This window comes from Perognathus longimembris, chromosome 3 (genome assembly GCF_023159225.1).
Source record: "Perognathus longimembris pacificus isolate PPM17 chromosome 3, ASM2315922v1, whole genome shotgun sequence".
NCBI lineage: Eukaryota > Metazoa > Chordata > Mammalia > Rodentia > Heteromyidae > Perognathus > Perognathus longimembris.
In genome coordinates, this window is record NC_063163.1 from 116,129,990 (window position 1) to 116,199,121 (window position 69,132).

General features: G+C 50.4%; 4 protein-coding genes across 5 annotated transcripts; all 4 read right to left on the reverse strand.

The window, feature by feature from the left end:
- Window positions 1-15,229: 15,229 nt before the first annotated feature.
- Bud13 (BUD13 homolog) lies at window positions 15,230-30,710 on the reverse strand. Of its 2 annotated transcripts, none has more exons than XM_048343889.1 (10): window positions 30,508-30,710; window positions 28,226-28,319; window positions 26,925-27,009; window positions 24,337-25,299; window positions 20,091-20,302; window positions 19,157-19,262; window positions 18,098-18,236; window positions 17,658-17,842; window positions 17,067-17,148; window positions 15,230-15,555 (listed from the first exon to the last, which is right to left on the reverse strand). In XM_048343889.1, exons 1-10 carry the CDS (start codon window positions 30,648-30,650, stop codon window positions 15,462-15,464), a joined length of 2,103 nt encoding a protein of 700 aa, XP_048199846.1. In that variant the 5' UTR covers window positions 30,651-30,710; the 3' UTR covers window positions 15,230-15,461. The 2 variants fall into 2 exon arrangements, with proteins under 2 accessions (XP_048199846.1, XP_048199845.1); XM_048343888.1 differs by having other exon boundaries at window positions 19,157-19,265.
- Window positions 30,711-33,136: 2,426 nt separating this feature from the next.
- Window positions 33,137-43,106, reverse strand: Zpr1 (ZPR1 zinc finger). Its single transcript, XM_048343890.1, has 14 exons — window positions 42,907-43,106; window positions 42,673-42,834; window positions 41,947-42,037; window positions 41,045-41,115; window positions 40,376-40,462; window positions 40,108-40,230; window positions 39,739-39,786; window positions 39,522-39,588; window positions 39,087-39,157; window positions 38,127-38,216; window positions 36,827-36,937; window positions 34,867-34,953; window positions 34,715-34,780; window positions 33,137-33,525 (listed from the first exon to the last, which is right to left on the reverse strand). Exons 1-14 carry the CDS (start codon window positions 43,075-43,077, stop codon window positions 33,391-33,393), a joined length of 1,380 nt encoding a protein of 459 aa, XP_048199847.1. The 5' UTR covers window positions 43,078-43,106; the 3' UTR covers window positions 33,137-33,390.
- Window positions 43,107-45,263: 2,157 nt separating this feature from the next.
- Window positions 45,264-46,983, reverse strand: Apoa5 (apolipoprotein A5). Its single transcript, XM_048340986.1, has 3 exons — window positions 46,926-46,983; window positions 46,701-46,812; window positions 45,264-46,235 (listed from the first exon to the last, which is right to left on the reverse strand). The coding sequence occupies exons 1-3, from the start codon at window positions 46,963-46,965 to the stop codon at window positions 45,299-45,301; spliced, it is 1,089 nt and encodes a 362-aa protein (XP_048196943.1). The 5' UTR covers window positions 46,966-46,983; the 3' UTR covers window positions 45,264-45,298.
- A 19,628-nt stretch (window positions 46,984-66,611) lies between these two features.
- Window positions 66,612-69,051, reverse strand: Apoa4 (apolipoprotein A4). The gene is made up of 3 exons (XM_048340987.1): window positions 68,708-69,051; window positions 68,353-68,479; window positions 66,612-67,620 (listed from the first exon to the last, which is right to left on the reverse strand). The coding sequence occupies exons 1-3, from the start codon at window positions 68,958-68,960 to the stop codon at window positions 66,612-66,614; spliced, it is 1,389 nt and encodes a 462-aa protein (XP_048196944.1). The 5' UTR covers window positions 68,961-69,051.
- Window positions 69,052-69,132: the final 81 nt, after the last annotated feature.

The window sequence follows — 69,132 nt, forward strand, 5'->3', positions numbered from 1 at the left end:
CTGCTTTCTTCCCCTCCACACGCTAATCAAAGTCAGATTTGGCAGCCGGAGGGAGGGCGGGAGGGAGGTTGGCAGGCACTGGACTTGGCCCGCTCGGCTCCCCAACGCAGGGCATCGGAACAAAGCAGCAGTAACCATCCCCACCCCAAGCCCGGCACCGAAGGGTTAAGGCAGCCCTGGCTAATTGAGAAGAAGTAACGAGGGAGGTGTGGGCAGGAGGGGACATGAAAGCAGGGGTCGGGCTGGCTCGGCGGCACCGGTGATCACAGAAAAGCACTGCCATTTATTTTCTTTTTCCACATAGGCCGCTTTGTGCGAGGGGAAGTTGGGAAGCACGTTACCGGCCAGTAATTGATCCCTGGTTACTAGTCTAGGTTAACTTTGAAGGCACTGAGTCTCCCCGAGGTGGGACAGCGGGCTGGAGCCGTCTAAACCCCATTGTAATTTTCCCGGTACAAGACAACAAGTCTCCGGTTGAGGGTGGCTCCTCTTCCCCCACCTCCTCATCTCTCTCCGCCCAGGCTGAGGTGGGTAACGGGGCATGTAGGATTTCCACCGGCGAGGAGCAACAACAAGAGGCGCCTGGCTCTGTGTTGGGGGGGGAGGGGGGCCAGCTGTGGGTGGGTGGATCCCTCTTCTGACCCCCACAGGAACTCAGCCCCAGCCCAGCTCCATGGCGGCCTCCCCGCGGTGTCTGCTGTATTGCCTCGCCTGTTACCATGGCAATCCTGTGGCTACCCAGGATACCCATTGCTGCTCCAGAATTCTCTGCTTGGGCAGGGCAGCTGTCCCTGAAGCCTGCTCAGACTATCTCCCCCTTTCACAATGGTGTGATCACCCGCACAGAGTGTGCAAAGCCTCTGCCTCCAGGTAAGGAGGAGGAGGAAAGAGGGATGTAACTAAGCGGGGAATGGGGAACCGGGGCTTACGGCTATGGCGGCCCAGGGGGAAGGAAGGACACTCAATTCAGCCCCCAAGGCTATTTCCTAACCAACCCCAACACAGGCTCTGGCTCAGGGCCTCCTGGAAAGGCGCTGGCCTCACAGCCGGAGGTCCTAGGAACCCTCCTGGCTTATCTGCCTAAAGAGGCAAAATCAAGAATTTCCCGAGTTCAGGAAATGCACAGCCGGAGGTGCACTGGACCACTAAACAGCAGAGAGTTATTGGGACTCCAGGGCTGAGGACTATGGGCTGTGTCCCCAAGCCAAGCTAGCGGAAGCCGGTTGTGAACCAGGCCCGTGTAAGCCAGGACAATCCTTCCAGGTGCATCACCCCACCCCTGCAGCCCAACCAACCATCCCCACCCACGTCACCCCAACCCTGGACAACCCACCACCCACCACCCGCCTCATCCCTCTGCCTCCCACAGTCCCTTAGTGGGGACAGTGTTTAACACAGTGACACAGACAGGTAGCGCTGCAGCGGCCTCTGCTGGCCATCTTCTCCTTCTACATCAAAACAAAAAAAAGGCCAGGATACCCTAACTTACCATGAATTCCAGTTAGGGCAAGCCTGGTCTCTTAACAGTTGCCTCCGCATCGTTCATTGTATGTGCATGCACACGTATGCATTCCCAGGCTTTATCCCAGTTGAAATCGCAAATAAATGGGCCTCTAATCACAACCAAATTCAAGGTCCCAGAGAGCTTAAGAGACAGCGGGAGGACCGCGCACGGAAACTAAGAGCCCGGTTCGCAGAGGCGGAGCTCCGCTCTGCAGTCAGCACCGCAGGAGGGAGTCCAGAGTCCCCGTCCTGGGCATCCGAGAGGCACCTTGACAGTCCCGCCTGGGAGAAGAGCAAAAGCAGATGTTGGCAGGAAACGCTCGGCAGAAGGAGCAGAAGGAAGGCAGGAGGGTGGGCGCCGTGGAAAGCTAGAAGCACAGAAGGGGTAAAGGGCCAGGGTGCCCCGTGCCCACAAATGCGTCCATCCTGTGTCCATCCCCACGGCTGCCCGTCCAGCTGGCAGCCGAGGACGCCTGCATGTATGTGGCTTCCGGCTTCCCCTGAGGCCCGCTCTCGCCCAGCTCGCCCTCTGCTTTTCCCCAAATGAGACATTTTATGAGCCCCATGTGCTCACTCCCAGGAGAGGAGAAGCCCCAGGAGGGGGTGGGAGCCTTGGCCCTTCTTCCTCTGGCGCCTGTACCTGAGTGACACAGGGCTCTTGGTGGCCCTTTTGCTCCAGCCGCCCGGGAGTTCCGACTACAGGAGTGTAGGCAGCTTTCTGTGGCATGGGAGCCTACAGAAATTGGGGGGATTTCTGCATGGTCTGTCAGTCAAGGAAGTTAATGCCAATCAGCTGCCAGGTGACAATGCTCGCTTCACAACGGGAGTGCCTGGGCGTGGGATCTGAGGGCCCGGCATGGCAGCTCCAGCCCCAGCTCCATAGCATCCTGTGAGACGGTGGCAAGAGGGGACCCGGGGTCAATGCAGACAGGTTTCCCCGTACTGCCTTCCTCTCCAGCTGCACCAACTTTGTGTCCTGAACACACCCAGCTGTAATCTAGTTAGCTGGCCTTGGGGGGGGGGGTGGTTCTCACATTGTCCTTCCAGCCTAAAGCCAAGATCTTCCTGCTTTTCCCCACCCCACCCCCCAGGCACAGGAAGGAGCTAATGAGTCTTATACCCCTTTGACCCAGGGTAAGAGAGAATTAGTTTAAAAAAGATCACCAAATCCCCAGGATGATTTCAAAAATGCCTGTCTATGTATCTGCACCTCCATTCATAAGCCAGCTGCTGAATTCTGCAAGTTCACCTGTGCCCAGCTCTTACCTACAATGGGACCCACATCTGGTGCTTAGTTGAATTCAACAAATATTTATTGGATGTCTTGTATAGGCCAGGCTTTGTGCTGGATGCGGGGACTGTGACCTCTGCCTTTAATAAACTCGAAGTCAGGCAGTGGAGAAAAACACATCACAGTTCACTGTAAATAAGGAGATCTGTGCCGGAGTCAGACACATGCACAGACGGAACAAGGCCGAGTGGAGGCATTTAATCCTACCACTCCACTGGCGGCCAAGGGCCGGGGGAAACTCCAGGAAGGACACTGCCCTGGGGGTGGGCTCTAAAGGATGAGGAGGAGGGGGAGGAGGAAGACAAAAGCAGAGTCCTGGAAGCGGTGCTCAGACAGGCCCGGTGTGAATGAAGTCCAGAGCCTGAAGGGAAAAGGCGGATAAGTGGGGTGTGAGGGGCCTTGGGAGAAGACCGAGGACCCCAGTCCCATGGCACCCATGGGCTTCACACAGAATCTGTGCCCACAGGGCCCTGGAGGACATGCCCACCCTCAGCCTCCTGCTCAGTACCGAGACAATGACGCTTCCATGACCCTAGTCCCACAAAAAGACACAGGCTCCCTGCTGCTGGGCCATTTCAAGTACGTGACCTAATGAACACATTCACCTGACATTATAGACATGCCCATCCACTAGCACAGCTCATTAGACCTCCCTTCACGAGCCTACCCTGGTCTCCTCCTACCCAGAACCACCACCCCAAACCAGACTCATTATTCGTCTGAAGGAAAGGCACAGGCTCTGGAGGCTTGGTGGCCTTTAGCCCCTGTCTGCTCCGCTACAAAATGGCAATGTTAGCACTAATGGCATTGGTTTGGGTGAGATGATGGAGAGAGAGACCCCCACATCTAATGACCAAAGGAGTGCTAAGTCAGTGGCAGCTATTAGCTCTGGGTGTAAGGCCTTGGGCTGGCAGCAAGGGGTTACAAAATGAATGCGAGTTCCCAGCCAGTGGACCTCCCAATCCACAAACGGCAAGATAAATGTTATCTTCCAAGTGCCACGGAAACTCGGAGGAAGGCTGAATCAACCTACCCTGGGAACCCAGCGCGTTTCTGAGCGGCCCTGCCACAGAACCTCGGCTGCTCTTAGCTCCCAGGTCTGAGTCATGGCTTTGTCTTCGTCAACACCTTTTCCAATTCAATCAGAGATCCAAGTTGCGCCTCAGAAGCTGCGTGCGCTCCAGCACACTGGCCCGACTCCTGTGAGCCTCTGGGGAAGAGACCCCGATGACCCCCATCCGAGCCGCCTCCTCTCCAGCACCAAGCGACACAAAGACGAGGCCCAGCACCCACCACCGTGCATGCTAAGCAAGCGTGGGAGAACGTGAAAGTGGATTCCTAGGGGTTAAAGGTAACTACGGTGGGTCTAAGACACCCCGTAGGCCAGTAAGCGGTGGGGGTACACAGCTTCACCTCCTCTCACTTCTGTGGAAAGGAAACCCGGGAACTCCTGACAATAGTGCAGCAAAACCAATGGCGTGACGTGGTCACCAGGAAAGCTAGTTTCATCTGGAGGGGTCGGGTGTGCTTGAACTTAAGGTCTTACACTCAGACTTGACTTTTTCGCTTATAGCTGGGTACTGTACTATTTGAGCCACACCTCCAGTGTGGCATTTTGGTAGTTAATTAAAAAAATTCAGGGCTGGGAATATGGCCTAGTGGCAAGAGTGCTTGCCTCCTACACATGAAGCTCTCGGTTCGATTCCCCAGCACCACATATATGGAAAACAGCCAGAAGTGGCGCTGTGGCTCAAGTGGCAGAGTGCTAGCCTTGAGCGGGAAGAAGCCAGGGACGGTGCTCAGGCCTTGAGTCCAAGGCCCAGGACTGGCCAAAAATAAATAAATAAATAAAAATTCAGTTTTGTGGGCTTTCCTGCCCAGGCTGGCTTTGAATTACAGTCCTCAAATCTCAGCCTGTCACATAACTAGGATTGCAGGTGTGAGCCATTGCTACCTAGTGACTAATGGATCCTAGAACTTTGATTAGAATTGCCAAGCAAAAGTGCCCCACACTTGCAATCATAACTAAAAGCAAAAGAAATTAACTATACAACCTGTGGATGGTGATGAGAGGGAAAACCTGGGTGAGAACAAAGGATGGGATAACATTTCTCTAAGGGAAATGTACTCTTTATATGACTTATATAACTATAACCCCTCTGCATATAACCTTTATGATAACAGTACGTTTTAATAATTAATATCAAAGGAAGAAATGCCCAGCATTCCTGCAATCTTGAGCATTACAGCCCAACTTTACACTAGTTAGTTAGCAAAGGGTTAACCCAACTGGAAAATGGTGTGTTTTTATAGGCCTCAGGATGGGTAATTCCAACAAATGGAAAGACACAGGAAAAGACAATAGCAAATGGATCAAGTCACTCAGGAAGGAAATATACATATGGCCCACAAGAGGTGGCCGCGTAGAAAGCATCCAAATGGGGGAGAGAATGACACGTCACAGAAATGTGATTTCCAGGGCCCCGGTGCTAGAATGGCATGAGGACTGACTCGTGTTGAAGAACCTTTCCAGCTTTGGTTCTAAGATTAATATAATTAGCACCGCATTTCCCCGAACTAGAGGAAGGGAGGGCAGTTTGACTAGTAAAATGATGGGGGGAAAGAACTTTTATATTAATTGGAGAGAAAGTGGAAAGAATAGAACCCATCTGATGTTACCTTACAACCGCAAGACAGCTCTTTTGTGACTTCAGGTTCTGGAAGGGAAGCGGCTACTGGCAACGTGTATACCACCGACGAGATGCGGCGCAGGTCCCTGTCCCAGGACGCGCGGTGGGTACGGGGATGGTGAGCTGACCGGAGGGAGGGGCGGGAACAGGCAGGGCCTGCGCTGGAGTGTGCACGCGCGCATACACAACAGATTCAGACTCGGGCTTGATGAAGGTGGCAGAGACCGGGCCCAACGATCTGGAGGTTTGAGTACCTCCACCATCAGCTCTCCCCCTCACTGCTGGTCATGAGAGGCTGCCCCCACCTCCTGTCTCTCTCGGCCAAGGCAGCAGTTTTCACGTTCAGAGATGCGCCAGAACAACCTAAGATGCCAATCTCAGAACCAACGCCCACTTTGTCAGAGCATGGGCCTATTCAGAGGCTGAGGGGCAGAGGACGTGGTGAGCAGAAAGGCACTGCCCACCCGACTAGCCCGGGGGACCGACTACTACCTCCCCCTCCTCTCTGAAGTCCACTGCTGTAGGTCGCATGGGGTGGGCGGGCCGGGGAGGCCCTGAGTCCTGCCCAGAGTCTGGGTATCACAGGCGGCCCCCTCCTCACAGAGTTCTCATCCCCACCCACAGCACGCAAAATGGCGATAGGCCATAAAGAACTCCAAGGAGAGGAATCTGTTGTTTAATTCTGGCAAGGACACCCACAAGTTCATCCAAATCTACCTCCTCCACTGACACCAACCGGTCAAAACTATCACTTTCTCCACCAGCCCAAAACTGCCCACCCCACTCCCAATCTCCTCCCCTGGCTCTCAGACACGTTCTTCCTCTGCCCAACACATGACCAGCTCGAGACGGACGTCCTCCCTCTCCCTGCCCGCGGGGCTGGGGAAGCTTGGAGGCTCGGAAGTCCTGGGCCCTGGATCCCACTGTTCTTCCTCCTGCCTCCTAGGAGACCGGGAGCCGAGGCCACCGGGGGCACGTTGGAGAAGAAGCCCTTCTCGCAGGAGTTCCTCCTGCGCATTCGCGAGTCCACCATCGACTATCTTCATCGTAAGCCACGCCCCCAGCCAGCACAATCCTCAAGGACAAAAGACACTCACTCCCCAAACAAACCATGTCATCAAGAGTAAATGCTGGGGCTGGGGATATGGCCTAGTGGCAAGAGTGCTTCCCTTGTATACATGAGGCCCTGGGTTCGATTCCCCAGCACCATATATACAGAAAATGGCCAGAAGTGGCGCTGTGGCTCAAGTGGCAGAGTGCTAGCTTTGAGCAAAAAGAAGCCAGGGAGACAGTGCTCAGGCCCTGAGTTCAAGGCCCAGGACTGGCCAAAAAAAAAAAAAAAAAAAGAGTAAATGCTTTTTTTTTTTTTTTTTTGGCCAGTCCTGGGGCTTGGACTCAGGCCCTGAGCACTGTCCCTGGCTTCTTTTTGCTCAAGGCTAGCATTCTGCCACTTGAGTCACAGCGCCACTTCTGGCTTTTTCTGTGTATGTGGTGCTGAGGAATCGAGTCCAGGGCTTCATGCCTGCTAGGCAGGCACTCCACCGCTAAGCCACATTCCCAGCCCGAGGAAATCCTGTGAATGCTGAAAACCATTTCCCTCCCCTCGCCCCCTTCCCCACTGGTCAAGCCTCAGATGGAATCAAATCAGGACACTAACCAGAACTCTCCTTTGCCCTTGGTGCGGTAATGGGGACCAGGGCAGAATCAACACAGGATGCTTCCTAGTCTTCCTCCTAATCCAGACACCCTAGCTCCTAGGGACAGAAGACCCCACCCGCTTGGCTACTCTTCCTCCAATAGTCCACGCAGAAGCCAGCAACAGCCGCCGCCAGTCCGCCGGCAGATGGAGAAGGTCGCCTCTGGTGCTCAGGTAAGGTCCGCAGCGGGGTCCGGTGGTCAGCAAAGCGGGGGCCGTGCCGCCGACCCAGCAGATGGACTCTCAAACTGTCGTAACTATTTTAAGAGAAGCTAGTATTTACTATGTACCTATTGCATCCCTGACACTGCTAGACACTTTAATTCAGAGGCTTCTCAACCCCCAAAGTGATACATGGTCCTGATTTTACACGCAGAAATGATGGCTCAGAGAAGCGGCGGGCTAGGAGCTAACTCACGCCTGCCGGGTTTCCGAAGGCAGCTCTCTCTAGGCGCCTCGCCCCCTACTCAGCCCCACCAAGGGCTCACCCCAGTCAAGCTGACTCTCTGCTAGAGACAGCAGCATCAAGAGATTGCTTTTCAGATGACGGAAGCCCAGGAGGAGGAAATAGACCCTGGAGACGTTAAGTACCGCCTGCAGTGGCTCCCGGCGGCCCATCTCCAGAGGCAGCGCCCCCGCTACGATGGCCGGCGCCTCCAGCCGCCACTGCCCGTCTTCAGCACAACCCACAAATCCTATTTTCAGCCCCAGAAGGCAGTGGTGGGGACGTACCCTGGGGAGAAGCCCTCCCCTCCAGGTGAGCCTTAGCCCAGGGGTCAGGGAAAGAGAAAGGGCACATCGTCCATGAAGCAAACTCTGAAGCTGCTCTTCCCTAACCCTCACTCTACCCCACCCAACACATTCCTAACCCCAGACAGACTCTGGGGGACGGGGGGGGGGGGGGGGGCAGGGAGGGGCGACCCACACCCAGGAGGATGTGCTAAGGAGCAAGGGCTCCGTCTCTCCTCACCCCTCCAGGCCACTTCTGGCTCCAGCGTCAGCCGGGATCCCTCTGGGAGGGAACCGCACCAACCACCTTCATCTAGCCTTCCCTCGGGCCTGCGGTCCAGGCTTCCAAAGCTCAAGTGTTGGGCCAGCCAGCTGTGTAGGGGCCAAGGCTGGGGTCCAGAGCCACCTTGTGATTTCCCCACACAGCAGACCCCTCTGCATACCTCTCTTCTCCCCTTAGAGGACAAGAGCATGGCCATCGCTCATCAGATTTCCTCCCAGAGCCGCCGCCTTCCTGGTCTGTCAGTACCTCCAATTAACCCCCAAGGCAGAAGACTAACACCCAAAGAGCACGCGGGCTACACCGAGCACGTCAGCCAGCACCAGAGGGACTTCCAGGCCCCTGTGTCCGGTCAAATCCTACCTGCACTTGGCAGACGGGGGGTCACGTGAGTAGCCACACGTGTGAGCAAGCCACAGGTCACGAGCCAGTCATCGTCCATTTCAGAGACAGAGCTGTGGAAAGCAGAGCTGCTTCGCCCATTGTGTTGAAGTCTAGGATTCCCCACTAGCTCAGCCTTCCCTGGGGCCCTCCTCTCTTAAGACTGGAGGCAGGACAACCCGCAAGTTGTGCAGAGTTGGGGGTGGCCCCTGTGCGCCCAGCGCAACAACAACTGTAAGTCAGGGGGCTTGGGTTAGCCAGGCTGACCCGCCCTGTGACGCGTATTAAAGAAGAGGCAGGCACATCCCAAAGTGAGAGAGATGGGGTAGTAATCACTTCCAGGTAACAGTGGACACTCCACTTAGCAGCAAGGACAGCTCCGCGCGCCGTCAGCAAATGCTCCTTCAAGCTCCCTGGGCTCCATTCTCTAAGCTGCAGGCTCTGGTTGCCATTGGGAGCTTTCCACACTTCCCACGGTCCTAGGGCTGCAGGTGTCTGGTCATCTCTGCTGAGTTGCATCATGATAACGGGGAAGGTGTGAGGAAAAACAAAGCTAAAATAAATTAAAACTTCACCTTCAGAGAAGCAATAAAGAAATTCTAATTTGCACGTACCTGAGAATACAGTTTAGTTTAAGCAAACCCACAAGTGAAAAGGCAAGGCAAGGAGCCGACGGCACAGGGCCGGCTTGGTGTGCCTGGACGGGCTCACGGGAGGGACCCTACCTGTAGAAACATTTGTTCCCTATGCAGCCAACATACCCGGCAAGTGCAGAAGGCAGCGGCCCCAGGCTGGTCTGCTCCTCCAGTGCATCAGGAAGCCAGCCGGACAAAGCAAGAGACAGCCATCCTCGAGGGGGAAACCACGGTCAAGTTTGACGAAGACACAGTGCGCAGGGTAAATGCCCCAAGCTCTCTGTCAAGAGGGTATCAGCATGAGGGTCCTCACATCTCCTTCCGGGGGGCAGAGACAAGGAAAGGCTTAACCTCAATCACATTTTCCTGAGGAATCTCAGAAATGTGGTGTGACCTACCCTGCAACCATTCAGCCTCCAAGTTCTTCTACTGCACCAGTGACGTATGCATTTAACACAGGCTTGACATACAGTACATGCTTAATGAAAGGCAGCATTTAAAACTGCTATTTTCCCAGATGTGCACTCCTCTTTCCAGACATCTACTTTACCTCCGCTCAAGTCCTGGGTAAAAAAAGTAAAGGGTAAGTTTCCCTCTCACACCCATGAGCTCTTCAAAGACAAGTTCCAAACAGAAACTACCAGCAAGCAATTCTTCCATGATGGGGTAGCTCAGCCTCCCAAACGCTTCAGACTTCCCTGCAGAGACAAGAAGCCTCTGGTAAGAACTACAGAGGCAGAAGACAGTCCCCAGGTCCCCCTCATCTCTCATCTGGGAGGAGGATGTTGTGGGTGGAGGAGGGGGCTGTAGGAAGAGGAATCTGATGTTTAAATTCTGGCACTCAGAATGATTTTATGCAAGTTAACCTTTCCACGTTTCCTTTCCTGCCAAAAGAAAATCGGCCGCACTTACTAAGCAATAGAGATTGCATTTTCACCAGTAACAGAATAAAGCAACGTTCCTTGTAACTCCTTAGCTGACAGAGAATGCCCGGATGTGATATGGAAAGAGGGGGACTTGTCTTTCGTCAGCTGACTGATCTGTCCCCTCCCAATGGGGTGGGTTCACAGGTATCTGTCCAGGATCGAACTATCCCTAGTACCACCTATATGCCCCTGTTTTCCGAAAGGGTGAAGTTGTGTAAGCCTAAGTCCAGTGGCACAAAGTCTGAGGCAAGCAACTTATCAGCATGTACAGAAAATCTTCCAGGTACGAGAGACTGATCAGTCCCATGCAGAGTATCTTAGTTTGCAGGTGGCAAAGACAGCCTATGACACAGGGAAAATGTGGCACCGGCCAGGCTTATAATCTCTTGTCTTTTTTTCCCACCAACTAGCATTCAAACTTAAGCCTCAGAACACTAGACAAAAGAGACTGCCGGCAGAGGCTCTGTGAAAATACTCAGTTCAAGACACACAGCCTACAACCATCTCACAGTAACAACTGAGGTCACCAACCGCTGCGGTAAGGTCAACTCAGCCCTCGCACGGATGCCCAGGTACACCCCCACCCCAGTCCATCCAGCCAAGATGTGAGGGTAACTTCTCTAGAAGGGGATGGTGCAAGCTGGGTGTGGTAGTACACACCTATGATCTCAGCACCTGGAAGGCTGAGGCAGGAGGAAAGTGGGTTCAAGGACAACATGGGTTACATAGTGAGATGTTTCAAAAAGATAAAAATAAATAAGTAAACCTCAAGGAATGAGACACTGTTTGCCTTGGGAGGTCAGACGTGAGGGGAAGGGTAACTAATTCCTCTAACCAACGAGCCGATGTCAAAGCACCGCAGCTTCTCCAGTCAGCACGGCCAGTTCATTATAGCCCACCACATCGCACGGTCGGCCCCCGTTTTGCTTTTATTTTTTTAAATATATATATATATTTTTTTTGGCCAGTCCTGGGCCTTGGACTCAGGGCCTGAGCACTGTCCCTGGCTTCTTCCCGCTCAAGGCTAGCGCTCTGCCACTTGAGCCACAGCGCCGCTTCTGGCCGTTTTCTGTATATGTGGTGCTGGGGAATCGAACCTAGGGCCTCGTGTATCCGAGGCAGGCACTCTTGCCACTAGGCTATATCCCCAGCCCTTAAATATATTTTTAAACTGAGGTATCATTCACATCCTATAATGCTCATCCTTTTAATGTGGGATTCAGTGGTTTGCAGTATCACTAGCTGCTTACACCTGAACCTGAGAGTAGAGAAGGGAGCACGGGAAAGCAAAGAAGAGCAAGAGGCTCTGAATTTGATTAAAGGAAAAAGTCTGTCAGGTATAGAAGTCTTTCCAACCACAGTATTAGATATCTGTTCTGGAAATCTTTCCCATGCTAGGACAAGATTGTGATTTTTAGATTAAGGTAGGGCTAGTCAGCCGAAAGATATGAATCAGAAGAGGTGAGCCACCTAGATAGATCCCTGAGAAAGTCTAAGACCTATTATTTTGGGATGTGAACTCCTTAGATCAGGAAAGGCATGCCACACCACCCTCTAGTGGCCATCGTAGGAATGACGGCCAGCATGCACTAGGCAGGCTTGGCTCTTTGCCCTTTAAAATATGCTGTTCTCACACTTTAGGGAGGGGAGGGGGAATAAATACACTTTTATCAGGGCCTCGGAGCTCACCTGGAATACAATCTGCTTCCACTATACCCTGCTTGAAAACAATTTCTTTTTAAAGCCCCAGGCCTTTAAGCAAGTTGTTCCTATAAAAGTGTAGAGCCAACAAAACCAATCAAAGCCTTGCTATGGAGGAGGGCTATGACAAAAGGCTAGGAACTGAAAGTACTCAGTGTCAAGAAAATGTCCACGAAAAAGGGGCTGGCCTGAAAAACTCTTCACCAGAGACCCCCAAAATAGAAGCCAAATCCAGTGTCCAGATCCTGTATTCTTTGAAGCCCTTTCTAAATATATATGTTTGGATTGACTCTGTGCTTAAAGGATATTTGTAAAGACAAGTGTTTACCTAATTCCTCTAATATTAACATCGTAGGAAACTATGGTATATTGTCAAAACTAAGCGATTTACACTGATACTTTCTGGGAACTAAATAGACACATCTTTCAGATTCCACCAGTTTCTTCATTAACGATCTAAGCTAGGATCTTTAAGAAAGTTTTCAGCAAGGAGAAAAGGGCTACATAAAAGCTTAGGAGAAAAATCACGAAGTTCCAGTCCCAAATCTGCCTCATCTTAACTATTGATTCCTGTTTTCTGAGCTCTTAAAGCACTAATCTCCATTTCACATTGCTGATTCCAGACGTCAATTGCCTAAGCTCCTCTCTAAACCCCTGGCCAGAGTAATGGAAGAGATCTCTAACTTGGTAATGACTCCAGGTGACCCTCTCCTAAGAGGCTGAATCTCTGTAATCATCAGATTTCAAACTCCAAGTGTCTCAGGTGTCTGGGGAATAGACACCTTTCTTCAGACACTTTCTTCAGAGTGTGAAAAGTGTATACAGTAGCAGAGACAACAACTGTCTAACATCCACTTCTGCCTTCCTCCGGAACTCGTATTTCTCAGGCTCCATTGTATTTCAGGCACCATGTGACTAAGTTCCAGCCCATGGGATGTGAGTAGATGCCACTTCTAGAGCTAGTCCATGACATCTGCCACGCAATCCTCCACTAAGACAGCAATGCTCAGAACCTTGGAAGCCATAGAGAAGCACCCTACCCCTTAACCTAACTAACTAGCAGTGGCAGTTTAGCCAACCCTCACAGAGGCAACTCTTGCCAAATCTGCTAGAGCAAGGTCTTCAGGAGTTACACTCAGGGCCTCTGGTGTCCAGAAGCAAGCTGCTGAAAGGCCTTTCGTGCACACTACACATGCATCCCTGCAGGGTCTCAGGTGTTCCTTCCCCTCTAGTCCTACTTGGTTTCTTCCCACAGAAAGTCTCTTCAAACAATACATGCTGAGGGTATGGCTCTGTGGTAACATAAGACCCTGGGAGTCAGCCTCAGCTGTACCCTACATAGGCATTTGCATACTTAATTTGTTCAGCTGACTTCTGCTATGAACTTCAATGATCCTTCTTTTCCACTTTGTATTCCCTACAATAGCTAGAATAAAGAAGACGTATAAGGCTGGGTGTGGTGACACGTAGGTTCTGCCAGGCACTGCTCTAAGCTTACTGTTGTAAGCTTGGGTTTATTCATCTATGAGGTAGTACTACTATCTGTATTTCACAGAAGGCACAGAGAAGTTGAGCAGCTTGCAAACACAGCTCGTAAATGACACAGATGACAGTTCATTTTACGCAGTATGACTCCACAGTCCACTCCAAAACTTTGCAATGATGTTTCCCAAAGATTAATTTCAGTAAGTGCCCATTTGTACTCCACAATGTTTACACCAGTTGAAATACTGAGTTTTTCGATTTTTATGAGTTTGGTCTTGCTGAACTTAAGTAGAAACTCAAGTGTTTCAATTTGCATTTAGCAAAGTATCAGTGAGACAATACACTTACTGGCCATCCGGATTTCTCTTTTGAGAATCAGGTTTGTCTATTTTTGCTATCTTTTCTTCCTGATGTACTTATTTCTATACTCCTTCCCTTATATATGTGATCTCTAGTTTTATTTTCTTCTAACCATAGCCATTTTTAACAATGAGCTGCTTTGATGAATAGAAAATCCTTCATTATGGGAACTGAGGATGGAGCTGAAGTAGTAAAGCACCTGCCTAGCTAGCACAAAGACCCTAAGTTCAAACCTCAGGACCACCACCACCAAGAGAAAAGTCTTTCATTATGAAGTAATCAAGCTAGGCTTTTAGGCTGTGCTTTGGATATTATTCAAAAAATAATCTTTAAGAAAATACATTTTTGCCAAGCACCCATGGCTCAAGCCTGTAATTATAGTTCAGGAGGCTGAGATCTGAGGATCGAGGTTCAAAGCCAGCCCAGGCAGGAAAGCACATTAAGACTTATCTCCAATTAACTACCAAAAGAAAAAAAAAAGGGTAGAAGTGGAGCTGTGGCTCTAGTGGTAGCATTAACTAGCATTGACCAAAAAAGCTCAGGGACAGCTGCCAGACCCTGAGTTCAAGCCCCAGGACTGGCAAAAAAAAAAAAAAAAATCTAATGAAAACAAAAATATTCATTTGTTCCTACTGCTTTTCACTTTATTGTTACTACTTGCTGTTGCTGGGGATCAAACCTAGAACCTCCACTGGCCCAACATCTAACTAGTTTCACTTAGTTGTATCTTATTTAGGCTTTTAAAACACTTGAGTTTGGTTTTGTTTTACATGGTAGGAAAGTAAGGATCCAAGTTTGTTGTTGTTTTTTTCTTGTCATTGTGGGGCTTGAACTCAGGGCCTGGGCACTGTTCCTGAGCCTCTTTGTGCTCAAGGCCAGCACTCGACCACTTGAGCCACAGTGCCATTTCTGGGTTGTTTTGGAATTTTTTTTTTATTATTTTTGGAGTGGTTTGTTGGAGATAAGAGTCTCATGGGGACTTTCCTGCCCAGGCAGGCTTCGAACTGTAATTCTCAGATGTCAGCCTCCCAGGTAGCTAGGATTACAGGTGTGATCCACCGGCACTCAGCTCCAAGTTTATTTGTGTCTTTATATAAAATAAGCTAATTTTCTAAGTGCCACTAACCTGTTCTTACTACACTATCTTTATCATGCTATGTTTCCAACAACATTCCTAAGTCTAGTACTAATTATTTTCTAAAAAAAAAAAAAGGGGGGGGGCTGGGAATAGAGCCTAGTGGCAAGAGTGCTTGCCTCCCATACATGAAGCCCTGGGTTCAATTCCCCAGCACCACATATATAGAAAACGGCCACAGGTGGCGCTGTGGCTCAAGTGGCAGAGTGCTAGCCTTGAAAGAAGCCAGGGACAGTGCTCAGGCCCTGAGTCCAAGCCCCAGGACTGGCAAAAAAGAAAACAAAAACAAAAACAAAAAAGATCTAACACAAGAAAGTTTTTACACATTGCTTGCTAGATTAATGAAAAATCCAAGATTCTCCCAGGGGTACAATATTAGTTAACATTCTTCCCCTAACAAAATAACCAGTTAGGAAATGCTTTTAAAAAAATAAATATGTTTATTTTAAAGTGGAAAAGAAAGAGCCTAGCCAAGAACAAACCCTGGTATGTAGAAATCACTTATTCCTATGAAAGTTACCCAGAGACAGTGCTGGTGCACCAAAAGGTCAGGTCTCTAACATTCTTCTGTGTCAAACTGGCAGCCGGGGCTGGATGTCTGGCTGTCCCATGCTACCACAACCCATAACACCCACACAGGCTCAGAGAATTACATGTCCTCAACACTCCACTTGTAGGCAAGTTCCTCCACTGCCTTCTTGCTGGCAAGCCTGGCAAAGCGCTTCTGTTCAAACCCATTGGATCTGTAATCAAAAGAGACACACTAATCAGCCAGAACCTTGAACTGGACCGTACACGCTATAATGAATGTGAAGAAAAGGCAATTATGTGAAGACATTTAAGGCATATACAACAGAATCAAAAAACAAAATACATAAATTATCCTCCTCTAACCCTTGCTCAGAACCCTCTCTTATTCTAATAGTTTTTTCAAACTATTGCCACCCTCTAAAAAAGGCCCACTCCCAGCTAACATCTACATCTTATAACTTATCCATTCACTAAATAAACACTAACTAAATTCTTACTAGATTTTAAGACACTGTGGCAGGCATTGTACAAAAATGAATGTGACAAAGCACCTGTCCGTATAAACTCACAGACTAAAGAAGGAAATAGACCTTTTAACAATTGTTAAAATAAAAAGCACTGGGATGTGGTTGTAGCTCAGTGGTAGAGCACCTGCCTAGAATACACAAGGCCCTAGATTCAATCCCCATAACTGTAAAATAAACAAACTGCATAAACCACAGTAGTAATATTCACGGTATGGCACAGAAACAGAATGAGGACTTGTTCAGCTTGGAGAGGAAGTCAGGCTACCTGAGTACAGACACTCATAGTGAACAGATGACATGGAAGAGATCTGTATGACAGTACTCCTAAAACAATGAGTAGAATTAGAGTTCAAGCACTACACTTTAAAGGTACAACATATGGAAAACTTCAGACCGTAAGCCACCATTCATCTCTAAACTTCAAAAAATATTAGAAGTGATTAATCATCAAAACAAAGGTACCCAATCTGGAGCACAACAATTCTTTGTTTTGTTTTGTTTTGTTTGTTTTTTTGGCCAGTCCTGGGGCTTGGACTCAGGGCCTAAGCACTGTTCCTGGCTTCTTCTTGCTCAAGGCTAGCACTCTGACACTTGAGCCACAGCGCTACTTCTGGCCATTTTCTATATATGTGGTGCTGGGGAATTGAACCCAGGGCTTCATGTATGGGAGGCAAGCACACTTGCCACTAGGCCATATCCCCAGCCCCACACCAATTCTTTGTACAGAACTTTTATTATTATTTTTGGTGCTGGTCCTGCAGCTTTAACTCAAGGCCTGAGCACTGTCCCTAAGCCTTTGTGCTCAAGGCTAGTGCTCTTCCACTTTGAGCCACTGCACCACTTCCAGCTTTGGGGAGCTAAATGGAGATACAAGTCTTACAGACTTCCTTGCTTGAGTTAGCTTTGAACCTCAATCCTCAGATCCCACCCTCCTGAATAGCTCAGCTTACAGGCATGAGCCACTGATGCCCAGCCTTGTACAAAACTATTTAAAGTATTTAAAAAAGAAAACAGAGAGAGAAGGAATGTTCCAAACATGAATAGGACGTGTAGACCTCAGAAATAGAAGCAAGTAAAGCAAATATTTCACTTCATGATTACAGGAGACAAAGAAGATGAGCGTAGAGTGACTTAAGAATAGTAAAGAAAATCAGAACCAGCTGGAAAAGAAACCAAACTGTAAGAAGTAGAATTACCTGTCCACGCCATCCCAGCGATATCCAGGCCAGATATTGAATCTGTTGGGAGGAGGTGCTGGGCCACTGTAGCGAGGCTTTTCTAAGGAAAGAATGAAAAAGACGTTAGCTATCTGTGCAGATTAATTCAGAGTTGGATGGCAATGGAGAAAAAAAAATTTCTTTGTATAAATCCTTACTGAATTGATTCTAAACTCCCCGACACAAAGTTACAACTGGCCAGGACAGGAGTGCCCCATGCCTGTAATCTAGCAACTGTAATCTCAGGATCACAGTTCAAAGCCACCCCTGGCAGGAGAGCCTGAGACTCTTTTTCAATTAACCACCAAAATGCAGGAAGTGAAGCTGTGACTCAAGTGGCAGAATGTCAGTCTTGGGCAAAAAGCTAAGGGACAGCAGTCAGGCCCTGAGTTCAAGGACCAGTAATCGGCACCCACCCACCCACTCATTCACTCCACTCACCCACTCACTCACTACATAAATAAACGTCACAGTTGTGTGAGGCAGCCCGCTCCGTACAAAAACGTGTACAGGCATCCTAACTCTCTCCACTAGGTCACCTCTAGCTCTGAGGATTTCCACATCTCTTACCTTTTTTATTCTTATTCTCCTTGGCTTTATTCTTCTTGATGAAGTTGGCCATAGGGTCCCCCTCTCTTTCCTGTTCTCGTAGCATCCGATCCAGATCTTCATCATCAATATAGCGGGCCAGAGGTTTTTGCATCTCCTTTATTGCATCCTCCACATTTTGTTGCTGTTGGCGGCTCTGGGCAAGACTGGACGACAAAAAGAGAAGCCTGTTTGGCAATTCCTCTACTACACTCACACGCAGAGCACTGTTCCATGGGCAGAACTTCCTCTTCGTAGTAGCCTAAGCCACACGGGTGAATTCCCACAATATAAACCAGGAGTGGAAAATATACTGTAGGAAGGAAATTCAGTTCATGCCAGGTAACAGCACTAAAGAAGAGCAGAGAAAGAACATGCTCTAGTCCCTGCAGACTTGTTTTCTCTGTCTGTGGTGCCCTTACCCTTTTCCCCACTGGGCATACAGTTCATCTCGTTCTGAGTCTTTTTCTGCTTTTCTCCTTTGCTCTAAACGCTCCAGTTTCATGTTAGTCTTACGACCAAACTTGTCTCGAAACACAGGTTCAGCAAACTGAAATTCAGCTGAAAAGAAAAATAATACTTTTTAAGATAAGTACCAGGTATCAAAATCCGAAATAATATTCCAGTGGATGATCTGACTGTTGGGGATGTGGATGCATACACATTTTTGCAGCCAGAGATCAAGTAGCACCTGTTGACATCTAAGGATACTTTGAGAAAGGGGTGGACAACTGACACTATTCAAGGAACGAGAACCACTTTATCCAGTAAAACTAGAGCTAGCTGGGCACGAGTGGCTCATGTCCACAATCCTAGCTTCTCAGGAGGCCAAGATCTAAGGAATGCAATTTGGAGCCAACAGGGCAGATAACTCCAAGACACTCTGATCTCCCATTACCCAGAAAGAAGCCAGAAATGTAAATGTGGCTATGTGGTAGAGTGCCAGCCATAGGCAAAAACTTGAGTCAAGCAAGAGCTTGAGGCCGTGAGTCCAAGTCCCAGTACCAGTGTGCGTGCACACAGGTGCACATGCACACACGCACACGTGCACACATGCACACGCACACAAGCGTGCACACGCGCGCACACACACACACACACACACAAGAACTAAAGCTGGGCGCGGTATCTCACCATTACATGAAAGGCACAAGCAAGATTGTGGTCCATGGCCAGCCCAGACAAAAACACAAAATTCTATCGGAAAATAACTAAATTTAAAAGACCGGGGACATGGCTCAAGTGGTAGAAGGACTGCACAGCAAGTGACAAGCTCCGAGTTCAAATCCCAGTACTGCCGAAAAAAACCCTTTCAAAATAAAAAGAGCTATAACAGTAAATAAAAGTAAAAAAAAACCAGGCACAATAGGCAATATTAAAAGAAAAAGGAGGAAAAAGAAGTAGTGCTGGTGTTGGTAGAGGGGGTAGAGGGGGAGGAGGAGCAGGTATATCAGCCTAAATTGCCTCTTTCCCATTTTTACCTTCAAATGCTATGGTTCTTTGGTCCCGTTTCTGGAGTTCTTGCTGCTCTTGCTGAATGCCAGTTAACACCAACCCAGCTTTGGCCCCAGAATACATATGGGTAGCCTGTTGCAATGGAAAACAGAACATCCACCATCAATTAGGTAATTTAGAGGCTCAGGAGTCTACATTTTTACCTAGAGATCAGCAATAATCAAAACTATTAGCTTTATATCCTGATTGTGGACTGCATGACTCACAACATAGAAAAGAAGAACTTTAACTTCATAGACTCTTATTCTAATAGTGCCATCAAACCATGAATACATCAAAGAAAAGGTAAGGATCTGTAGGTCCTGCCAGATGCACCATGACTCACTTTCCAGGCAGCCCATTATAAACCAGCATCAAGCTCGGAGCCCTCTAACAAAGACCTGACGAATGAAATACTCTCTTTAAAGCACAAAGTCTAACCTATGGTTCTCAAATTTCAGATTATATAATAAAAATAACAACAGAAGACATGAACAAGTGAAAACTTGTTAGTCACTTCTGCCTTCAGAAAGTTCCAGAAGACCCATTTTATTCAGATTTACTTCAGTTTGATTCTCTGGGACTTGTAAAAAGCTAAAAACAGGAAAGAATCATGCAAAGATGATAACGGCCTAACATATGTGTTTGGTACCTTTTCTGTTGTTGTAATTGTTGTGTTTTTTGTAGCTGTCTGGATTGAACACCTGACCAGAGCCATGGGTAATGTACCATCTAGCCCCCTAGACTTGACCCTAGCCCACTGGAAGGACCCCCCAATCCTAAACAGTCAGCCCAAGCCACTCGCAGGTGGCGGGGAGTGACCCCACCGCGCCTTAGTCTAATTCCAAGAGAAGGGAAAAGAGGAAGAGAAGGAGAAAATAAACAAATATGGCCGTGCCCATCAAAGTAGGATATTCATACCTTCTTTGCAGTAGGCTGACTCCTTCGAGGTGGAGACAGATCAGAATCCGAAGATTTGGTCTTCTGTTTCCTCCTTGGTGGCGAGAGATCAGAATCAGAGTTTTGGTGTCTTGGTCTGTTCCGTGGAGGTGACAAATCTGAATCAGAATCCTGATGGGCTGGCTTTTGTTTGTGCCGTGGAGGAGAAAGATCTGAATCTTTCTGAAAGTCACCTAGGTAGGAAGAAGAATCTAAAGTCTGACTCTAGGTGAGGACTTATATGAACTATCCTATGGCTGGAAAGAGGAATCTAGAAATTAAAGAATATACATTAGCATTGGGAATGCAGCTAAGTGGCAGAGTGCTTGTCTAGCAGTGTAAGACTCAAGCTTTAATTTCTAACACCACCAAAAGAAAAAAAAAGGAAAAAATTATCCTTAAAGCATCTTTAAAAAAGAGCGTGTCCATGTGGCGTTTGCCTTTATAACCCAACCCCAAGCATGGCCTGGGGCGCGTGGTCCCAGCTCCCAAGTCTGGGCTGTGGCCCTGGCCGGCCAGCCTGCTTTCTACAGTTGCGGTTCCAGCTCCCGAATCTGGGCCATGACCCTGGCCGGTCAGTATACTTTTTACTTCCCCAATAAATCCATCTTTTTACTTGAAAAAATAAAAAAGAACTTGTCACACTAGGTTACAATATTTAGTTTTCTTGTGAAGAACTACAACTAAACAAAAATACAGATGACAAGGAAACAAAATCAGAGACAACTTTTAAAAACCAGTAAGCAGGATATGGACTTTGAGACTGACATGTGAGATCTCAACACACTCATCTATGCCACACTTAAAACCCCCAACTACACAACAGAACGGGAAAAACATGGAGTCAGGCCTCTACGGTGCGCCAAAAGACAGAAACACACTCCAAATGTTTCATTCATAGACTACAAAGTATTTTAATTTAAAAATAAATATACTGTCAAGTGACAGTAGCTCATGCCTGTAAACTCAGGAGGCTGGAATCTGAGGATCGAGGTACAAAGCCAGCCCAGGCAAAAAAGTCCTGAGAAATTCCTTTTCTTCTTTTGTAGGTCATGGGGCTTGAACTCAGGGCCAGGCACTGTCCCTGAGCTCTTTTGCTCAAAGCTAGTACTCTTAACACTTGAGCCACAGCCCCATTTCCAGTTTTCTGGTACTTAACTGGAGATAAGAGTCTCAAGGACTTTCCCACCCAGGCTGGCTTTGAACCATGATCCTTATATCTCATCCTCCTGAGTAGCTCGGATTATAGGTATGAGCCATCCCACCCAGCCCCATGTGACTCATGCCTATAATCCTAGCTATTCAGGAGGCCAGCCAAGGCAGGAAAGTTCATGAGACTCTTCTCTCCAATTAACTATCAAGATCCTGGAAGTGAAGCTGTGGCTTAAGTGGTAGAGATAGCCTTGGGCCTTGATACCCAGGCCTGCAATTCAAGCCCCAGGACTGGCACACACACACAAAAAAAATCCATAAAATTGTTAAAATAAATAAATAAATAAAAATACTATCTAGGAACAAGATAGAGTTTTTAAAAAAAAAAAACTCACTGCATAGGCCTAAGTTCTAGATAAGAGTATGCTGGGGATATGGCCCAGTGGCAAAAAGTGCTTGCCTCGTAGATAGGCGTATCACAATTCACCTTCCAAAAGGCAATCTGCAGTGAGTATCAACAGTTTCAGACACATCTGTACTTTCTGACCTAAAATCAACATTTTAGCTATCTAGGAAACCTATCTAAACGTAATTAAACTTCCAGATCTATACAGAAGTAGATGAGCAAAAAGTCCAAAACAAGGCCAACAGTTTATGTCCAATCTTTGCTAAAGAATTATAAAAGGATAAACTTAGAAATAATCAAAAGCAAACAATATTAGGGAATTGTTAGTTAAACTTATGGGCTGTAACACCATTAATAATTATATTGACATATAACTTTCTGCAGACTTGAAGAACTGTTAAGTGAAGACAGCAGGTAAGATTATATGCAAAACTTGCATGTTCTGCCGAAGTAGGCTTAACCATACCAAAAATATGCAGCAAAAGAGATCTGAGGGCCACTGGCTACATACGACACTACCAATGATGTCTTCTGAATGACAGAACTTTGTGCCACACTTTGTTTCTCTACAACATTTCTATACATACTAAAGTTTCTGCAACAATATGTAGTACTTTCACATGAGGCAGAAAGAGTAAATGAAAGGACATATAAAAACTTTTGCCTAGAAAACTCAAAGTAGACCCAAGCCTATCACCATGCACCAAGATCAACTCAAAATGGATCAAGGACCTCAACATCAGACCTGAATCCTTGAAACTACTGAAGGACAGAGTAGGAAAGACACTAGAACTTATAGGCACAGGAAGGAACTTCCTGAATAGAGTCCCAGGGGCACAACAAATAGGAGAAAGACTCGACAAATGGGACTACTACAAATTAAAAAGTTTCTGCACAGCTAAGGACATAGCCACCAAAATAGAAAGACAGCCAACGATATGGGAAAGGATATTTACCAGCACAGCAACAGACAAAGGCCTGATATCTGTCATCTACAGAGAACTCAAAAAACTAAGCCCCTCCAAGCCCAATAAACCTATTAGGAAATGGGCAAAAGAGCTAAAGAGAGACTTCACAAGAGAAGATATAAAAATGGCAAAGAAACATATGAGGAAATGCTCAACATCCCTGCTAGTAAAGGAAATGCAAATAAAAACAACCCTGAGATACCACCTCACCCCAGTAAGAATGGCCTATACTCTGAACTCAGGAAACAACAAATGCTGGAGGGGCTGTGGGGAAAGAGGAACCCTTCTCCATTGTTGGTGGGAGTGCAAATTAGTACAACCACTTTGGAGAACAGTATGGAGGTTTCTCAAAAAGCTCAATATAGACCTACCCTATGACCCAGCCATACCACTCCTAGGCATCTATCCTAAACAGCAAAATCCAAGATATCAAAAAGGCATTTGTACTACCATGTTTATCGCGGCACAATTCACAATAGCTAAAATATGGAAACAACCCAGATGCCCCTCCACAGACGAATGGATCCAAAAAATATGGTACTTATACACAATGGAATACTACATAGCGATTAGGAATGGTGAAATACTGTTATTCGCAGGGAAATGGTCAGAACTCGAACAAATAATGTTGAGCGAGACAAGCCTAGAACACAGAAAACAAAGGGGCATGATCTCCTTGATATATGACTGTTAACAAAGGGAGACGGAGAGACAGTAGAGACCAAGTCTGTGAATACTGTATATGTTCTTGATACATTGTATATTGCATATATGTCAACCTGACCTAGACAAGGAATAGAAAAACAGGTTGTAAGATATCATAAGAAATGTACACACTGCCCTACTATCTAACTGCACCCTCTTTGCACAACACCTTGTAAAAAAATTATGTCCAATTAATAAAATTAAAAAAAAAACAAAAAACTTTTGCCTAGGGCTGGGAATATGGCCTAGTGGCAAGAGTGCTCACCTCGTATACATGAAGCCCTGGGTTCGATTCCCCAGCACCACATATATAGAAAACGGCCAGAAGTGGCGCTGTGGCTCAAGTGGCAGAGTGCTAGCCTTGAGGAAAAACAGAAGCCAGGGACAGTGCTCAGACCCTGAGTCTAAGGCCCAGGACTGGCAAAAACAAAAAAAACTTTCACCTACTAGCTACTTGGCTAAGAATGAGAAGATCACAGTTCAAGGCAATCCCAAGCAGCAAAGTTTGCTGGACCTCTTCTCAAACCACATCTGGGGAGTAGTGGCCTATACCTGTCATACCAACCTATGTGGGAAGCTGAGATCAGGAGGATTGCAGTTCTAGGAAGAAAAGTCTGTAAGACTCTATCTCAAAAGAGGGAAGCTAGACAAGGTGGCAAGTTCCAGTCATCTCAAAACTCCAGAAGCCTAAATTAGGCAGATTGAGACCCAGGTGTTCAGCAGACAGGAAGCAAGATCCTATCTTAAAAACCACTAATGAAAAACAGGTCTGGAGGTGTGGCTCAAATGGTAGAGTACCTGCCCAGCAAGTATGCGGTCCTGATTTCAAACCCCTGTAGAGCCCAAACAAACACATTTCCTCTCTACCACTAACTTTCTAAGTCTTTTAAGCTCAGTCTTTATTTTTCAAAACTTTTCCAAAGAAATTCGTATCAGCAAAGATTCAAAGGCAAGCTCCCAGTGATTAAATCTCTCCCGCGGACAGCCATGTACTTACCTTTAGAATCAATCTGCTTCTTATCTCCAAAATGGGATTTTGCTTGCTTCTTTCGAGGAGGAGAAAGGTCCCGGTCATATTCATATTTTCTGCTCTTGGAGTGAGAGGACTCAGAGGGTTCTAGCTCCTTCCGGTGTGGAGAAGTCCTGCTAGAGGTGCTTTTTGAAGCCTTACTACTTTGGGTTCTGGGCAGTGAATGAGTGACTTTAGATGCCAAATCAGGAGAGTCGTGGCGGGTCCTCTTGAGATGCCGTGTATCTGAGGAGTCAAGAGTCCTCCGAGGTTGAGATGCATCATGGGAATTGTGGGCCCTTCTGGGGGAAGGGATACCTGAGGAACCATGATGGCTTCTCCTAGGAGATACACCTGAAGAATTACGATGGGGCTTCCTGGGGAGCAAAGCATCTGAGGAGTCATGGCGGACTCTCCTAGGAGGAGATGGACTTGGGGTGTCGTGACGGACCCTCCTAGGAGGAGATGAATCCGGGGTGTCGTGACGGACCCTCCTAGGAGGAGACTGATCCGGGGTGTCGTGGCGGACCCTCCTAGGAGGAGACGGATCTGGGGTGTCATGGCGGACCCTCCTAGGAGGAGACGGATCTGGGGTGTCGTGACGGACCCTCCTAGGAGGAGATGGACTTGGGGTGTCATGACGGACCCTCCTAGGAGGAGATGGACTTGGGGTGTCATGACGGACCCTCCTAGGAGGAGACGGATCCGGGGTGTCATGGCGGACCCTCCTAGGAGGAGACGGATCTGGGGTGTCATGACGGACCCTCCTAGGAGGAGACGGATCTGGGGTGTCGTGACGGACCCTCCTAGGAGGAGATGGACTTGGGGTGTCGTGACGGACCCTCCTAGGAGGAGATGGACTTGGGGTGTCGTGACGGACCCTCCTAGGAGGAGACGGATCTGGGGTGTCGTGATGGAAATGTCCATGTGAGAGTAGGTCTTCATTGTGGCCTAAAAACAAAAGCAGGTCATCAGATGCCAAGAAATGTTCTGTCCACTTCCCCCCAGTTCCACAAGATGTCCCAGCAGCAAACGTCTCAGAGTTACTCAGGAAGTGCAAATGATCTACATGGCTCTTGCTTAGCTACAGCAAGCCAGACCTCTGGATATCTTGAGAACAATTCCTCGTTTGTCTACCAAGTCATCAATCTGCAAAGCATTTAAATTGAATTTTTGATGCAATATCCTTTAAAATAAACATAGCAGACATCCTCCTCTTACAGACATGAAGACGAAGGCTCTGACGAAGTGACTATAGCTACTAAAATAAGGTGACAGCCAAGAGCCCATCTTCTAACTTTCAATCTTCTTTCTTTCTAGTTTGTAAAGGGCTCCTCGTAAGTGGCTCCTGCTGATATTTATCCTACATAACATAGTCTTTACTCAGTCTTCTTTCAAAAAACAAAAGTTGCCTGAACACCATAAGGAAACACTGTTGAACATTTAGTCCATGTCTTAACACCCCTTGTAGGGGGAAGGGGGGCTGAAGGAATCACCAGAAAAAACTGATCACTTACCCATATGTCACACAGATTACTCAATTCTCATGACAAGCCTAGGATATTCTGTTATCCCCATTTTATATACTCAGAAAAATTTGCAAAGCCATGTTGCTAATATATGATGCAGAAGTAAACATTTATATCCAGGTTTGTTTGATTCCAGCACCCATGTGCAATCTTTAAAAATATGTAGCTGAGGAAACAATATGTAGCTTAAGACTTAATAGAGTAAAAATGTTTTTAGCATCAGGACATAACTAAATTCTAGTTCCTCCTCTCCCTCAAGTTCTTACTACTGAGTTCCTGGGGAACTCAAATACAAATAAAAAGCTGAATGGGGCCAAGCTGGTGGCTGTCACCTGTAATCCTATCTACACAGGAGTCTGAGATCTGAGGACCGAGATTTGAAGCCAGCTTGAGCAGGAAAGTCCATGAGACTCTTATGGCCAATTAACCACCAAAAAGCTGCAAGTGGAGCTGTGGCTCCAGTGGTAGAGCACCAGCCTTGGGGTGGGGGGGGGGTGGGGGGAAGCCCCAGGACAGCACCCAGGAACTGAGTCCAAGCCCAAAGACTAGCCAAAAAAAAAAAAAGAAAGAGTGAGACAGTAACCTAGGTATATAGGATCTAGAGTGGGCAAGCAGCACAGAATATAATAGAAAAATGCCAATATTAACAGAGCAGAGAAATTCACTCACAAACTAAAAAAGGACAAAAACCTTGGTCCTTGAAAGGATAGAAAATAGCCAAGGCATCCAAACTATTCCTTGTAGACTCTCCCTACGGTCCTAATGCTATACCAAGTACTCTCCTAGCCTCGGTCAGAAGAGTAGATAAAGGTCCCAAATGAGTCACAATCTGTCCTCATATCCCGAACACCAAAAACATGGTCTCTAACTTCCTATGTCTTACCACTTCCAAAAGTCCTGAGTTCTTTTTCCCACTGTTATCTTTCAGAGTTCATGACACACATGATTCTTCATATAATCTATGCATTCCTCTAGAAGAAAAATGTACAAGGGAAAAAGACCCATCTTATAAATGGGAATTTAGATTTATCTATTTTTGGAACTCACCTCCCAGAAGCTTCCATTTAGCGCTGGAACGAAAGGCCTCCATCTGCTTTACCTCCTCTGGACGCTCATCCACAAACTCAGCCACCTGTGGGAGTACGGACACTATGATGAGAACAACAGGGACTCCAGCCAAGAAAGTTGGCTGTACCAAGAACCTGAAGGCACAAACAGTGCACACACACCCATACAGAAGTGGTCACAGAAGTATGCAGTGGTTCTTAGTTACGTTTGCTCCATAAACATCTGATTGTCACAATGCTGGCTTCATTGCAGATTTTTTGCTGGCTACTCAATTTCCCTCCACAGGTTAATTTCTTTCATTACAAACTGTATGTAAGCCATAACCAAAATTATTTTCAGTCTTTTACTTTTATATTCACAGTAAAAACAGGCTGCTTCTCTATCTTCCCTAGTACTTAAAGGGCTTTAAGTCCTATAAAACCCTTCTTACTGTGTGGGTAGTCACAATGATGGGTTTTGGTGGTGGGGTTTGAACTCAGGACCTCATACTTGCTAGATAAGGTACTCTACCACCTGAGCCATTTCCCTAGCTCTTTTATGCTTTAGTTATTTTCAGATAGGATCTCAAGGTTTTGTCCAGGGCCAGCCTTGACTGTAATTCTCCTGCTTATGCCTCTAAGGTAACAGATTACAGGTATAAGCACCATGCCCAGTTTATTTGATGTAGTTTCACTAACTCTTTTCCAAGAACTTAATCTCCCTAATTTCTATTTCCTAGCAGAGATTACAAGAGTAAGCCAATAGGCCCAGTCTCACAGGTCTTCTTGAATCTAAACCAAAGGAAGTCATTCAGGTGTACACAGGAATCACAGAACCTTCCAAGACAAGACCTCATTTCACATCCTCCCAACACCCAAGCAAATTAGAATCCTTTCTGTACTATCTGAAACAACTAAAAACCTCTGCCAGAGAGCTCATTATCTTACCAGAATCCACTGCTTTTTGAACAGCGTTTGAAAGCCTTTAGTTCTATTGGCCCCGTATCAGCTCTCTTATAACTTGTTTCTCCCCACCCTAACTCAGATCTCTTCTCACATGAGAGCTAGCATAAAGAATGGCTGACACAATGAATTCTAGTTGCAGAGTAACTGTAGGCAAGGCACTGTATTTTGCATCTATATTTTCTTGCTCCGCCCTCAAAATGCTCCTGCAGAGAAAGACTCTAAGGTACTGACCAAGCTAGCAAGTTAGCAAGCTAATGCTTCCACTGTGCTGCACAAGACTGACAGGCACGCAACATTTCCAAGTCCTAACCAAAGGGTTTTCCACAAGAAGCATACCACAGGCAAATCGCCATCCTCATCCTCCTCCTCCTTGTCTGGCTCAGAGGTAGAAATAGCCGTCCAGCTCACGTCGTCATCAACAATTCGCATTCTAAATGGGAACAATAAAAAGATCAAAAAGACCTGAGAGGGGAGAGTTTAAGGACTTACCTACTGCTTTAAAATAAAGTTCAACATCCTCCATAGTTCAGATCCTGTCTACATGAACTTTATCCCATGCCAATGCTAGCTTAGTTCACCTTATTACTGGTCATTTGTTGGTGCCTACAATGAGGCAAGTTCTTTACCAAGTCAGCTTTCACAGATGTAGTTCCTTCCATCAGGCCTATTCCTCTCATTCTTTACCAGGAACTTCTTACTCATTCTCCTGGTCCTAGCACAAATTTAACTTCCTTGGGACTAAAAATCTCTACTATATAGCCTTCGAATATTTTTATGTTTTTATGAAAGAATGAAATCAATTACTTGTACAATTAGCTATATAAAGCCTCTATTTCCACTAAACTATATACTCTAATGAACAGGGACCAGAGTATTTATTTGTTAGCTGGCTACTGGTTTTGAGACAGGGTCTCACTATGTAGCCCAGGCTGGCCTTGACCTTGAAATCTCTTTGCCTTCCAAGTGCTGGGATTCCTGGTGAGCATTACTGCATCACACTGACTAAAGTATTCTTATTCACAGAGGTCTCCTCAACACTGTTTGGTAACTGCCAAAGAAAGTAGAAAGTATTGACTCCATATCAATGCGCTTTGCATGTGAAAACTCAACTTACCACAGATTTAAAATATTCAGGAAAAAAAACTGCACATGTACTGGATACAGATTTTCTTTTGGTCACAAGTCCCTCATAATACAGTAAAAGCCACCATGACACAACACCTATACTGATTTAGATGTTATAAGTCATCTGGAGGTAATTCGGTTTTTAAAATATTTTATCTGTGGATAACCAGCTAGAGATAACGTAGGATAACTTAATATTTATATGAATACTGTGCCATTTAGTATAACAAGAAATACTGGGGATTTGAGGAACCAGGCCCCCCACCAAGGATACTGAAGGACAACTGTATTCAATGAATGTTACACAGATGAACTGTAACATGAAGTTATCTAACTATACAACATCTGTATTCAACTATTTAATATTTTGGAGGCTCAAATACTGAGATTCAGAGAAAAAAAAAAATCTTGCTCGGTCACACAGCCTAAAAAGGTATAAGATTAGGATTCACATTCTGATCAGTGCCAAGCCCTAAACTGTTCTCAATGTGTGGCACCATCTGCAAGGAATCCATTCAAGGAGGAGGCAGGGGCAAGAATAAGTCAAGAATCAAACTGGCAGTGGAAAAATAAATGGGATCGTTCTTTGGAACTATTTGACTTCATGGGGTGTTGTTCCCGAAGGGATGGCCCAGAAACAAGCACGACAAGGGTCCGAAATGTATTATCTCTATAGTTCTGGGAGCCGGAGGCTGAAATCAGGCCCCAAATTAGGGGTGTCCACAAGGCCAGGTCCCCTAAGAAGCCTTCTGGGGAGGAGCTTTGTCTGGCCCAGCCAGATGATGACCGTGGCAGCACGAACCCAGTCCGATCCGCCTCCACAAGGCTACCTTCTTCCCCGTGTCCAGACTTCCCTCTCACACGGACGCCGGCCGCTGAATGTGGCACCTGCTCGACTGGAGTATTATTGGCCTCACCTTAACTGTACGTGCAAAAACCCTACTTTGGGCCATGTCACTCTGAGGCTTCGGCTGGAGGAGCCAGGGGAGGGGGACACTACTGAACACGGCTGGGCCATTTCCTCGGAAGGTAGTGTTGAGGGGGGAAGGGGGTGGCGGGACCCCCGACGGGAACCGTACACACCTTCATTAGCCGTGGCTGTCAGGTGGTAGCAGACGTGACCGGGAAGGGGCACTGTCGTACCGGGGGCTGCACAGGCCAACCCTGGGCCCTCAAAATCCAAAGAGGGAGAGGGGGCTTCTGAGGGAGTCCCATCCTGGCGGGGGGGGGGTGGGGTGGGGGAAGTGGGGGGCACAGCACGGAACCCCGGAAGGAGGCTCCGCGGCGGGAAAAGAGCGAGGGCAGTTACAGCCCGGCGGTGCCCACGGGGACGCTGCTCGGAGGTCGGGGCCTGCGGAGTGGGAGCGGGCGCCGGGGCCCGGGCGTCGGGGCCGGGGCCGGGGCCGAGGCGGCGGTTGGCGGCCCAGGGCGGCGCGGCCCGGGTGAGGGGGCGCCGGGCCCCGCCCCGCCCCGCCCCGCCGGCGCCGACTCACCCCTTGCTGCCGGACCCGCCAGGTTTCGGACGCTTTTTCCGCCGTTTGCGACCGGACTCGGAGGCTCCGTCGACGCCAGCATCTGCCCCGGACAGGTAACGTTTCAGATACTCGGCCTTGGAGAGCGGCGGAGCTGCCGCCATGGCAGCGGCGAAGGCGCGGACGGCTCGGCGCACGGGACAAACTTCTGGAACGCGAGACGAACGGCGGCCGGGGAAGGGGGCGGGGCCTCGCCCTGTGGGCGGGGCCCAGGGCGGAAGGGGCGGGGCGCGCGCCTCGGGAACCCGGCTCCCTTCCCAGGACGCTCGGGCCGTGTGAGCGGGAACCCAGGTGGCCTCGCTGTGCCCGGCGGTTGCCGCAGCGCCCGACAGTGCTCCGTACACCCTGCTTTTATCGGGGTAGGCACCGCAGGGGTCGGCGGTGAGCTGGAAGTGGGCTGCCGGGTTCCTTCCGGGAGAGAAAGGGCAGTGCCAGGCCTGACGGCAGTCGGGTGATCATCCATCGGGGTACCGGGGTGGGTGGCAGAAATAGGAAGACCAGCCTGGCCTCGAGCGGGAAACCCTACGAGAAAAACACATTGAGGCTAGAGGCCTGCAAGCGTGGCTTACATAGCTGTGCTTGCTGGAGGCCCTGAATTCAATCCCCAGCCCTGCAAAAAATAAATAAGCTTCAGTCAGTGTGATGTCCCCAGTTTAAACCCCTGTAACACACACACACACACACACACACACACACACACACACACACAAAATTAACCAAAATAGATTTCATCCTAGATGTAAAATTTGCCAGTTTTAAAAGTAGGCATTATTGAGCTTTACACGCACCTATTTACACATTTATCTTAAGATATGTGTTCAGAAGAATTCATTACCTGGGCATGGTAGCCCATGTCTAACCCTAGTTACTTGGGAAGGTGAGATTAGGATAACTGTAGTTCAAGACCAGCCCTGGCAAAAAGTTCACAGGCTAAAGCTGGGCGTGGTCGTGCCGGATGTGGCTGTCATCGCCAGGCACACCAGAAATGCAGTGGAGGCTCACCTAGGCACAAATTAAAAGATTCTATTGGAAAAATAACCATGCAAAAAGGGCTTGGGGGAGTGGCTCCAGTGAGCGGGCCTGCCCAGCAAGCAAGAGATCTGAGTTCAAACTGTAGTACCACTTACAAGATATAAAACAGCTTGGAAAAGATTGCTACCTTGAAGCATGAGCTTTTAGCCACTGGACAGTTGCTTGCAAAGGCCCCCCAAAAAGAAGGCAGGCTACATCTGAGTGTTTATGAGGAGACAGTGGACAGAGAAAATGGACTTGTACTAGTTGAGAACCCCACAGACCTCCAACACAGAACCCTTACCTGACTGGTAGCCACTTTGGTGTGTATCGAACTGAACTCTGCCACCCTGTCTCTACCCTGGGCACAGCAGGCATCTGGCAAGTGTCACACTCTGCAGTGTACAGAAGCACCCTACTGTACAACACCCTAAGCCCACATCAGGTCCTGCCCACTTTACCTTCTTCCATCCCAGCCCGTGTACTCCCCAGCCACCTCAGCCTGGGAAAGAGTCCAACGCCTGTCTCAACCTCTACAGGGCAATGATAGGATTACGTAAGTATGCAGCATATGTCCGGGGCTTTGTCTTCTCCCTCCACTTGCACCTAATAGAACAAATGTGGCAACACCAACTTGAACTCAAAATAGAGCTCGGATTGCAGGGGCTGACTGGCCTGGGTTGAAACCCTGCCACGTAGAAGTAATTTTTCATTCTGGATATTAGTTAATCTAAGGTTGTTTCCTATCTATAATGTGGATATAACTTTACTTAGAGCCATGTTCTCCCAGAAAGAAATGTATAAACACAAGATGGGCACTCAAACTTATAATCCTTGATACTCAGGAATCTGACATCCAAGGATAGTACTTCAAAGCTAGCTTGGGCAAAAAAGTTCATGAGGTTTATTAATTTGCTACCAAAAGGTCCGAGGTGGAGCTTTGGCTCAAGGGCTACAAGGCCAAGCCTTGAGGTTTTTGGAAAAGGCTAAGAGACAGAACCCAGGCCCTCGGTTCAAGCCCCAGTACCAGCACCAAAAAATGAAGCAGAAACAGACACTTTAAGATTTGAATGATGTTCCTACAAAAGAAAGTACCTGTAAAAGCCAGATCATCACCAGCCTGATGTGCCCTGTTTAAAAGGGCACACAAGCACGAGGTGAAGGAATGGGCGGCCCGAGACCAGCTCCAATCCTCCAGGGATCAAGGCCACGCTGGAGAAAATTGCATGCAAATAATCCAATTTGGAAGGCTGGGTTTTTGGGGGGTGGTTCTGGGGGAATTAAACTTGGCCGTGAGAGGGAAGCTGAATTCTTAACATGATAGCCAAGAAGACAACAAACGCAGAGGCCAGTGTTTAGAAGTCATCATTTTAATAACTTCTTCACCTGTACCAATCCCCCCCCCCACACACACACCCAGAAGACTTCTGTTGAAAGCCAGTATTTTATATGCTAACTCCACAACGCAGCTCTGTCTTTCCCCTCTGCCAACTTCAGAGGTCCAAGCTTAGAGGACGGGGCACTGGGTGGAGAGAGGGTCAAGGGCTGACCAAGGTGTGGCGTGCGGGGGGGGGGGGGGGGGGGGAGGGGGGGAGACAATGGCCAAGGTTCATTTCTGGGTGTCTTCCGCAGCCAGTTCAGAATTTCCAAAATAAGGTCACCGGTGACAGCAGGCTTGAGGTTGCATCACAAGCTGTTAGGAAGTGTGCCCACCCTGTGGCAATGCTAGGCATCTTGACTTCCTCCCCATGGGGGGGGGGGGGGAAGCTGGGAGAGGGCACACCCAGCTCTAGTTCAACAGCCCTGAGGTCAGTGTCAGCAGTGCTGGGGCTGCTACCGCTGCGGGGCCTGGTCTGCCTCATAGCCTTCCGTCCTCATGTCGTTGAGCCCTAGGTCCTCATTCTGCTCAAAGGTGCGCTTGTACTGCTCCGTCTTCATCTCTGGATCATCTTCTGGTGCGTACAGGTTCTGCAAGATCAAGGGCAGACCATCAGGGCCTGAACCATCCTGCCACTCCCCCTCCCAAAGGCAGCTGCTGGCTCTCTGCACTTTCGTGTGTATTGCCAGCCTAAGCGCCTCCACCCTGCACAGCCAGGCTGAGCTAGCGGGCAGCAACCAAGCCCACGTGAGCCAAGAGTGGAACACTCGACCCCAGGCAAGTCTCCTTGATTTATTTTTTTTGTTTATTTTTTTTTTTTGGCCAGTCCTGGGCCTCGGACTCAGGGCCTGAGCACTGTCCCTGGCTTCTTCTTGCTCAAGGCTAGCACTCTGCCACTTGAGCCACAGCGCTGCTTCTGGCCGTTTTCTGTATATGTGGTGCTGGGGAATCGAACCTAGGGCCTCATGTATCCGAGGCAGGCACTCTTGCCACTAGGCTATATCCCCAGCCCTTGATTTATTTTTAATTTTAATTTTTTGTGTAGGTCTTGGGGCTTGAACTCAGGGCCTGGCCGCTTTCCCTAAACTTTTGTGCTCAGGCTAGTGCTCTACCACTTGAGCCACAGCTCCACTTTCAGCTTTTTTCATGCTTAATTGGAGATAAATATTTTCATGCCTGGACTGGCTTTGAACCACGATCCTAAGATCTCTGCCTCCTGAGTAGCTAGGAACACAGGAATGAGCCACTGGTGCCCAGCTCCTGTTCTTAACCCACCCCCCACCCCACTTTGGTGGTACTGAGGTTCAAACCCAAGGACTTGCACATAGCAGGTTAAACTCTTACCACTGAGCTACACTACCAGGTACTTAGTCATTTTATGTCTGAACCGCTTATGGAAAGTAGAGCAAGTCGGGTGCAAAGGGACAGTGGAAGGAATAAGGGTGGCTCTGGTCTGAGTCATAAACAACTTCCAGAGTGTCTTCCCAGTCAACTTAAAGTCTACTGGTTTTCCTGTCTTAGCCTCTGGACTGGTCACCATTTCTCTTCACTCCACAGAAGTGGGGACAAGAGGCAGACTACAAGGAGAAAGGAGTGTAGAAGTATCCTGTTTTCCTTACTTTATACACCTTTAAAATTCCTCCCATCTCCCCCCCGTGCCTTTACCTTCTAACTCTTGCCACAAGATCCCTGGGAAACAGCCCACTTAGAATCAAGTCTTTCCGTTTCTGGAGATGAGAAAACACATCTCCAGGAGGCATCCCGGAAGGTCTACTGTACCTGCAAGTAACTGTTTCCTGCGGGATCGTTCATAATAAAGTGGGCCTTCACCTTGCCCTGGATGATCTGCAGGAGAAAGAGCACAGTAAGCACAGGTTACACCACTGCCAGGCACAAGCCTCCCAAGCACCGACTCACCAGCATCCTCTCACCTGGTCCAGCTTCTCGCTAAACTCCTGTATTTTATCCGACCGGCCAGGATTGCAACTGTCACCCAGGGTGAAAGGGTTCTTGGTCACCTGCAATAAAAGATCATCTAAATTGCTGGAACATTCATGTACGCTGATAAGAAGGCCTGACCAGAGCCAGATGGGGCACGGCAGGTGTCCCATCAGAGAAGCCTGGTCTCCATTACCCATACAGCCCTGCTAACCAGGAAGCTGCTGCTGGCAGCCCCAGAATCAACCAGGGTGCTGAGAAGGCAAAGCTGGCGATGTGAAACGAAATCTACCAGCAAGTTGCATGTGGTGATGCACACCTATAACACTAGTACTCAGGAGGCTGAGGCAGGAGACTCCTGAATTAGAGGCCAAGGCCGAGCCCGAGTTCTTGACCAGGGTGAGCTACAGTATGAAACCCTGTCTTAAAACACAAAGGGCTGGGCTGGGGATATAGCCTAGTGGCAAGGATGCCTGCCTTGGATAGGTTCGATTCCCCAGCACCACATATACAGAAAACGGCCAGAAGTGGCGCTGTGGCTCAAGTGGCAGAGTGCTAGCCTTGAGCGGGAAGAAGCCAGGGACGGTGCTCGGGCCCTGAGTCCAAGGCCCAGGACTGGCCAAAAAAAAAAAAACACAAAGGGCTGGCTCCAGGACTCCTAACAGACACATCCTCACAGATACTTTAAATCAGTACAGCACCTAATGAAAACACTACATAATCAGTTGTCCCGTTACATCACTCAGAGGAAAATGGCAGAGGAAAAAGGTCCATACTAGTTCAGTACAGACACAACTCCCCCATACACACTAGATCCTAACCCCTAGTTTTCTCCTTTCTATTGGGGGAGGGGGCTCTACTGGAGCCCAGAGCTTGAGCCTCATTTTTGCTAGGCAGGCACCTGAGCCATACTTTCAGCCGTTTTTCCATGGGTTATATTCAAGGTAGAGTCTTATGCCCACGGCTGGCCTGGTTACCATCTTCCTACTTTTGCTTTCCCGGGTCGCAATGACAGGCACATAGCACTACACCCAGTCTGGGTGTTTCCAATCTGTAGTTGGATACAAAGGACCAATTATACGAGCAAAGTCAACGCACACAAGCATGTACGTTAGCAAGTTTAACATATTTTGTACCTATTTTATACAGGATAGTAAATGACTTACCCAAGATCACAAAATAACGACACTGAACCAGAGTTTAGGCATATAAATTTCCATTCAAAATCTCCCATAAACATCCCTTTATAATATAAAATGATGTCTTTTGAATCAGCTTTCTAAGGCAAAGCCCCTCCCAGATACAAGCACCAAAATTATCATTTTTCTTGGGGAGGTAAGGGGTTTGTGAGACCCCAAAAGGACTGGGAGTTTCTCCCAACTTACACTCTCAGAATGCTGAGAGTTTCTTGGAAGGGCCAATCACTCCTAGCTTAAGGAGATCTCAGACTTCAATCCTGGGTGTAGGCTAACTCCACCCTGCACTGTGTGGGAGCCTGAAGACTGAAGATTTAGGTTTATACAAATTGCAAGCCGTTTACTGTTTAGCTCTCCTTCACAGAATAAGGTCACCTACCACTTGCATACAAAAAATGTCACCTGTAAGTTTCTACCTTACTTCCTTGCACAAGACCAATAAAAACCTTGGTTAATGGAGCCTTGGGATCTGAAGCTGGAGGAAGGCTACAGGTCCCTTGGTACAGCAAACCTCAGGTCCACAGTCCATCTCCATTAATGTGTGGCTTCCAGCGGATTAAGGGGCAAGCAGCAGGTTGCAACAGGGGTTGTTTGAGACAAGGTCTCACCAGATAACCCAAACTGCCCCAAAATTTATAATCCTCCTAGCCTCAGCCTCCTAGGGCTGAAATTTCAGGAGTGTACCACCACGTGTCACAGAATGAGTTTTCCAGCCCTTTTCTGTGAGAAGTAGCTGTCCGTTAATTCTGGCACTCACCAGTTCCTGGATGTCTTTCAGAAGCCCCTCCAAAGTGGTAAACTTGCCCCCGAGGACCGCCATTCCTAGTTCAAATTCCAGCTCCGGGATTTCCACACTACATGTCTCAGACTATAAGATAAAACCAAATTAAGATTCAAAACAGTGAAGATGTCAGCCCACTCAGCCTTCACAGTGACTTCAAAACTCATGAATGTCTAGAAGAGCAGAAAACAAAACTCTGTCTCATGGGTCAAGCATTGTTAGAATTCCTGTGCTCATAGCAGTTTATGTGTCTGCTGCTCTGGGTTTTGTTTTGTTTTTTTTTTCTGTACACTGCAAACATTTTAATGATTATTGTTGAGCATACATTTTGGAAATTTACTTCAAACTGCAACAAGTTTAAATAAATGTTTATAATATACAAAGAAAATACAACCAAACATAAAACTTGCTTCAAGTGTGCCTTGCACCTAGACCAGTGTTTCCCCCTCCCTTAATATATCTTTTATTTTTGAGCTGCACAAACACACTTAATTTGATCTTTATAGTATGGCATTTCAGAAATAAAAATATACTCCCACCTCAAAGAAATAAAAAGGTTGTGCATGATTATATACCAAACGAAAGAGAGAATACTAGAATAGTGCAGGCATCATTAAAAAGGAAAAGAAAAAGCTTGAGATGCTCATTAACTCTCTATGTCTTAAGGAAGCAGGATTTTTGATGAAGTAGCTTAAAAGTCGCTGCTCTGGTTTTGAAACACAATTGTACATAGAAATTGGCATTGATTTTGTTAAATAAAACAACTGTATGATTAAAAAAAAAAAGATTTAAATCAGGGGATGGGGCAGAACTCAACAGAAGAGCATTAATCTAGCATTCAAGAAGTCAGGAGTTCAATCCCCAGAGTGCAAAAACTAAACAAATCTAAGTAAGATGCAAAGAAAGCCAACCAGACTAATTATGAAATCCTATCAAATTAACATGAGTGACCACTTGAGGACAGACTCAATGTCCCAGTTTTCCCTTGAATTCCCAGTTAAAGCTGGAGACTCTACCGCCCAACAAGATGAAACCAACTTAATAAAATGAACTGAGTCTGAGTCCCAAGCTGCCAGGCGTCCGTCCCATCACGAGTGGTCAGAGAGGAGGGCCAGTACGGACACTGGGAGTCACCTTCAGAAAGAACTTGGGGCTCACCTTCTCGATCTGTAATCCCAACTCAAACCCCCAGGTAAGGACGCAAACCACGCTCCTGAATGTTATCTTTAAAATGCCATTCCCGCAGAGGATGGCCGTTTCCCCGGCAGGCTGTTACCTTAAGGAGGTCTCTTGTCATGTCGGAGGGATCGGTGACACGGAGAGTGATCTTGGTGCCCAGGGGCTCCACTGCCCCTCCAGACTTTACCTGCAAAGACAGCAGTCAGGAGCGGCAGCAGGGAGAAGACCTCTAGCCTCACCTGTGCCAGGAAGACCTTGGACTTCCGTAGGCTCAGAACTGCAAGCTGGCCAAGGAACAGCTACCAGTGACAGAGCCTTCCAAACCAACGGTGGCAGCTGGGACCCAACCACAAACACCAACAGTGACGAGAGTTCACAGCCAACCCCAGCAGCATGCTAAAGCTTAACCCAAATTGCCAAGAGACCCTGCATATGACTCGGGGGTTAGAAGAGACTTATGATTTACTTCAGTCCTTCTGCCCACTATATCCGATGTGCAGACCCCTCCACTATGTAGTGGTTTAAGAATTTAATCAGCGGGCTGGGGAGATAGCCTAGTGGCAAGAGTGCCTGCCTCGGATACACGAGGCCCTAGGTTCGATTCCCCAGCACCACATATACAGAAAAACGGCCAGAAGCGGCGCTGTGGCTCAAGTGGCGGAGTGCTAGCCTTGAGCGGGAAGAAGCCAGGGACAGTGCTCAGGCCCTGAGTCCAAGGCCCAGGACTGGCCAAAAAAAAAAAAAAAAGAATTTAATCAGGGTCTGGGAATGTAGTTCAAAGGTAGCAGGCATAAAGCCCTGGGTTCAATGCCTAAGTCAAACCTGCCTCTTTGAAAAGTGGGTCAAGGCTGTGTCTCCCCCAAACCTATGGTCTGCCTAGCCTTCCTTCCCTAGGCTAATCCCCACTTCCCTCAAGGGCACTCTTTACCCTACACTAAGCCCAAGTCAAGACGGAACCTGCAGGATTCCCCATCCTATAGGAAGCACCACATCTCTCTGGAAGATACAGAGGTTACCCCGAAGCCAGTCTTCCTCCCCAGTGACGGAGTCCGCTCACCTCATTGGTCCGATGCCCACAGTTCTCGCAGTTAGTGGCCATGATGATAACTTCCTTAAAGTGGGGGATTTCTGAAGACTGAGTTAAGGAGATGGACTGCCAAGAGAGCAAGACCACCCCCAAAGGAAAAGAAAAACCAAACCCCACCCAAACAGAGGCTGGTTCCTCGACTGCCAGAAACACATTACAAGGCAGCCTAGAATCCTCCAGAAGAGGACACATGCCCTGCGCATGGGGACCCCGGGAGAGATGCTTCCGGCCACACACCGATGAGATCTCTGGCCCAGTTTTTCCTTTGGACTCAACAATCAAGGCACTTGGGTCTAACCAAAGGCAACACCCTCCTCATTACTACAGATAAAGCACACACATCCTTGAAGAGATGTTCCCAACTTAGACTTAATCTCCATGTCTGCAACAGATGACAGAAGATACGCACTAACTTCATGTTGGTCTGAGCTGGAGCATTGCATTCTGGGCAGTTTGTGTTGAACTGGAGCACCTAGGACACAATATGCGGGACACTGGGTCAGCCCTCCTAGGCAGAACAGTGGTAACCCATGGAGGTGGTGCTGGGAGTGACAGATCCCGCACAGCCTCAGCCTCAGTCGGCACCTCGTCCCCTTCCTCAACAGGAGCCCTGGTGACTCACTTCATTTCTGAGGTCTTCCTCTTTTGGCTTCTCTTCTGGTGCTTCTGCCTAAAAGAGCAGAGGTGGAAATCAAAGTGAGCAGGTGGACTCGGCTTTCCCCTCTCCTGACCTGGAGCAAGAGAAAGGCTTCCTCCACTCAGGGTTAGCAGAGAGTAAAGCCTCAGTCAAGGGAAGACCAGGGCTGAAGGCAGCATCACGGACACCACCATCCCTGTTGTGAGGTGCACACTCACACTAAGTCCTGATCTAAGTGACAGGAAGAAATGAACAAACCAGAATTCTCAGGAGGAAGCAGCAAGAAAACAAGTTCCCACTGATTCCCCCAGTGCAAGACACTTCCAGAGCCGCCTTCTGGCTCAAGTCACTTACTTGGAGCCCCAGCATCTCTGCCTGTTGAAGAGTCCGGTTGTAGTGTGTGACCACCAACGCGTCATCTTTCCTGGGAGCATGGGGGTTTTCCACAAAGCTGTTCCCCGACGGATCATCAATGATCTAATGGATGAGTGAAGAATATTTTTTTTTTAATCACATATACATCCCACTACCTACTGTCAGTACACAGTGGGAAACTAACTCCCAGATAGTCTTAATGATCTCTCCCGACCTCTCTTGAATTGAAGGTAACTACAGTACTTACCAGAGTGAAAGGAGAGGCTACTTGCTTTAGCTCCTTCAATTTGACTATGAACGCATCTATTCGTTCAGCTATGCCGTCTTCATTTGCCTGCCACAAACGGATAATAAAACCATCAGCCCTGGTGATGATACATCTCATGCCCCAACCTGGTCCTCCCATGTTTATTCTGCCAGGAAGTCTATACCTATCTGAGTATGAGTGGGAACAGTGCGACTCAGACTTCAGTGAGATGGGGTGAGTCTGAAGTTTACAGGTAGTACCAAGGAGCCTCATTTCCTCATTCCACCACTTTACCCAGGCATTCCAGCCAGGATAGGGACACAACAGCAGGTAAACCAAAACCCTCTGATGGGGTTCCCTAGCCAGCCAGGGAGACCGGTGACTTAAGATGCAATTTTATCACTCATATAATAAACATATGGTACAATGTAAACACAGAGAAAGCACAGAAAACCCAAGATTAGGAAAGGCTCTTCAGCAGTAACGTTACATTGTCTGAGATGAGGCTCAAATATACATGGGGGACTGAGAAAGGATAGTAAGTATACTGTACACAACAACATCCTGGCAGCTAGAGCACTACCACATGCTTTTTCCAAAAGTCCCCCAACAGAGACACACAGAAGTAATGATTCCTTAAGCTGCTGTAAGTAAACATGCCCGGCTCACTTTTCGTGTGGGCTGGTCCTGTTCCAGGCCAGAGATTGCACGGCTGATCAATCCCTCCACAGTGGTCAGAGCTTGTGAAAAAGAATGTAAGAGAAATGCATGTTATCTCTTCTACCAAGAGCTGTATAATCTTAATCCAGAGTAAGTCAAATGCTCTCTCTGGGGTTTGATTTCCTCATCTGTATAAGGAAGAGGCCAGGGGCTAGGAATATGGCCTAGTGGTAAAGTTCTCGCCTGTATACATGAAGCCCTGGGTTCAATTCCTCAGCACCACATATATAGAAAAAGCCAGAAGTGGCGCTGTGGCTCAAATGGCAGAGTGCTAGCTTTGAGCAAAAAGAAGCCAGGGACAGTGCTCAGGCCCCGAGTTCAAGCCCCAGGACTGGCAACAAAACCAAAACCAAACAAGGAAGAGGCCAAGCACTAGGTTCCATTCATCTCTGATAACTGAAAGTAAAATTCTAAAAGAACATCATGACCTTACTATTAAATTCTATGCAAGCTATTTTGCATAGACATAAACTCTATGCTGATGATCAGCCAATAAAAATCACAATGATAGCCAGGCACTGGCGGCTAGTAGCCTATAATTCTAGCTACTCAGGAGGCTGAGATCTAAGGATCAGCTGGCCCAGATAGAAAAGCCCAAAAAGCATAATATCCAATTAACCAACAAAAAGTTGGAACTGGAGGTACGGTTCAAGTGGTAGAGTGCCAGCCCTGAGGGAAAAAGTGAAAATGAGAAAGGCCCTGAGTTCAAGCCCCTCACAAAGGAAAAGAAAAACATCACAATGATTTCATGGCCAAAACCCACAGGAAAGACACTAAGCCTAGCACTGCAAGAAAATAAATAAGATCTCAGTAATGCATACACAGACCAAATACCCAGATCTCAAACTCACCTCCCTTCTGGCTGAAAGCGGGAATTTCAAAATCCAGCTCAGGGATCCTAGCAGTGGCAGAGTCTGTCTTCACCACCTCTCTGTTCATGTCCTGGTGCAAAAAGAGCAACTCTGAATCCAAAGAGGTCAGAAGTACAGCTTCTCCTCCCCAAATAACCACAACTGGCTCCCACTGTCAGACACTAGGCCAGTTATTTGTCCCATTCCGGTTCAGGAAGGTCCCAACAACTCCTTGGGACTAGTAGAGATGGCTGAGCCAGGCTGCCCAAATGGTGAACACACATAGGACCCCTGATGGGAATGGGATAGGAATCTGCTTTGTTCTCCCAACAGCCATGTTACTCCATGGCCCACTGACCACCCTTCCCCAGGGACCCCTCCTCGTTCTCAGGAAAACTTCACCCCTGACTTTATCTGAGTGCAGGGCCGTCAGCATTGAGAAGGATACCCCTACCATAAAACCCCAAACAGGGCTGGACAGTGACATCCCACAGATCTCACCTTCCTTGAATGTATAAAAACCTTAGACCCCACACACTTCCCTGCTCCCTTGAGCCCATGGCAGCACCAATAGCATTTCCAAAGGGGGAAAGAGAAGGCCTGGCTTTAGGACAGCTGACCTGAGGTCTGACGGCCAGGGCCACCAGACTTCTACTCCCAGTCCCCCCCCCCCCTCTCTCTCGGATCAGAGCCGGGGGACCTTCTCCTGGGAGCGGCTCCCCTCACCTCCTGGCCCCTAACGGTCAAGGTGTAGCACACCCCCTGGTCCTGGATCCTGCCCGCCGACTGGATCTCCGTGTTGCTCCAGCCACAGTGCTCGCACGAGAAGGAGCTCACGATGATTTCTCTGAAGAAGGGGATCTTGGTGAGCAGGAGGCGCGTCGTGCCCTGGGGAAGCAATCCGTGAGGCCCCGGGCGTCCGCCCCGGCCCCGGCCCCGGCCCGCGCCGCCCGGCCTCACCTGGTGGTAACAGTTCATGCACAGCGACTCGATCTCGGTGGGCTGCTGCTCCTCATCCTCGGCGCCGAGGGGCCGGAACAACTGCCCGGCGGTAGACGGCCCCGCCGGCGCGGGAGCAGAGGCGGCCGCGGCCGCCGGGGGTGCGGACTCCAGCGCCCCGCCGGCCGCCATGGCCCCACGCGCCGCTCAGACCGACGCTTCCGGTTTCCGCTTCGTCTCTGGCCCCACCCCTTCCGCTTCCCTGACGGGCCCGTTTCCGCCAGCCCCTGTCCCCGCCCCTTCTTAAAGGGGCCGCCGCGCCGGGCCCTGGCGAAGCCGCCTCCGAGGGCTACTGAGGTCTCGGAATGGGGGGGTGGGGGGGAAGGGAGGGCGTGGCCGGCCACGGGGAGCCCGATCCCGGCCGCCCCGCTGCCAGGGCCCCCGGGCCGTGCTTGCAGACCCAAGGCTTCGCCTTGTGCCTTCGCCGTGGCTTCGCCGTGGAGGCGGAGTCTGTCTTCCAGAGCCTTGAGGCCCGGGGGAGGAGCTGCATTGGACCCGGAAAGGCGCCTGTCTGAATTAGGCTTCCTTGGAGCCCCCCCCCCCCCCGTGGAGCCAGACGCTGCTTGGGTTCTAGGGCCTCCTCTTGAGGGTTCTAGGCTCAGTATCCAGCCTCTCTCGCCTCTCCTTTCTGTCTGTCTCCTCCTTTCAGATCCCTCCTTCTGCCCTCACAAGTCAAGCTTCAAATACACAGCTGTGGCTGTTACTCCCACTGCCTCATCCCTGCCACGTCCGACCCCAGCTGATCCACCTCTCCCTGTTTCCTGTCAACCAGAACACACTTTTTTGGGGGTGGGGGGGGATGACTGGTGGGTAAACTTCCTCTGTGTGTGTTTGAGCTGAAAGTGTGTTGCTGAAAGTGGCTAAATATTTAGCGGGATGTCAGGGATGACGGGGCCCACGGCCCCGGGGCTGGCAGGTTCATGGTAGGAGGGGTCTGTGTTGGAGGGGGAGGTGCTGAGCCCTGACCGAGCCAGCCGGCCTGGGCTGAGCCTGGAGGAAAGGAAGGGGTGTGTTTACCCTGTTCCCCTCACCCCCAGTTTTCCCACTTCCCAGGTGATCCCTGACGCCCTTTAATGTGTCTTAAGTAGGGAGAAGTTAAGAGTTGTGGATCGGGGCTGGGGAAGAGTGCTTGCCTCGTATACATGAGGCCCTGGGTTCAATTCCCCAGCACCACATATACAGAAAATGGCCAGAAGTGGTGCTGTGGCTCAAGTGGCAGAGTGCTAGCCTTGAGCAAAAAGAAGCCAGGGACAGGGCTCAGGCCCTGAGTCCAAGGCCCAGGACTGGCCAAAAACAAAACAAAACAAAACAAAAAAGTTGTCGATCCCCAAAAAAGAATTAGTCACAAATTAGCCATCTGGCCGGAAACAGCAGGAACTAAGGGGGCGGGTCACCCTTAGGAATCTTAGGGCTACCAGGTTGGGGGGGGGGGTACTGCATTTCATAACGGCCACCCTGGACACTGCTGATGCCCCTGCCCTCAGGTGTGACAGACAACAACTGTCATGCCAGGTAGGACAACCCCGACACAGAGCCCAGGCAGACCAGGACCAGAAGGAGGTCCGTCCATGAGACGGGCGGAAAGGGATTAGGGTGGGTGATGGGTGTGCTTTGGCATGGTGGTGAGACAGCCACTCGCAGACATGATCCAAATGAGTCACACCAGGCAAATGAGCTTCCATCATAAGCGTCTATTTCACTTGCGCTGGAAGTCTAGACGTCAGCCTGGGAGTCGGGAAGGGAAGGCTGACGGTATGGAGGGCGCACAGTCTGCCCTCCCTCCCCAGAGGGCTTCAGAAGGCCCCACAGATTGGGGAGCTCAGTTCTTAGTGAAGAATGGAGAAAGAGAAGGGCTCTGCCCTATCTCACTCCTGCCTCCCCACTCACCCACCAGGACCACGGCCAGCCAGGGCCTGCTCACATCATCACATCCTCCTCCTCCTGCCTTCTCCCCCGTGAAGGCTGTCATAACCCTTTGGGGAAACGAGAACGGCTCCCTGTGGGCCAGCTTCAGCCATGACCAGGCAGCCCGAAGTGACAGGAGCCAACCCGGGGGTTGTGGTGGGCACCAGCTTCTAGCACCATGACCTACGGGCTCCCCGATGATCTCCCAGTCTCCTCCCCACCCCCTCCACCCCTGAAAGCTCACAACTCCTGAGGATTCCCAAATGAGCACCAAAGCTGGGTTTGCAAAGCCCGGTGAGTGTAATGCATCCAGGAGGCTGGATGGGAAGTAACAGCAAGCAGCCCCTCCGGCAGCCTCATCTGCCAGGGCCAGGACCCTCCACCCACTACAAGCCATGCTAGCCGCTCAGGCCGGGGCCTGGGGAACGAGCCAGAACACAGCAAACCCTCAGGGCGCCCCGGAGGGGCTGTGGCCCTGGTCATGAAGGCCGTAGGTGATGTCTTCCCACAGGTCATCCAGACGCTTCTGAAGCTCGCTCAGGGCCTTGCCACCGTCGGCTTGTCCCAACTCGGGGCCGAAGGCCCTGTGGCCCGGCGGGGGCGGTGCCAGCTGCTGCTGGACCTCCTCGGTCTCCTGGTCGATGGCACGGGTGAACGCTGCAATCTGGAGATAGGTGTCCTGGCGGAAAGCCTGGAGGCGCTGGCGCACTTCCCGGGAGAGCAGCCCGGGGTCGGGCCCCGTCCCCTCCTCCGCCCGGACGAAGGCGCCCAGCTCTTGGCGCAGCTGGTCCAGGTTGTGCTGGATGCCGGAGTGCAGGGCGTGCGCCTGGAGGGTGAGCTTGTGCGAGAGCATCTGCACGCAGCGGCCGAGCCTGGCGGGGCTGGCGGCGGCGTGGGGCGCCACGCGGCGGTGCAGCTCCCGCACGTGGCGGCCCAGGCCGCTCAGCAGGCGCTCCGCGTACGGGTGGAGGAGCTCTTTGACGCGGCCCGTGTGGTGCCGCACGCGTCTCTGCAGGCCCCGCAGCAGCCCCAGGGCCTCGTCCGCGCCCCCCAGCAGCTGGGCCTTCGTGTCTTCTCCCACCACGCGCAGCTGCTCCTGCAGCTCCTGGACGCGCAGGCCCACCTGCTCCATCAGCTCCTCCGTGTAGGGCTTCAGCTGCTGCCGAAAGCGCTCCAAGTTCCAGCCCACCAGCTCGTGCTTTTCGGCCATGTAGGGCTCCAGACGGGCCCTCACCTCCTCCAGCTCCGCCTGCAGCCGTTGGCGCATGCCCGCCGAGTCCTGTGCCAGACTGGGTGGCTCCTTCCCCTGTCCACTCAGGGAGCCCAGTTTTTCCAGTAACTGGTTCATATTGCTGAGGTCTTGCTTGAGGCTCTCTTTGAAGCTCCTGGAAAGAGAGATAGACAAGCAGGCCATCAGTCTACGAGCCTAGATCGTCTTTACCCCAGAACCATTGGGCACTGATCCTCTGGGGAAACTGAGGCTGCAGAGCGAGGGTGTCTAGTCCTCACCCCCAACCAACCACACAGGAATCACAGGCAATGCGTTGCACATGCAAATCCAGACCTAAAGCTTTGTGCAAGGAAGCAATGCACCCATGGGTAAGAGGATCACGCCATCCTGCCATTCTGGGACTCCTCCGCCCATCTGATGGAATGCCTGGGTTCGGAGCCAGCAGCAGAAACCAGGGCGGAAGGTGCAGAAGAGCCCAGGATGGCAGATGCCGGCAGAGCAAGCACGACCCAGCGTGCTTCCTCTGCCAGGCTGAAGAGCACAGGGTGGGAATCCGGTGTGTCATTTCACCCTCCTGCTGGCTCCTTCCCCCCCCCCCCCCCCAGCCCTGGCCGCTCACACAGACTCGCGCCCCAGCTTCTGCTGCTGGACCTGCTCCATCATGCCTTTGTCCCTGCTGCTCTGCCTGAAGTAGTCCCAGAAGCCCTTCTGTGACTGGGTGGCTGCACACACTGTGGAGAGAGAGAAGGGGTGGCCAGGGGGGGATCCCTCCTCCCCTGGGGAAGAGACCCCCTCCTCCCAGCCTCTGCCCCTCCCTCACATTGAAGTCAGGTTGGAGACCCACCTGAGAGAAGGGCCAGAGCCCAGAGGAGGACCGCAGCCATGCTGGATATGGATGGATGCGCTCTTGGAAAGGACGCTGCTAGGGCAGGGTGAAAGAGAGAAAGGCGGCTTGGGCTGGAGGCGTGGTTCACATGGTAGAACACCTGCCTAGCAAGCACAAGGCCCTGAGTTCAAACCCCAGGACCCCAAAAAAGGAAAACATTTTAAGGGAGGGACTTAGCTTCAGATCTCTACTCTAGAACTGGCCTGGCCCAAATCCTGTTACTGCCCCCTTTCCTTCCTGGCTCATAGGGCCCCACAGGAGGTTGGGGCTCACCTAGAAGCATCTAGAAGTCTGGAAATCAGGGGCTCCTTCCTTACCTCAGTCCCCAAGCAGGGAGTGCCTTACAAAGGTTGCACCGTCCTCATCCTCCCTGCTCCCTGGTGCTGTCTGTCTGTCTGTCTTCTTGCTTCCCATTTCATAGCTAGGAAAACTGAGGCTTGCACAGAGGTGGGGAGGGGGATCCGCTCTGCCAAAGTGCCCTAGCTGCCACCAAGCTCTCTCCAGAAAGTTCTCTGCCATCCCCTTCTTTCTACCTCCAACCCCCCCCCCTCCCCTCACCCCTGCTGCTCACCTGCTCAGTTCTGGGCGCCAGGAGCAGACATTCTGCTTTATAGTGGAGGCGCCTGGGCCTCTGACAACAACGGCTCTGAACAAATACCACGTGGAGGTTCAAAGATGACCTCCGCCACCTCCCAGCCCCTACCTCCTGCCCTTTGCCTGGCACTCAGAGGGTTAAGACATTCCCCCGTGCCAGGGCCTGCAACAGGACACGCACTCCCTGGAACCTCTACCTGGGTGGGGCTGCCCTCACCCAGTTCCGCCTGGGTCCCCTGTCCTGAACCTCCCCCCCACCCCCGCCACCTGCTAGCTAGCCCACCAACAGACACAGCCTGTTTATCTGCTGAAGGCCCTGCTCTTACTCAACTGCCTAGGGCCATTGTGCCTCAGCCAGCTAGAGGACCTGGGTCCGGCTGCGGGCCAGAGTCTAAGCAGCCCTCACCCTCTCCAACACAGGCCTACGGGGCAGCCTGAGAAGAGCCAGCCTTTATAGCTCTCAAGACCCTCCCATCTCTCCACCTATGAGAATCCTGGATGCAGCAGGGCAAGCCAGGGTGAAGGTGAGATGCAAGTGGTTTCTGGGTCAGGGACTGTGGACCCCAGGGATTGGAGCAGGAGGAGGAACTGTCCACGTGGGGGAGGCTAAACTCCACCCCCGGGACCTCTGAGGAGGGGAGGCCTCCCCCCTCCCCCCACCTGCTTACCCACACACACCTTTGTAAGCTCCTCATCTGTGCTGCTGAGTGCACCCCAAAGGCTTCGCCCTCTGCACTGCCAGAGCCCCGGGGGCCTCCCACCTTGAGGGTGCTCACAACCTACAGGGTCTCTCTACCACAGTCCTGCTCTTCCATCCATCCTCCCACCCCAACCCATCTCCTGCCTCACTGCCTGCTGCACAAAGCCCTGGCATTTCCCGGGCACACACTGGCTCAGGATCCTGCCCCTTTGTACATGCTATTCTTTCTTTTGGTACTCTGATGGCTTTTGTTAAGGACTCAAATTTATTTGTTTGTTGTTGTTGTTGTTGTTTTTGCCAGTCCTGGGCCTTGAACTCAGGGCCTGAGCACCGTCCCTGGCTTCTTTTTGCTCAAGGCTAGCACTCTGCCACTTGAGCCACAGCGCCACTTCTGGCTTTTTCCATATACGTGGTGCTGAGGAATCGAACCCAGGGCTTCATGTATAGGAAGCAAGCACTCTACCCCTAGGCCATATTCCCAGCCTGAGGACTCAAATTTAATAAGACTATGCTATAAATTACAGCTGCACTGGATGGTCCATTGGCAATACAAATTAAGACACTTTTCTAAAGGTCTTTCTTGAGATGCTGAAGAAGCAAACTACATTCCCCAGTAACCCCTTCTCTCCGTGGTCCCTGGTTAGAGCCCACCGATGTGCAATTGAAGGGAAGCAGCCATTGCTTTTCACTGAAGTTATCAATAAACATGTGGGACTTAAAGCTGCTCCTGGCAGCCTTCTTGATGGTCATATGTGTGGGAATATTATAGACAGAAAAGGAGGGGAGAGCATTCCATTTGTAGGTGAGCTTACAGGTGAGTTTTTGAGAATCATTCATTCAGTACTACAAACCGGTTGTCTCTTCTCCAGCCCTTCCAACAGTTTATAAGTTTAATTTCCTTCATTAAGGCCTATCATACTTAAACTATATCATAGAGCTTCTGTTTTTTCTGACTGAACCTAAACTAATGCAAATGACAAATGCCAGACACACTCATATTTCCTTATATGATGTCATTTTATAGTTTTAATACTTGATGTATTTGGGTTGAGTTGGAGGCATATGTATATGCATATATATTATATGATGGGTATATATAAAATTAGGTTTTAGGGTTTGGGGTTGTTTTTTTTTTTTCTTGGTGGCAGTACTTGGGTTTGAACTCTGGACCTGGGAACTGCCTTTAGTTTTTTCACTCAAGGCTGGCACTCTTCTACTTGAGCCACAGATCTGCTTATGACCTTTTGCTATTTAATTGGAGATAAGAGTCTCACAGAGTTTCTTGCCTAGGCTGGCTTTGGTCCTGGATTCTCAGATCTCAGCCTCCCAAATGGCTAGGATTATAGGCATGAGTTACCACTTCCCAGTTGAATTTCATTTTTTTTTTAACTAAGAATCAAATGTTGGCAACTGCATCTAGTTCTACCTCTCTCTCTATATATTTTTTTCTTTTTTTTCCCAGCCCTGGGGCTTGAACTCAAGGCCTGGGCTCTGTCCCTGAGCCTCTCTGTGCTCAAGGCTAGCACTCTACCACTTGAGCCACAGCCCCACTTCCAGGTTTTTCTGTTTATGTGGTACTAAGGAATCGAGCCTAGGGCTTCATGCATGCTAGGTGAGCACTCTACCACTAAGACACATTCCCACAAAATACATTTATATATCGTTTAATCTCTGTCTAGTTCATTCCTCTATCTCTAGTGCCACTTTTGAATAAAGTGTTAAAAAAACAACAACAACGAGGAACTAAAATATATTAGACCAAAATAACGTGAAAACTGGGCATGGAAAGATCAAAGTTGAAGCACTGTCCAGTCTTCACATTTTCCAGGGAGAAGATAGGAATATTGATTATCTTTAGACTTTGTTGGGACAGGCAACGGTATTAAAATTTTAAGGATAACCCATTAAAAGACGCAAAAGAATGGATAACTTTCAAGCCAATATATGGAGAAAAGACACTAAAAGGCATTGATCGATTTCTGGTATAGGATGATGGACTGATCAACTGCATTAGCCTCCGCTGTTTCCTAGAATCCCAATAAGAAAGCGAAATGTGTAAATCCACAAGGAGAAGAGAAAAGGAGAGAGAGAAAGCAACAACGATGTTGTGGAAGTGTTCCGGCTTCCAGATGATCAATCGGTACTAACCGGGCACACTTAAAAAAAAAAGATGGGCTGGGGGACTGTGCTCATGAGCTCAGGCCTTAGCCACACGCTCAGGTCTTTGGGCTGGGGGTCGGAGGGTGTAAAAAGCAGCAACAGGGACAAGGAGGGCCCTCAAGAAAGACTTGGTGGTCTGGGAGCCGTGGCTCTGTCTAACGGCCACAACAGTGGGTGGAGACCACACCCAATCCCGGAAGCCAGACAGCGGAGGAAGGACCCCAGGCAAGACCAAGATGCCCCAGGGAAAGTGGGAGGGGACCGAACATTGTATGGTAGGATGGAAGGAGAAAGCAGGGGACGGTGCGGGAAAGAGAATGAGGGAGTTTCCCTGGCAGCGCCTTCTATTCGGTGACCAAGAACCGGTGACATTCCAGGCCTGGCAGGTATAGACGGGAGGTTGATGTTGAGTCAGACATTCAAAGCCTGCTGTTGCTGGTGGCAGTTGGCTCTCAGGGGCACCTGGCTGGGCCCTGGAGGGGGAGGACACGGGCCCTGTGGCAGGTACCCTACATATACTGGAGAGAAAGAGACACCACCCCAATCTAGTGTGGCAGATAAGGGATGGAGGGCTCCGTGTGGCTATCACATGGGGGTAATCGCATGGGAGAGGTAGCCTGGGCTTTCTCCCAGTCTGTCAGCCTTCTTGAGTCTGGCCTAAGAGGATTTTAAAAGCAGAAACAGAGCCAGGCGCTGGTGGCTCACCCCTGTAATCCTAGCCACCCAGGAGGCTGTCATCGAAGGATAGAGGTTCAAAGCCAGCCTAGGCAGAAAAGTCCCTGTGAGACTCTTATCTCTAATTAACAACTAAAAAACTGGAAGTGGACCTGTGGCTCAAGTGGTATCGTGCTAGTCCTACTCGTTGAGAGCCCCGAAGCCCTGAGTTCAAGACCAAGTACTGGCACCTAAATAAATAAATACTGAACAGTATCCATTTCATTATAGAGCGTCTACCTAGCACACATTACTATTTACCTTTATTATCTGATCTATAATGATCCAGCCAACACTCCAAGGTAAGTACTGACACTTTTCTTTTGTGTACGGAGAAACTGCATCTCAGAGAAACTTGTGATCCTGTCCAATGTCTTCCAGGTCTCTATGCCTTCAAAGTCCATGCTCAGGGCACTGTTCCATGTTTGGGGGCGCTTGGAGAGGCCCCTGCTCCTAACTAAAACCCACAACAAAAACTTCCATGCTAGCTGGGCGCCAGAGGCTCACACCTGTATCCTAGCTACTCGGGAGGCTGAGCTCTGAGGATCATGGTTCAAAGCCAGCCTGGGCGGGAAAGTCCGTGAGACTCTTATCACTAAAAAAAATCACCAGAAAAACTAGAAGTGGCACTGCGGCTCAAGTGGTAGAGCACTAGCCATGAGCAAAAAAGTTCAAGCCCCATAACATACCAAAAGAAAGAAAGAGAGAGAGCTCAGGGACAGTGCCCAGGCCCCAGGTTCAAGCCCCAGGACCAGCAAAAGCGAATAAAAACAAACCAACAAAAACTCCCGTGATTTTTTTAACTGGAAAAAGCCAGGGACCTGGTGTACAGGGAGGAGGCTGTTCCCCTCACCCCGAGATGTTTATAATTTAGGACAGACAGAGAGACGCCTGAAAACAAACAGCAAGCCCAGGTTAGCTGACGGGGCACAGAAAGCGTCACTCAGTGCCAGCCGGGCAAGGATCAGCCAAGTCCCCACACGGCTGCCAAGTCGGCACTGAGGACGGACGTGGCCTCCGCTCACCGCTCCCCTGGGGCCCCGTTCTGACCCCCGCCCCTCGGTGTCACGCCTCTTCTGTCTCCTGCATGGGCCAAGCCAGGACACCAGGCCCTCGGGCTTGGCGCTCCGGCCGGCTTGCCCTCCCAGACCCCAGACCAGGGCATCCTCCAGGTGCCCACAAGCCCATGTATGTCAACGGTACCTGCCGGTGGTGCCAGGTGGGGTGGGCCAGTGACGTGGCCACGATACCACGGGACGTACCCACCACAGAGTCAACACACGCAGAAGTGCCAACAAAGATAAAGAGACGGCCATTGCTGATTGGTGTGTTTTTAAGGTTATGTGTATGTCGACCGCTCTTCATCACCAGAGATGTGAGGCTACTGGAAATGATGGCGGGAATGACAGTAGAAATGAAAAAGAGAGGCAGAAGCTGAGGATCGAGGAGAACACACACCATATCAGAAAGTGGTGACCTGGTAAAGACAGCACACGACCGAAGCAAGAGGAGGTGACAGAGTTGCAAGAGCTGGGCCATCGGCCCTGGGCTTCCAGGAAACCGGGAAGAGGGAGATTCGGTGATGCAACTGCCATCCGCAGAAACAGGCTCAGCAGACTCCTGGGCAAACACGGCCTCAGTATGTAAACAGGGGCTTGCGACAGAAGAGTCATTGTGAGCATTTGTTTATCTGTCTATCTGTCTATCTATCTATCTATCTATCTATCTATCTATCTATTTATCTATCTATCTATCTATCATCTATCATCTATCATCTATCTACCTCTATCACCTATCTATCATCTCTCTATCTGGTTATTTGAGACAGGGTCTCCCTGTGTTTGCGGGCTGGCCACCAACTCTTAGGCTTTCGTGAGCCTCCTACCCTAGCCTCTGAGTCACTGGGACTCCCGGCTTTCTGTGGGATTTTATAGAGTGCCCTCTGAGTTCTAGGAAAAAGCCATTGGCTGGGGGTTAGCTCCGAGGTAGAACGTGTGCCCAGTATACCAAGGTCCTGGCTCCCATCCCCAACATTTCCCCACTCCTGTGCCAAAAGAAAAAACAACAGAGTCACTAAGGAAAGGCAGTTAGGCATAATGATTTCTGGTGGCTATCAAGATCCATGGACAGGGGGGCTGGGGATATGGCCTAGTGGCAAGAGTGCTTGCCTAGTATACATGAGGCCCTGGGTTCGATTCCCCAGCACCACATATACAGAAAACGGCCAGAAGTGGTGCTGTGGCTCAAGTGGCAGAGTGCTAGCCTTGAGCAAAAAGAAGCCAGGGACAGTGCTCAGGCCCTGAGTCCAAGGCCCAGGACTGGCCCCCCTCAAAAAAAAAAGATCCATGGACAGAACTAAGCACGCCTGGTTCTTTTGGAATGTGAGGTCACATCTATTAAGATAGTAAGAGATGAAGTAAAAGGAATAAAGAGCCCTGTTTCATGTTCAAAAGAATACAATATGAAAAAAGTATGAAATACAGAGAAGTGAATTTACAAGTAATCATGGACATGTCCACCACCAACACTCATATATTCTTCTGTTGGGGTCCAGCCTTTGGACTTGACGGGGGATGGGCATTGGGAGCGCTCCCGAGACGCCGCCCTTCCCCCACCCTGGGGAATGCGGGAGCAGGCCACAATTCTCTGGGTCCGGAACCAGAAGAACCGGCTTTGCGAACAGCCCCCCAACTTTCTCGCCAGCCCATGCGCCCCCAGTCTCCCCCGGCCTGGCGCTTTCCGAGTGACGTTAGCTCATGAGGGGGTCCTATGACAAGCTCGCCAGCCTATCAGCGTCCTGGCCGATCGGCCTTCCTTCGTCCCTTTCTACCATTAGCCCTTGCCCCCGCCTAAATAAATCAGATTGCTCACGAAGCGGCTCCGAGATCCGCGCATGCCTGGCTTTCTTCACGGGTAAGGAGGTGGGCAAGGTGATCTCGTTTGGCCGCGCACTTGAGGTCAGTGCTGGGTCCCCCACTCCACCCTGCCTTTACCTGCGGGTCGGGTGACCAGGGGAGAGGGTGAGAAAGGGAGCTGTGAGAAGCGTAGCTGAGCCTTGATCCTCGCGCCAGGGGAGGCGAACCGAGCCTGACATTTTTGGCGCCCAGCGTGGTTTGGCAAAACCCACGCGAGGAAGTCTGGCTCCCAACAGACCCTCAGGGAATTAGGGTGGAAACCCTGGGACTCGAGGTCCTCCCACCCAGGTCAGAAAAGAGGATGGGACAAGTTCAAAGTAGGCGAAGCCATTCGCCCCTTGAAATCCTGAAGTTCGCCCTCCAAAACGCGGGGATGAGTATCTCAGCACCGTGTGCCATGCTTATTTGGCAGGAGCTAAATCTCAGGGTCCCGTGGCTAACTGGAGCCAACCCACTCTCGTGGGAAACTTGGGACCGACTAGAGCGGGAGTTACAAGAGGCACAGTGGGGAGGAGAACTCCCACTGCCAGCCATTAAGACCCGCAAGGCTTGCTTCTCCTCGGACCCAGGGGGGGATCCCTGGATTCAGGAGAGGGCAGCCGGAGGGAATTTTGGTCTGGAGGGGGCCCCGACGCCCCGCTCCGAGAGGCCCAGGGACGAACGCACGCTTGGTCCTGAAGTGCCAGACACGTGAAACCCATTTTAGAATCAAACCCTGAGCCAATCGGATTTGTACCTAATCTTGCTTGCACACCTGATTGTTGTAACCTTGTTCTTTGCCTTTATAAGCCCTGTGTAATCACAGCTCGGGGCTTCCTCCTAACCTCTGCTGTGTCAGTGGGTAGGACGAGGCCCGAGTTGCAGCTCGCTTAAATAAAGCCTTGCCTTGCTTTTGCATTTCGGAAATGTCTGAGTCTCGGTGGTCTTTTTGGTGGTGGTCTTGCAACTTGGCACAACATTTGGGGGCTCGTCCGGGATGGCCCCAGAGACCCCCGAGACCCCAGACTCCGAAGGTAAGAAAATAGGGCAGTTCATTCTGTGTGTCTGTGCCTGTGTGATTTGTAGTTTTGTTTTCTGTTTAGGCCAGCCACTTGAATCTGAACCTGTAGGTAGTGAAGGACGAGCCGGAATGGACATGCTCGGATGGGCAGTACTGGGGGACTTGGGGGACACCTCAAGCCCTCCACAGGGGGCTCAGGCTTCCCACTACCACCCTGAACCTGAAGGACTGGACCGGGAGGCCCTTCTAACGGGCTCCTGTCTAGTCCACTCTATATTCGGGGTTGTCTGGTCTGCTCCTACACAGGAACGGGAGAGAGAGAGCCTCAAGACTGTGTGGTCTGCTCCCTCACAGGGGCAGGAGAGACACAGTGAGACTGTGTGGTCTGCCCCCTCACAGGGGCAGGAGAGGCACAGTGAGATTGTGTGGTCTGCCTCCTCACAGGGGCAGAAGAGACACAGTCATACCTGTAAGCCGCGCCTCCCTAAGTCTGTCTGTAAGTGTTGTCTTGTCTTTGTGCCTGTGATTATTTTTGTGTGTTTCTTTCTTGCACTGTGCCTGACTGACAAACGGATGATGAAGAACGTTCCTTCCACTCCCCTGGACTTGACTTTAGCTCACTGGAAAGATGTACAGGTGACAGCCCACAATCAGTCAATCAGTGAGAATGTCCGCAAAAAATAGAACTCTAGGGGGACCCCCCACCCAGCCTTCTTAAGCAGAAAATTGTTTGGTGCGCTAAAATGTTTTACTAAAACTATCAAGCCCTGGAAAATGAGGCTGGAGAATGCTAAAATCATTTGTTAAAAGTTTTTGTCTTAAAATGTATGGCCGATGCTTATTCTGCGCGCTTTAAGATCTTTTGAAAATGTATGTGTGTGTGCATGTGAGTGTGAACATGTTCAAGACTGCAGTATGATGCAAAACTAAGTTTAAGGAAAAATTCAAAGGTCTTCATGCCATGCAGTAACTGGGACTGAAGAAAAAAAAAAAAGAGGCTCTTTTGAAACAAGCAGCCCATAAGCAAAGGGCGGCACCTGGTTTCAGATTGCCTGTGAGCTTCAGTTTTTCCGATGCAGATAAAAGCTAAAGTGTTGTGTTAGTGTTAAAAAGGCTTTGGAAATCAAGAATACATTTCTAGATAAGAAATTTGGAAGTAAAATTGTCCTAAATAATTATTGCAAAGTGAGAAAAGGAGAATTATGGCTACCAAAATGTTTAATTGCCATTCCAGCTTCTTTGTAGGTTTTTTGTAACCGTTTCCAGCAGGCCCACAGAGAAGCACAGGTGATTCCTACAAGTTTGTCAAGATCTAATACTGACCCTTAATAAGTTCCAGGTAAGAGAGCATGCTTAAAAACTACTTCTGTGTGGACCACCTTGTTGCTTATAATTGGAGTAAAGTGGCCCCTTATAAGACTCATTGATCTGAATCTGCGGTTCGAAGCCAGCCCAGGCAAAGAAAGGTCCCTGTGAGAGGCTTGTCTCTAATCAGCCAGCAGAGTGCTGGGAACGGAGTTGTGTGGAGCTCAAAGTGGTAGGGTGCTAGTCTTGAGCTGGAGAGCTGGGGGACAGCACTCAGGCCCTGAGTCCAAGTCCAGTGGAAAGTCACTCCTCCTGGGACAAAAGTGATGGAGCATCCAGAGGCAGTAAGCCACTGCTTGGATGGCAGAGATGGTGTCAGATCCTAGAGTCACTACTGTTGGCCTTTCAAAAGTTAAAGCCGGGAAGTCCTAGAAGAATAGTTCATAAGCATGCCTTTCCAATGCCCATGTCTGTCTACTGGGCAGGAATTTGCCAGTCATCTGTGATAGTGGTTACTCAAAGCTCTGACTGGCAGTAAGAATTTTAAGCTGATACATCTGTTTAGGAAAGAAAGCTTGTAGACCTGAGATTGTGTCCTTATTGAGATCTGTTAAAGGCCTGTCAGCTTGCCAATGCCCCCAATCAACAGATTACTAAAGGAGCTCGCCTCTGTGGGAATAGGCCAGGTGTGTATTGGGAAGTAAATTTCACAGAAATTACAAATATTTGCTAGTTTTTGTAGACACCTTTTCAGGATGGGTTGAAGCCTATCCAACAAAGCATGAGACTGTGAATGTAGTGGCTAAGAAGATCCTGGAAGAAATCCTACCCAGGTATGGCTTCCCATCCACCACTGGGTGAGACAATGGGCAGGCTTTCGTCTCAAAAGTAAGTCAGGGGCATTGTGCTTATAGACCCCAGAGTTCAAGACAGGTAGAGAGAATGAATTGGACTCTAAAAGAGACCTTAACTAAATTGGCCTTAGAGACTGGTGCAGACTGGGTGTCACTCCTTCCTTTTGCTCTGCTTAGAGTAAGAAATTCTCCCTATCAGCTTGGCTTTACTCCTTTTGAAATAATGTACGGGTACCCCCCGCCCATTATCCCTAGCCTTCAGACTGAATTGCTTGCTAATTTGGATAATGCTGAATTTTTGTGTAAACTTGATTATTTGTAGCTCGTGTACAAGAATGTGACCCCAACTTAAGGCATTATATGATTCTGCTTCTGTCCCTACCCCCCATTTATTCAGGCCAGGAGACTGGGTGTTCGTCCGGAGGCATAACCCCAAATCCTTAGAACCACGATGGAAGGGACCCTATGTGGTGCTACTGACTACTCCCACCACCCTTAAGGTAGATGGCGTCACCACTTGGGTCCATTGCTCCCATGCCAGGCCAGCTGAACCTTTTGCCCTGGACGACGACTACTGTAGTAGATGGGAGGTCTCCAAGCACCCAACTCAGCCGCTTCGCCTTCGCCTCAAGAAAAGAAAGTTAGACTGAATATTGTTAAAATTTTCTTTTTGCCTTCTTTCCTTACTACCCTGGCTAGTGTTGATGTTATTTTGGCAGCTCACTCCAAAGTGAGGTGACCCCCTTATCTTTGGTAGTTTTGGGCTTGCTCAGGAATACGGGTATAGCCACCCGACCCTTAGAGCATAGCTGAGAAGTTTATGTATTTTGTTGCTTACATTTGTATACTAAACTCTATACAGCAAATGGTAAGTCTGTATAGCTGAAAGTTAATTTTCAGTTTGCAGTAATCCTGCAGTCCCTTGGTAAAGTAGACTAAGGTTATAGGTTCCTGGCTAGGTAAGGTCAACGCCCCTGAGTCAGCCTGAAGAAGTTACAGAAGATGGATGATCTTCACCCATCAGCCCCCCTTTAAAACCGAGGGACCAGAGTTGTTTTTGGGAAGGTGAGGCAGGATAAACTAGAGGCATGCAAAACAGAGGTACAGAGACTATTCTTGTAAGAAATGGTGACAGGCCCTTTGGTTACTACAATGGGCCCTACTGGCCCATGCCTTACCTCTATATCATCCCCTAGACATGCAAGCCATTGAAATGGACAGAATGGAGCCATGATTGGCTCCCAAGGTACCAAAAAGAAAAAGGGGGAAATGAAGTGCCAGACATGTGAAACCCATTTTAGAATCAAACCCTGAGCCAATCGGATTTGTACCTGTGTCCTAATCTTGCTTGCACACCTGATTGTTGTAACCTTGTTCTTTGCCTTTATAAGCCCTGTGTAATCACAGCTCGGGGCTTCCTCCTAACCTCCGCTGTGTCGGTGGGTAGGACGAGGCCCGAGTTGCAGCTCGCTTGAATAAAGCCTTGCCTTGCTTTTGCATTTCGGAAATGTCTGAATCTCGGTGGTCTTTTTGGTGGTGGTCTTGCAACTTGGCACAACAGTCCCCGGGACCCCAATCCAGACGCCGCTCCTGCTGCAGCCGAGAGACATGCGGCGCTGCCGCAGGCTCGCTACCCCTTCCCCGCGGGAGGCCCGGCTCGGCTCTGTACATACGCAGATTCCGGCAGCCCCTCAGAGCGGCGGCTGCGCTCCTCCACCAAGCAGAAACGGCCTGGCCGCTTTTAAATTCAGAGCCCTTACCCCTTCATGGGAGTTGCAGGAAACTACAGGCTTCCATGAGTTCAGGAGGATGGTTCTTGAGAGAGGCGGGCTGAACGCGCCCCGGGCAGAACATCTGCTTTACGGCCTGACTTTCAGATTCTCCACCGACCAAGACAATAAACAGCCTGAGCCCCTTTGCTGGGCAGTCCCCATTGTCCCCGAGATGAGGCCAGAGACAGTAATCATGATATTTGGAAAGAAGTTCCGATTCTTAATTGATACCAGGAGCAGATCGGACCATAGTAAAGAAGGAGTTAGTGCCTCCATGGTGGGACCTAATCCCCGGCCCCCAGATCTCAGGGGTGGGAGGAACAGCTGAGAGTGAAACAACCAGAGACTGGCTCCCTTGGGATGATAGGAATGGTGGCAAGGGAGTAGTGCGTCCCTTAATAATGACCAACTCACCAGATAACCTGTTGGGACGAGATATCTTGGAAAAGATTAAGGCTGCGGCCATCACAGGCCAGGACCTGCCAGGTAGCCCTAGTGGCTACTAAAAAGCGCCTCCCTCTGAGGCCTTGGGGCAGGAGGCTCCTAATTCTCCTACAGGGCCTCACCCCCAATCCTAAGGGCCACTGTTCCTACTGTCCCTGCCATTCAATGGCACCGGGCGCCCCGATTTGGGTGGAACAGTGGCCTATTCCCTCAAACAAATTAGAAAAGTTAAAGGAAATGGTATCAGAACAACTGTCCCTCGTTCAAATGCTAGACTTGGCCTACAGCAAGGTACAAACACTCCTACAAAGAGGAGGGCTGCATATAGCCAGTGACAAGGTTCAGAAAGTATACCCCAAGATCTTGGGGGCAGAGCTTAAACTAGACTCTGTGTGCCCCCTTAAGCCCCAGTTATCCTTCCAGTCATCTTATACTCTGGTGGAGATGCAAAGACTGTTAGGTGAGATTAATTGGCTAAGACCCTGGCTTCACCTGCCTACAGAGGAGCTGCTTCTGCTCCATGACTCTTTGAAGGGCAAAGCACCCACTGATGTTATTACAATAACTCCATCACTTCAAACAGCCTTCCAAAAAATCCAATTGGCCCTAAATATGGCACAGCTGGCACGCTACAAGCCTGAGTGCCCACTTTGCCTTTGGATCCTCCCCAGGTCTGAGATTTCCTCAGCTGCTATTACCCAGTCAGGCGAGCCCCTTCAGTGGGTGCATGCCTCAGTGGGAGGAGCTCCCAGAGTTTATTCCCAGCTAGACCAGCTAGCTGACTTGGTAATTAAGGGCAGGGATACTTCCCTGAGACATTATGGAAGAGATCCTGACGTGCTAACTATTCCCTACCGGTTGTCAGATTTTGAATGGGTCAGGAGAAATAACGCACGTTGTGTCCAGTGCCCTGGAGGGCTTTATGGGAAAGGTAGATTGCCACTATGGCACCTCGAGGTGGGTGACCTCATTTTCCAGGCTACAATGGACCCCTCCTGTGCTTTTCTCTACCAGGCCTCTTGTCAAGGCTGCCAATGTGTTTACAGATGGGGGACGAGCCGGCTCTGCCGTAGTGGTGCGCTCCGCCTCGCCCCCTGCCGGTGGGAAAGAAAACACCCATGACTTTGAAGCCGTCAATGGCTCTGCACAATTTAAAGAATTGTATGCAGTCGCCCTGGCACTGACCCATGTCAAACAGCCAATGAACTTGTTTTCTGATAGTCTGTATGTGGTTAATTTGCTACCCAACCTGGTATGTTCATACATTAAGTTAGATGAAAATCCAATCACCCCTCTGATGATCCAAGTCAGGTCTCTGTTAAAAGAGCGGGGTGAGCCTATACTTTTACAGCACCTTCGTGGACACCAAGGATTGCCTGGGGACCTGGCACAAGGTAATCGTATGGCAGACCAGATAATGGACCTTGCTTCACCAGTAAGCCTTTAAAGGCCTTTCTCCAAATGTGGAATATTAAACATACCACTGGAATACCATACAACCCAAAGGGTCAGGCCATAATTGAGAGGCATAATAAGACCCTGAAGGATCAGTTATTAAAACAAAAAGGTGGGGGGAAGCCCCCATGACCAGCTGAGGACAGTGATGTTTACATTGAATATTTTAAATTTCTCTAAGGACCAACCTCTGTCGGCTTTCCAGAGACACTGGTCAAGCCAAACACCCTACTTTAAGGTGGAAGTCCGTTGGAAGGACCCCCTTACAGGGGCATGGCGAGGCCCAGACCCACTTATCAGTGTGGGAAGGGGCTTCACATGCGTTTTCCCAACTGGGGAACCGAATCCAATCTGGATACCAGCTAGAGACTTAAAATATTGTTCATCAGAATGACCACCCAAGGGCACCTGCCCTTGAGGGATGTCTCTCCTTGTTTCCTCTCAGGAAAGCAAAGACCGTGGTGGAATTTTCTATGGAGAAACGGGAAAGCCTGCCTGTACCAGCGATGGACCCAGTGTCGGCCCTGTTTCTTCCCTGGACCTTGCCTGGCGCCCTTTGGAGTAATGTTTGCTGTGGCAGCGTGGCCCACAGCCTTGCACAAGGACCGAAGGAAAATTTTGCACACTGTTGTTCCTTCCTTCGCTCCCCCCTTTGCTGCTTATCTTAGGGGTCCCCATTGGAGGGAAATAGGAGCTACAGGACTTAGACACCTTAATGTTTTATGATAAATGTTTACAATAAGCAAGGAATTGGCACCTTGCTGCAATGTTTACTATAAAGTGTTTACTAACCTCAGTTAAGTTACCAGCACCCTGGCTGCCACATCGCCAGGACCTGAACCTGCCTCTACCTCACCATCGAGGGAAGGGAGATCCATCTGCACTACCTTGAGTGACACCAGAATGGACCAGGATTCCTCTATTTCCTATGGACTGAGCCAGATAAGAGACTCTCCATTTCTTTGTGCCTGTGTTGTACTTGCTCAGGTGTTACAGTTGCTCATGTTTGCATTTGCTTTGTATTACGATTGCTTATGCTCATGTCTGCTTTATGCTCCCATTTACATTATGTTTACATTTCCCTGTGCTAGACACATGGGTCTCTTATATTGTAAGCGATGGGCCAGAGCTGTCTAGGTGCCAAGTGGCCTTTGGCCTTTTAGCCATATAGGAACCCCATGAGGCTCGTCACTCGGCCCCTAGGTCCTGCTGCTTACTGAGGTCCGCTGGCATGAGAGAAAATTATAAGGGCTTTCTTTCAAGTGCCAATCCCACTCTCCCCGAGTCCTCTCCTCGGGCCCGCCAGCCCGGCAGGAAGGTCAGACTGAAGAGCTAGGGTGTTAGCCCAAGACGGGTACGACTCCCCATGGCGGGGCAACCTAAGACACGGCGCGCTCTCAAGTAGGGCGCCTCCTGCTGATCAAAGAAAAAATAAAAAAATAAAAGTAAAAGGGGCAGATGTTGGGGTCCAGCCTTTGGACTTGACGGGGGATGGGCATTCGGAGCGCTCCCGAGACGCCGCCCTTCCCCCACCCTGGGGAATGCGGGAGCAGGCCACAATTCTCTGGGTCCGGAACCAGAAGAACCGGCTTTGCGAACAGCCCCCCAACTTTCTCGCCAGCCCATGCGCCCCCAGTCTCCCCCTGGCCTGGCGCTTTCCGAGTGACGTTAGCTCATGAGGGGGTCCTATGGCAAGCTCGCAGCCTATCAGCGTCCTGGCCGATCGGCCTTCCTTCGTCCCTTTCTACCATTAGCCCTTGCCCCTGCCTCAATAAATCAGATTGCTCACGAAGCGGCTCCGAGATCCGCGCAGGCCTGGCTTTCTTCACCGGTAAGGAGGGGGGTAAAGCGATCTCGTACGGCCACGTGCACCCGAGGTCTTTCCTGGGCCCCCCACTCCACCCTGGCCTTACCTGCGGGTTGGGTGACCAGGGGAGAGGGTGAGAAAGGGAGCTGTGAGAAGCGTAGCTGAGCCTTGAACTCCGCGCCAGGGGAGGCGACCCGAGCCCGACATTCTTCCATACTGTTTATCCAAGCATACGTTCACAGCCGTATTTTACAAGTTTACTTGTATGGGATCAAATTGTCCAGAAACCTGACTTTTTCATTGACAGAGTATAACACGCAGATACATCCATGTCAGTTAGTGCTTTTAGTGGATGGTGAAATGGACGTCCTGAGACTTATAAGCAACCTCCTTTTGTTGTTTTATTTGTTTGTTTGTTTGTTTTGCCATACGGGGACTGGAATCCAGAGAGAGCCTTGTGTTTATTCGGCTTAGTTGCTAACAGCTGGCACTCTCCCACTTGAATCATGCCTCCAGCCTGGCTTTTTGCTGCTTGTTTTGGAGATTATTCTCATGGACTTTTCTGTTTGTGCAAAATTTGAACCATCGTCCTCTAAATCTCAACTTTCTAATTACAGGTGTGAGCCACTAACTCCCTGCTGAACATCTCCTCGCGTACGTTGTACTATTTCATTTTTTCATTTCCTGGAATTCATTTTGATTAAAAAACATATATTCCTAATATTTTTTAATTCTGAACACAGTGCAGTGAACATCTGATAGCTAAAGGCAAACAGTTCCATGATTTTTTTTTTTTTTTTGGCCAGTCCTGGGCTTGGACTCAGGGCCTGAGCACTGTCCCTGGCTTCTTCCCGCTCAAGGCTAGCACTCTGCCACTTGAGCCACAGCGCCACCTCTGGCCATTTTCTGTATATGTGGTGCTGGGGAATCGAAACCATGGCTTCATGTATAGGAGGCAAACACTCTTGCCACTAGGCCATATTCCCAGCTCATGATTATTTCTTAAGATAAATTTTAATTGGAAGAACATGTTTTTTCTGGACAAGCACGTTCCTGTCCAAGACAGCTCAGAATTTCCAAGTCCTAAAGTCACAGTGAAGATAATTTTTTCTCTTTTCTCTCTTTCTTTCTCTTTTTTCTTTTCCTTTCTTCCTAGCTCCCTCCCTCCCTTCCTTCCTTCCTCCCTTCCATCCTCTTCCTCCCTTCCATCCTCTTCCTCCCTTCCTCCCTCCCTCCCTTCCTCCCTCCCTTCCTTCCTTGTTTCTTTCCTTACTTTCTTCCTTCCCTCCCTCCCTTCCCTTCCCTTCCTTCCTTCCTTCCTTCCTTCCTTCCTTCCTTCCTTCTTTCCTTCCTTCCTTTCTTCCTTTCCTCCCTCCCTTCCCACTCACCCTCCCTCCCTTCCTCCCTTCCTTCCTTCCTTTCTTCCTTTCCTCCCTCCCTTCCCACCCTCCCTCCCTCCCTCCCTCCCTTCCTTCCTTCCTTCCTTCCTTCCTTCCTTCCTTTTTTCCTTCCTTCTTCTTTCTTCTTTCTTTCTTTTCTTTCCTTCCTTCTTTCCTTCCTTCCTTTCTTTCTTCCCTCCCTTCCTTCCCTGCCCTCCCTCCCTTCCCTCCCTCCCTTCCTTCCTTCCCTCCTTCCCTTCCCTCCCTCCTTCCCTCCCTTCCTTTCCTCCCTCCCTCCCTTCATTTTCTCCCTTCCTTCTTTCCTTTCCAGGACCTCCAACAGGACAAATGGGAGAAAAGGCCGCAACCCCACCGTCACAAATCCGAATGCAGAGAAGGTTTGTAATGGCAGTGACTCAGGAGAAAGAAGCAGGAGGATCAAAAGTTCGAGTCACAGCCCGTGCGCGGCAGCAGCCGGAGCTGGCCGCCTCGCGGTGACCGGGAGGCTGAAGCGCGCCAGTGCGGTGCCGGTGAGCCCAGGCGCGCCCCGTCCAGGCTGCCGTAAGACTGTGGTGCGACCCTCAGACGCAGGCAGGACGTCGCACCCTGAACAGAGGCTGGAAGATCCCGAGGGGCCCACCACCCCAGTCCTGGAGGCAGTCCGCGAGCAGGAACACCCAGGTGATGTTACAGAGCCCCTTAGAAGCTTCCAGAGCTGCTTGGAAACAGTTTGTGTCTCTGTTCCTTGCAGTTCCTCGCCGCTGTGTGTGGCCAGGGAGACCTGCGGGTCAGCCCTTGGCCAGCCTGTGTGGCCTGGAGCCCGGGAAGGGGGAAGGGGGTGACAGGGAGCAGGGGGGCACCTTTACTGGGTGCACACCATGGGGCGGCAGCAAGGCGTCATCGGTGACTGCGCGTCTACTCGGCACCTGACACCCGGCTCTGCGACGGACGCTCCAGCCACGCTCAGAGCAACTCTCTGAGCGCATCCTCCCTACGCTCCCTGAGAGATTCAGTCACCGGCCCCAAATCTCCCAGGAGTTAGTCAGCTGACAAGCCGGAGTCGAGCCCAGGTGGACTCAGTGCACGAGCATTTGTCCCTCCCAGCCGGAGGTGCTCGGGCTGCTGCCGGGAGCTGCCCCCACGCGTGTTCAGGGCCCCTGTCAGGACTGTCCCGAAGGACCTACCCTGGGAAGGACCCGGGTGACCTGAAGACCTGGGCCAGAGGCCCACAGCCGGGCTGGACTTCCTCCTCGGAGGATCCGTGAGGCTCGGGAGGCTGGGCAGAGCCCGTTCCAGGGGCCGCAGCCGTTGACAGTTGGCTCTGGTCCTTGAACTCCTGGCCCTGACAGTTGGCTCTGGTCCTTGAGCTGCTGGCCCCTCAGCCCGGTGACGACACCTTCAGGCAGGCCGCTTAGTGGGGAGCTCCGGCCTCTGCTCCACTCTGCACATGCCCAGTTCATTCCTCAATTTAGGAGACCACAGATCAAGATACTTCTCCAGCAAGCACACATTGTGTGTGTGTGTGTGTGTGTGTGTGTGTGTGTGTGTGTGTGTGTGTGTGTGTGCTGGGGCTAGAGCTTCAACTCAGGGCCTGGGCACTGATCTTTAGCTTTTCAGCTCAAGGTTGGCACTCTACCACATGAGCCACAGCTCCACGCTTGGCTTTTTAGTGGTTAATTGGAGACGAGCGGCATCCACTTTCCTGCCCAGGCTGGCTTCAAGCTGTGATCCTCACATCTCACCCTCTTGAGTAGCCAGGATTACAGGAGGGCCACTGGCACCCAGCTATGAATCACTTTTAAAAAATGGGACGGGGGTAGACAGAGTTAAAGTGAACTTGACATCCATAAGTTCAAAGCCATAGTGTCGCACACCAGGTGAAGCTGTCTTCCAGACAGAAGCACGCCAGGCCAGGGACCGTGCCCACGCGTCCCGTTCAGTGTGAAGCCCCATGTCACGTGCACAGCCCCCCCAAAAGTCATTTGCTTGTTGGTCCACACCCAGAACCATGACTAGTGCGTAGAGTCATACACAAGCAATTGGTTGGCTCGGTGGAGGTAAGTGGGAAGCAGGTGTTGTCTTCAGGCGAGCGGGACATTGTCTCCCCTTCCCCGCACAGCCCTCCCCACACACCCTCTGCGGCACGTCGGAGCCATGAGAAGTCACATGGCAACCAGACTGGGCTAGTTTCTTGGCAACTTTATTGAGTAGTGAGAGGAAGCATCACCTCCAACCGGACAGGTGTCCTCAAGCTCATACAAGAAGTGCTTGGGGACAGACTGACAGGTGGCAGGGCAGGTGTCTGAGGTGGTGGGCAGAGGCTCATTGACCGGTACAAGTGATGGGGCAGGGCAGAAGTCTGTGGTGGTGGGAACAGACTGATTGACAGGTAACCGGGCAGGGCAGAAGTCTACAGGGCTGAGAACAGGCTGATGGACAGGTAACCGGGCAGGGCAGAAGTCTACAGGGGTGAGAACAGGCTGATGGACAGGCACAGGTAGCGGGGCAGGACAGGTGTCTACAGTGTGAGGACACCAGAGGCAGCTCAGCTCTCTAGGGCAACTGAGCCCACCTGCTCCGGCACCTGCTCCGGCACCTGCTCCGGCACCTGCTCCGGGAGGGGGAGGGCCAGGGGCTGGTCCTGGCTCTCTTTCTTCAGGGTGTTGAAGAAGGAGTTGACCTTGTCTCTCAGGTCCTTCTCCAGGAAGCTCAAGTGGCCTTCCACGTCCCCCGTATAGGGGCCCAGCTTCTGCCGGAATTGTTCCATCTGCTGCACCAGAGCTTGGTTGAAGCTCTGCCTGTAGGGCTCCGTGTTGCGCCGGAACTCCTCCACCTGCTGGTCCAGGTGTCTGTTCAGCTCTGCCAGCGACTGCTGCAGCCCCTCGGTGTTTCCCTTCAGCTGGGTGTGCAGGTTCTCCACCACGGGCGCCAGCTTGTGGCGGAACTGCTCGGCGTTGGCCGCGATCTGGGCCTGGAGCTCCTCGGCGTTCTTCTTCATCTGGAAGGCCAGGCCCTCGAGCTGGCGGTTGAGCTTCTCCTGGGCATCCTGGGCATAGGGGGCCAGGCTGCGGCGCAGCTCCTCCACGTTCTGGTCGATCTTGGCCTTGAGCTCGTTGGCGTGGGGCATGACCTGTCCCTTGAGCTGCTCCACCTTCTCGTCCATCCTGGTCTTGAACTCGTTGGCGTAGGGCGTGAGCGAGGCCTGCAGGTTGTCCACGTTCTCGCGCAGCGCCACCTCCATCTGCTGCACGTACGGGGCCAGCTGGCGCCGCAGCTCCTCGGCCTGCGCGTTCATCTGCGTCTGCAGCTGGGCCGCCAAGGGCTCCAGGCGCTGCTGGAGCTCACGCACGTTGTCCCCGATCTTCTCGCTCACTGCGTTGGCGTGGGGCTGCAGGCGGGCACGGAGGGCCTCCAGCTCCTTCTGAAACTCCTCTTTCATCTTCTCCGAGTCCTTGGCCAGGCGTTCTTGCAGCTCGACGGCGAAGGGCACCAGCTTCTTCTGCAGGTCGCCGGCGTAGGTGCTCACGCCCTTGAGTTTGTCCTGGAAGAGGGTGCTGAGGGGAAGAAGGGCACAGAGCGCTGCGGTTACACCTGGCACTCGATGGGAGGACCTTGCCCACTTACATAACCCTCTGCCTAGGTCAGGTGCGTGTTCACAGGCCCTGCCCGGAGTCACAGATCTGAGGGCGTTGAGATGGCCCCTGGTTATCGCTTTGGATTTGAATCGCTGGCTCTCACTCTGTGCGAGTGTCCTTATCTACCGTCCTGTGACTTAAGCCGGTCCATGGTCCGCCGGTCTCATCCCCTCCTTGACTCCCAAGTAAGGATTGGACTTTGACATCCCTATCGGCCTAGGTCCGCCAAGATACTGGATCACGTGGTGTTTCCTCCTTGGGCTCCGTGGCTTCCCACTGGCCCTTCCCCTGATATCTTGGGTGCCTGTGCTTCTAGAGGCCAACTCTCATGGCCCTTCCTTCCCTTTCCTCCCCAAGCCTTCATAGCAGGAAGTGGCATTGGTGAAACTCCTGCAGACAGGAGGACACCTTAGGGGTCATTGGGTGATCCCCGTGACCCCCTAGATTCTCTCTGCAAAGCAGCGGTAGGGTGATGGATCTGGTAAGCACCGAGGTGGTGATTAAGCTCAGCCCTGGCTGGCACCCAGCAGGCCTGGCGGGCCCCGCAGGCCACGCCCCCTTACCCGATCTGCTGCACCCAGCACGCCTGGCGGCCACGCCCCCTTACCCGATCTGCTGCACCCAGCACGCCTGGCGGCCACGCCCCCTTACCCGATCTGCTGGCTGAGTTCTGACTTCTGGAGCTGCTCCACAGCCTCCTTGGCGTCGCTGCTCAGCTTGCTGAAGTAATCCCACATCACAGTGGCCACCTGGTCCGGGTTGACCTCTGCCCGGGCCCCTGGACACAGGACAGAAAGCTGCTTGTCGAGGTCCAGTGGCTTTCCTGGCTCTTCCACGGCTGCTCCTATGGGCTCAGCCCACTGTCTCCCACTCAACCGGTCCTGCTGTGCCCACCTTGGAGCTGCTGGGCTCCCCAACTTGGCCTCTGGCCGTGTCCCCACTCCTCTACCCTTCCCCACTCATTATGGTGGTCTGAAATTCCCAACCAAAGACAGCACCTACTCACCGGTGCCGGCCACCAGGGCCAGGGTCAGCACCACAGCCTTCAGGAACATGGTGGGCTCCGGGCCGGGCCGCCGGCTTCGCGCCACGCCGGTGGCTCTGGTATCCGAGGGAGCTGGAGAGCGGCGCTCAAGCGGGCTCCCCAGTGGCGGTGTGCGTGTGTGTCTGAGCCCAGGACCAGCCCCGCATTTAAAGCCCTTCCAGGCCGCCCTCCCCGCCTCCTCTCCTGCGTGACTCCACGCTGGAAGGTGACACATTCCCAGGAGGCCTCTTGGACTTTAGTGACCCGCAGACCGGCGACGTGGAAGCTGACAGCAGCCTGGGGCTCAGACGGCTGTGCAGGGGCCGTCGGGCCCCACCCTGTGTGGGAGGGCAGGGAGGGGGCCCGGAGGCTGTCAGACAAACGGGGCCTAGGGGGCCTAGGGGAAC

Excerpts from the sequence above, each read along its gene's own strand:
- Bud13 (XM_048343888.1), bottom strand. The coding sequence starts at position 30,650 with ATGGCGGCAGCTCCGCCGCTCTCCAAGGCCGAGTATCTGAAACGTTAC. Across the intron at positions 20,303-24,336 it reads GAAGCAGATTGATTCTAAAG|GTGACTTTCAGAAAGATTCA; the intron begins GTAAGTACATGG and ends CTTCCTACCTAG. Across the intron at positions 15,556-17,066 it reads CGCTGGGATGGCGTGGACAG|ATCCAATGGGTTTGAACAGA; the intron begins GTAATTCTACTT and ends TTTTGATTACAG.
- Zpr1 (XM_048343890.1), bottom strand. The coding sequence starts at position 43,077 with ATGGCGGCCGGCGGGGCGCTGGAGTCCGCACCCCCGGCGGCCGCGGCC. Across the intron at positions 39,589-39,738 it reads AGGAAGACCTCAGAAATGAA|GTGCTCCAGTTCAACACAAA; the intron begins GTGAGTCACCAG and ends ATTGTGTCCTAG. Across the intron at positions 38,217-39,086 it reads GTGGGCATCGGACCAATGAG|GTAAAGTCTGGAGGGGCAGT; the intron begins GTGAGCGGACTC and ends CTGTCTTTGCAG.
- Apoa5 (XM_048340986.1), bottom strand. The coding sequence starts at position 46,965 with ATGGCTGCGGTCCTCCTCTGGGCTCTGGCCCTTCTCTCAG. Across the intron at positions 46,813-46,925 it reads GGCTCTGGCCCTTCTCTCAG|TGTGTGCAGCCACCCAGTCA; the intron begins GTGGGTCTCCAA and ends CTCTCTCCACAG. Across the intron at positions 46,236-46,700 it reads AAGCTGGGGCGCGAGTCTGT|GAGCTTCAAAGAGAGCCTCA; the intron begins GTGAGCGGCCAG and ends CTCTCTTTCCAG.
- Apoa4 (XM_048340987.1), bottom strand. The coding sequence starts at position 68,960 with ATGTGTCACCTTCCAGCGTGGAGTCACGCAGGAGAGGAGGCGGGGAGG. Across the intron at positions 68,480-68,707 it reads GGCCCTGGTGGCCGGCACCG|GGGCCCGGGCAGAGGTCAAC; the intron begins GTGAGTAGGTGC and ends TCCTGTGTCCAG. Across the intron at positions 67,621-68,352 it reads GAACTCAGCCAGCAGATCGG|CACCCTCTTCCAGGACAAAC; the intron begins GTAAGGGGGCGT and ends TCTTCCCCTCAG.